This window comes from Eucalyptus grandis, chromosome 6, assembly GCF_016545825.1.
Source record: "Eucalyptus grandis isolate ANBG69807.140 chromosome 6, ASM1654582v1, whole genome shotgun sequence".
NCBI lineage: Eukaryota > Viridiplantae > Streptophyta > Magnoliopsida > Myrtales > Myrtaceae > Eucalyptus > Eucalyptus grandis.
Window position 1 is genome coordinate 8033504 of NC_052617.1, and position 72089 is coordinate 8105592.

Below are 72089 nucleotides of genomic sequence, written 5' to 3' on the forward strand. Positions count from 1 at the left end.
TACCTTTTCAAGATAAGATTAGAGAGAGAAAGACTTACAATCGACGGTCGTGCCAAGACTGTCTTTCGAATAAAGTCTTGTAAGTCTCGAGTCTGAAAGTCTTTAGACTTTGATATCCTCATACCTCAAAATGTTGAGTCTGGAACGTATAGATTCAAATTGATTTTTCTCCAAAGGCTTTGTGAATATATCTGCCAGTTGATTCTTTGAGTCAACAAATTGAATTGAAATATCTCCATTTTGAACATGGTCTCTAATAAAGTGATGTCGAATCTCTATATGCTTTGCTCTTGAATGGAGAATTGGATTTTTGGTGAGGTTGATAGCGCTGGTGTTGTCGCAATTAATCTCCATGCATGAGTCTTCAATTTCAAAGTCTCTTAGTTGTTGTTTTATCCATAGAATTTGCGAACAGCAGCTTCCAAGAGCTACATACTCCGCTTCTGTTGTTGAAAGAGACACAGTGCTTTGTTTCCTTGAAAACCAAGACAATGTCCTGCTTCCAAGCAACTGGCAAGTTCCCCGAAGTGCTCTTTCTATCAACTCGCAACCGGCCAGATCTGCGTCGAATATCCCCGGAAGATTAAAGTCTCCTTCTTAGGATACCAAAGACCTATGCTTGATGATGAAGCAACGTATTTAATGATGCGTTTCGCAGCAACGAGATGAGATTCTCTAGGATCGATTGAAACCTAGCACGAGATGCAAACACTCAACAAAATGTCGAGTCTAGAAAGTAAGATAAAGAAGTGATCCAATAATGCTCATGTACAGCTTTTGATCAACTTTCTTCCCTTCTTCATCTTTGTCTATCTTTAAAGAACTTGACATTGGTATGTCGGTCTTTTTGCACTTTTTCAGTCCAAACCTTTTGACAAGATCATTAACATATTTTTCTTGATAAATAAAAGTTCCTTCCTTCAATTGTTTTACTTGAAGACCAAGAAAGAATGTTAACTCTCCCATCATACTCATTTCAAACTCATCCTGCATAGACTTAGAAAATTTCTTGCACAAACTTTCATTAGAGGATCCAAAAATAATATCATCCACATATATTTGAACAAGTAAGAAACTTTTGTTTTCCTTTTTGATAAATAAAGTTGTATCTACTTTACCTTTGACAAAACCATTTTGTATTAAGAAGTTACTTAATCTGTCGTACCAAGCCCGAGGTGCTTGCTTTAAACCATACAAAGCCTTTTCGGTCCCGAAGACCGAGTCCGGCTTCTTTGGGTCTTCAAACCCTGGTGGTTGTTCCACATAAACTTCCTCATGGATAAATCCATTTAGGAAGGCGCTTTTGACATCCATTTGGAATAACCTGAAATTCTTATAACAAGCAAACGCAAGTAATAGTCGAATAGCTTCTAACCTTGCCACTTTGGAGCGTAAGTCTCATCATAGTCTATTCCTTCTTCTTGCGTATATCCCTTGGCCACGAGTCTTGCTTTGTTTCGTACGACTTTTCATTTCTCATTCATCTTGTTTCGAACACCCATTTAGCTCCAATAATAGTTTTACCTTTTGGTTTGGATGTCAATTCCCGGACATCATTAATGTTGAACTATGTCGAGCTCTTCTTGCGTAGCTTCAATTCAGCTTTCATCGAGATAAAGCTTCTTCTATGCTCTTTGGTTCAATTTCAGAAACGAGAGCCACAAAGACTAGACTCTTCTCGCCTTTTGGATCTGTGCGAATTCCTTCATTAATTTCGCCAATTATAAGATCTTTGGGATGCTGGACTTATACTTCCAGGTTACTTGTTGATTTGTCTAGTTGATGATATCTTTCTTTATTTGGATCTTCACTAACAACCTGATGCTGGTCTTCCAGAGTCTGAGATGCTTCTTGAGTTGTAAGCTTTGAAGAGTTCGGAGCGGTTCGACTCTTCTTGATGAGTCGACTTGATTCATCTTGCGTTTAGTCTTGAAATTTGACATTCATTGACTCCTCCACGGACGGCTCTTCTTGTTATAGACTCTGTAGGCTTTGCTTGATGTAGAATATCCAAGGAAGATACCTTCATCTCGATCTTTCTTCAAACTTACCAACTCGATCTTTTGCATTTTTCAATATAAAACATTTGCAACCGAATACATGAAAGTATGAAACAATAGGCTTCTTATCTTTGAATAACTCATAAGGGGTTTTACGTAGAATAGGTCTTAAGAAGACTCTATTGATGATATAGCATCTTTGTTGAAACGACTTCAGCCCAAAATCGTGAAGAAATCTTACTTTCAATTAAAAGAGTTCTAGCCATTTCTTGAAGAGATCTATTATTTCTTTCCACAACTCTATTTTGCTGAGGAGTATATGGAGAGGAGAACACATGCTTAAAGCCAGATTCATCACAAAATTTTGTAAAATCTTGATTTTCAAATTCACCTCCGTGATTTGTTCTTATACTAGAGATAACACATCCTTTTTCATTTTAAACCTTTTTAGCAAATTCTTCAAAATACGAAAAGGTTTCGGACTTACTTGCAAGGAAATATACCCAAGTAAAACGGGAGTAATCGTCAACAATTACTAGGCAATATTTCTTACCCCCAATACTCTGTGTTCTGGTTGGTCCGAAGAGATCCATATGCAGCAACTGTAGTACATGATTAGTAGAGACATGATTTATTGGCTTAAATGAATTTCTTACCTGCTTTCCTAGAATACATGGAGTGCATGGATCAGTCTTTTGGTATGGCAATTTGGGTAGACCTCGAACTAGCTGCTTTTATGAGATTTTGGCTAATTGCTGCATGTTGACATGACCAAGCTTTTTGTGCCATAAGCTTGCTTCGTCTTGAATTGAGATAAGACATTGCGATTCATTTGGTTTCACATCCGGAAGATAGATATTTCCATGTCTTCGACCCATGAAAGACGAGTAGAGTCTTTCCGATTCCAGAACATGTTCCTTCTTGAAAGAAGATCTTGAAACCAATATCACACAATTGACTAATGCTGAGAAGATTATAATTGAGTCCTTCCACTAAGGAAACATTACTTATTGTGAGACTTCCAATTTTCACAGTTCCAAATCCCACAATACTTCCTTTGCTGTTTCCTCCGAATGAAACTTTTCCACCATTTACTTGAGCAAGCTTTATAAAACAATTTGAGTCTCCTGTCATGTGTCTTGAGCATCCGCTGTCAAGATACCACTTTACCTGTTTCTTGACGGAGACCTGCATTTACAATAAAGTCTCAAGCATTCTTTGGTACCCAAACTTTCTTGGGTCCTTTAGTGTTAGTAAGATAAACAAGATATTAGCCCATACTTTCTTAACTTAACAGTTTCCAAACCATAGGACACTCTTTTTCAAAGTGATCCGGATTGTTGCACTTTGAACATCTAAGAGCATCTCTACCTACAGGTTTTACAAAAACTTTCTCGAAATGATTTTTGTAAGCCTCTCTCGAAGGTCTTTTCTTAATTCTTCCTTTTACTTTAGGAAAATCAATCAAGGGAATTGTTTCTGCTGTCATACCTAGACCAGACTTATTGAAGTAAGGTCTTTGAGCTGAAAGAATTTTTTCAAGTTTTTCAGATCCTATTGAATATTTCTTTGAAATATTTGATAAGTCTGTTTTTAAAAAAGCATTTTCTTTTAAAAGATTATCTTCATTTTCTTTAAGAGTGGAAACAGTCAAGTCTAGACTTTTAACTTTTTCTACTAAAACATTTTCCTTTTGTTTTAGAGCTGAGTTTTCCTTTTTAGTTCGGAAATTCTTTTGAGAGAAGTCTTAAGACTAAAACACGGTTCATCAATGTATTTAGAAACTTTGACAGGAATTTTAAAATTACTTGCCTCAAATTCACCGTCTCGAGTCGATCTGAGTCCGAGTCGATTGTGCCATCAGACATAGATTGGCATATTCATTGTCACTTTCTTCACACTCTGTATCACTCAAGGTCTCGGCTTTGAGAGCTTTTCGAAATTTTTCAGCTTTTCCTCTCTTCTTCTTCAGAAGAGGACAGTTGGGTCTGATGTGTCCCTTTTTCTTACATTCAAAGCAGACTACATGAGAGCAAGCTCCTCATCGTCCATATCATCTTCAGAATCTGTATCATCAGAATCATCATTTGATTTTAATGCAATGGACTTCTTACCTTTTGGATCTTCATCTTCATTGATCCGTTCCACTTCATAAGACCAAGAGTTCCAATCAGCTCGTCGACGAGATAGTGGCATAATTCTTTGTGTCTCTCTTATCGAAGTCTTTATGTGATTCCAATCCTTAGAGAGTCCACGCAGTAGCTTGTTTACCTTCATGGGATCAGAAATTCTTTGTCCTTGATTCTCAAGACCATTGACAATATCTCGTAAAACGGCTAAACATGTCGCTTATAGATTCTCCTGGTTTCATTTTGAAGGCTTCATATTGACCGAGAAGAATGTTAATTCTGGTTTCCTTCACTCGATCTGTTCCTTCATAGGTGATATGCAATCTGTCCCAGACTTCTTTTGCTGTAACACATGAAGATATTCTATTATATTCAGTTGGTGACAAAGCACAATATAAAGAATAAATTGCTTTTGCATCGAGTGCTTGTCTCTTGTTTATCTCTTCCTGAGTCATTCCGCTGGTCTCAACAGTTTCTTTCCCTCTTTCAGAGACTGATGCAGCTGTAGGAGTAATTCCTTTTTCTACAACATCCCATTCCAAAGGATCCTTTGATCGTAGAAAAGCTTTCATCTTGTTTTTCCAGATATTGTAATCCTTTCCAATCAAAGTAGGGTGGTCTGGTATTGCTTTGCCCTTCCATCAGCCCTGGTGCTAGCATACTAGCCATGGATCTTTAACTCTAAAACAATGTGAGTACACAGGCTCTGATACCAATTGAGATAGCTAGTATAAACACCTAGAGGGGGTGAATAGGTGCACAAACGATTTATCGAGATACAGAAGCGTTTCTTGGCAAACGATAGAAAAGAAATTCTCTCTTGATTGACAAAATGAAATACGATCGAGGTAGAGAGAGTGAGGGAGAGAAAATTGAACACATGATTTATAGTGGTTCGGCTTATTCCAAGCCTACGTCCACTCTTCCGCACTAACAGCCCACCGGCTGGATTTCACTATGATCAAAAGAGAAGTTACAGCACAGCTTTGCCTTGATTCCACAAAGTGTAGATGTTCTACCACACTTCCTCAAGGTTTCTCACAAATATAGACTCTCTTTTGTATACAAGTATTCGCTCAAAGGAATTGTCTAAACAAAAAGGAGCTTCAGACTTTAGAATTCTTCTATCGCGCACACCTCGAACAACTAAGAACGTCTTCCTTATATACTCCTTTATGCCATCATACCCGTTGGCACTTACCAAAGGAATTCCTCCAATCTACCCGTTGGACGGAATCAATTAGGAAGATTGTTCGAGCTATTAAAGGAACGTGTTGATAGCCCATCAATCCTGTTCGCCCATACAATCAGGATCTCGGTTTCCATAAGTAGAACCTTCCAATAATAGTTAGACAATCATCGAATCTTCAATCATTGAATCAATCTTGATCAATCAAAGGATTATGTTACGTCTTTTCCAGCCACGAGATCTTCTCCAGATGATAAGGTTAAATCCTTAACGAAACATCCAGTTACGGATAACCTTTCTTCAACGGATTAGAGACACAATGAGGATAGACTTTGAGTCTTGAGTCTCGGCTGTCCTAAGTCTTCGAGACTTAAATATCAGAGTCTGCAAGCCTTCAGACTAGACTGATAGAAACGTTTTGTCAACTTCAAAATACTTCAAGAAGATTTCTCCAACAATCCCACCCTCGTGCGCCGTCTCGCTCGTGCGCTGTCCACGCGTCCTCACCGCTCACGCCCATCGCTCATGCCCTACTTGCCAACCGCCGGAGCTAATTCAACTACCTACCGTTGCCATCGAGCCCCTCCGCCGCCCGTCCAAGCCACCTAGTCCGCCTTCTCGCCGTTCCAGCCCATTTCAACCGTGAAGCCATTTGGTTTAGCCTTGGACAAAAGCCGAACCTCGCAGACCCGGTTGGGAGCTTCGTGGGCCTTTTCCGGGCCCATCCAGGACCTCGTTTGGTGTCGCTACAGGCTTGCTTTCTGCCCACTTTCGCATTGCCGTCGCCGTGGACTCACTGGTTCGCTAATCCGATAGTTTACTTGCTAAACTCTACTTATGGAGTTAATGACGTTTAGTAGGTAATTAGATTATGCTAAGTATGGCTTAGGTGGTTAGTTAGTTTTGATTAGTTATTTAATTGCTTAATTATAATTGCTAGGTGGTTAGAGTAGATTGATTAATGGCTAAATAGATTGTACTATTTATGCGGATAGGTGCATTAATTTCCTAGGCCCGTTTAGGTGGTTAAATTAGCGTTTCCGGCCTAGGTTTGCATTTATTGGATTAAATTACATTTATTTAATTATTTTTGCTATTTATTTAATTATTTAATATTTTCCAAAAATTATCCCGGGATAGCCGATGACCAGAATTTCGTGCGATTGCAGTGGTGTGCTTAGTTTATGCAATTAGTTGTTAAATTGTGCAATTGAGTGGTGATTGTGACTTTTGAGCATTTATTTCAAAATTGTGAAATTTTGGTATTTAATTAAAAAATACCAGTGTCGAATTTTGACATCAAAAATGCTTTTAAATACTATATCAAATAGTGGGATTTTAAAATGAATGATATCAATTTTTCTGGTTCAATCTGACTGTGTATCCACACACAATTATTTTCATCGGGTGTTTTTAATACGAAGAAAATAAGCCAAGTGCATTATCTTAATTGAGACATTTGAGTGGAATGCACGGTGTCCTTGGCCGGAATTGAATGATCATGTGATGGTTAAGAGAACCCGTCCCCGATGTGCGTCAGGTAGACGTTGCCCCTATATGGGATGCCCTAACAATGGATGCCGGATTGCGATAGAGGCAGGACCGAAGCTCCTTCGAGAATGTCGTCCCCAATGTATGTCGGGTGGACGTTGCCACGCTCAAGGGATGAGGTGAAGCCTAGCTACGCCAGAGAATCGATGTGCATCGAGTAAAACTGCCCGTGCGGGTAGTAAGCAATTAGAACTCATGATTGATTGAGATAGACGCACCGGATTATAAAACAAAATTGTGTAGCACAGAATGGGACGTGTTATAACGATTTAGCCCTATAATCGGGACCCCTGTGTTTAATTGAAATTGATTGAGGCGTTCCAATTGATGGGTGTGCATCTGTTATATGCATTTGTGATATGAACTGTACTGACATGTAGGAAGGAACTGAGGCGAGGTGAGTCATTTGTGACGTGTGGTTAGACTACCTGTAGGTATATTTCCTTCCTAGTCGAGGTTTAGGGGGTAGACTTACTGAGATATTATCTCACCCCGTCGTGGGTTTAAATTTTTAGGTTCTTAGATGGCGATCGCTCTGGTTTGTTTTGGACAGTCTCGAGGGGTTTCTGAGTGGAGTATAGACGTCCCTGTCCCTGGGAGTCACTGGATCCATGAGCTTGTTGTAACCACTATCTGGGTCGATGAGGGCCTACCTCAGAGGGTACCTCATCAATTCAGGGTGTGGTTTCGCCATGGGCTCAATGGGTATAGGGAAGGTCCCCTTCAAGGTTTATCTTCGCCGTTGCGGTCAACGCCGCTCCAGGCGAGGGTGCAGCTGACCCTCCTGATGGAGTTGTGGAGGACCCGAAACCCCCGGAGCCTATGAAGATGGAGTCTGAAGGATCGGCAAATGTGTCCGACTAGTAGGTCGTAAGACAGCTTCTTTTTGAAAGCCGATCTTTTTGTAGACAGACTAGTTTGTTTATGAAATGGTGTTTTGTGAAATTTGATGTCCTGCTTTTCTATCCCATATTTGTGTTGTCTGGGGATTTGTTTATTCGCTTCCGCATGTGCAATAAAATAAATGGGTCGGTGACGCGTCCTAGGATGTCGCAATTTTATCGACCACCGAGAGATGTGCGCGTGCTCGAGATTCGGGGCATGACACAAGGTCTCCAAATAGGAAGAGGGCCTAGAAGCTCAACGCAAGTTATCTGGGTTAGGGATCCATTTATATGATATTGTTGAGAGAAGACATGATTCTTATCTATAAGAAAAGTATCGAAAAAGTCTAAATATGTTGCATTGGTACCGCTTCAATCATAAACCTTTCAATCAAGTCAATTTAATTATAGACATTTTCACTTTCGTATCAATTCAATATATTCAGCCAATTTAAATTGGAAATTACTCACATAAATACCGGCAATCTTACATGGTTTATCCGATGCTAACATGGATTTCCTTTTAATAAGTTTTTTTGAATTTTTTTTCTTTTTCCTTTGTTTTTATTTCTCTTTTCTTTTTGTTGGTAGCCGGCAAGGGCTGGCCTTGCCTAGGTGAGGATCACTCTTGCTAGGCATAGGCAATGGTCAATCTCACTAAGCTGCGCCTGAGTAAGAGTTGGCCTTGGCGAGGCCTAGCTTTTTATCATATTTATTTCTTTTTGTTTTCCACAAAATTCAAATCATTGAAAAAGAGGACTTAACTCCTTTTTTATTTGACTTCTCTTGTTTGTATTGGATTATAATCAATAGAAACGTAAGAGTGGTCAAATGATACATCATCAAATGATTGTATAAGGCAGGTAGCAGCTTACAAAAAAAAAAAATGAATGAAGAATGAAAGCAAGGAGAAATTCAAATAAAAAAGAAAAGTAAAGTGATTGGGTCAGGAATCCAATTTTGGATTCGGTATGGATAAAAGATCCCTGACTTAGGCGAGGGTTGGCCTCGCCGATGCTCAATCCTATTTTTCTCTTTTCCTCCAGAAATTCCTTTCCACAAAATCTATTCTTTTTACTTGTCGAACTTAGTTATATAGTCCGCAAAGGAGTATCTGGAGGCTTTAGCCTTCAGGGGTCATAGAAATGGCAAGGTTGATAACAAGTGGAACTTTGAGGTCAAGAGTTTTAAGTAGAAGAGGATTAGGGTTTAAGGTTGAATACGAAGAAGGAAGTGAGATAAAAATCAAATCTCGGCAGAATCTATACTTTCCAAAAACGGCCCTCTATACATAAAGATATGATTCATGATAATAGCAATTCATGAATCGTGTCGATTGAGGTAACGTGTCAGGAAGCTATGAGATAGCAGACTGCACATAGAGTACAAAGCTTCAGAGGTACAATACGCATTAGTTTTGTCTACGGATATTTTAAAAGAAACCCAAATTACTTTTAATTCTTTTAAAAGGAGGCATACATTTGCACCAAATATAACCAGATCATCAATATGGATAGGCAAACGACTCAAATACAAGTTATTATTTAATGCATGAGCCATCATCGACGACCATAAAAAATGTTACTAATATCAACATACATTTATGACCATTAATCAACCGTCGTTATAAGTATAATTGATGATGATGAACATCATAGTTGAATTGGTTGGCAAAGAGACCAATTAAAGAGAATCACTGATTGAGACTGCAAATAGGGAATGGAGATATGAGAAGTGCCAAAAAACAGTTATGACATTCCAAATTGAAATCATTCGTGGAAGAGACAGAGTTAAAGTTTAGTAGATCATGGAAAAAAGATTAAATTAAAGCAAGGGTGAAAGATCAAGGTGCAATTTTTAAGGAGAAACCACCTCAACACAATATTGTGGTGTCGTCAGAACATAGGATCGAGATCCTTGGAGATATGGAGGCATGACTAAAATTGCAAGGAAACTGCTTTTGAGCGGTTATGTCACAGGCACTATATTACACTAGTGCTCAACTACTAGAGACCACCCCCTTCCGGTGCTCGGTGCACAAACAAACAATATGTTATCTTCCAATTATCTTTGCATTTCTACACAAGAATTTTAGGTTTCAGACTCGCGTTGTCGATTAAATTTCAATGTTGCATCTTCACATTTTAAGGCTTTGTTGTCGATTAAATTCCAGCAAAGTTTTTGTAAATGTGGCTATTTTTAAAGTAAACTTGCTGATTCTTTTGTCTACCTGTGATATCTTTTGTTTAGAATCATCACAGAATCCATCTTGTCTAATAAAACCGAAGAACAACTTTTGATGACATATATTTTGTCATTGAATCCAATTCAAGTGAAACGGTTAGAAACTCAACTAGAAATTGATTGGGTATTAAAATTTCAGCTCAACCACAGCTCTATTGGAAAATCGAGGTAGTTGATTAGACTGGACAACAATTGTTTTGTAAAGGAACTTGAGCTTGAGTTTGAGTTCAAACCTAAAAAGCTTGAATAATATGGGTACATTTGTAATTTTCAAGATATTAATATCTTTTTTATTAAAATTTATATTCAAAGAATAGGAAAGGTCAATTCCACTCGCGAGCCTATAGAACTAGAAATTGGCGAGCTCATACTTGGCGCGACAAGGTAGTTTGAGTAACTCAAGCTCGAGCTTGACCAGAAATCGAATGATTTTTATCCTCGTGGAGCCCAAATAACTTGACTCAGTTTCAATCCTGCGCCCTACGATAATGTTGCTTCCAGTACACGCCCTCTTCCTTTTCAACTCGTTCAACACTTATGTCAGGTGCATGCAGATTTTGAGTCTAAATTTCGCCTCTCATCTCCTAATGCAAAGCGCAGACCACGACAAGCACAACAAAATTGAGCATCCCAACAGTCTGACACCCTCTTACCTTCCCAATCAATGGCTAGATCATCCGGATCGTGTCTCGAACTAACATATTTTTATATGTTTCAGCAAGTCCAAAGTACAGTTGTTGGAGACAATTTCATTTGTTTTAAACTTTTTACTTATATTGTATTCCTCACTTATAGGGATATGTTAACTAGAATCTGACATCTTTAGTCACGTATAACAATACTAAAATGAATAATAATAATAGACATCCAATTCACGCGTATGGGAAGTTCCGGATCGTGTCTCGAACTAACGTTTTTTTTTATATGTTTCAGCAAGTCCAAAGTACAGTTGTAGGAGACAATTTCAGTGGTTTTAAACTTTTTACTTATATTGTATTCCTCACTTATAGGGATATGTTAACTAGAATCTGACATCTTTAGTCACGTATAACCATACTAAAATGAATAATAATAATGGACATCCAATTCACGCGTATGGGAAGTTCCGACTTCCACTTGACTTTGCTACTTATATAGGTCAGGTTCACCGGTAACAAGCTTGTCGGAGAACTCCTTGTACTGATCGAAATCATGACTGAACCTAACAATTCAGTTTTAGTACTGATCTGCATCCTCTTTGTGTCCACTACTTTATTTGTTTCCTTTTGCCATAAAAGGTCCAGGTGGCTTCCTCCGGGACCCTCCAGATGGCCGATTTCGGCAACCTGTTCAATCTTGGGAAGATGCCTCATCGAACACTAGCTGGCCTCCGTGAAAAGTATGGCCCGGTGATTTGGCTTAGGCTAGGCTCGATAGACACCATGGTGATTCTCTCAAGCAGAGTTGCAGCCGAGTTCTTCAAGGACCATGACCTCAATTTTGTGGAGCGAACCATCACCGATCTCATGCAATCTCAGGAGTACTACAAAGGATCCATTGCCTAGCCCCATACGGCACATATTGGCGGGTGTCAAGGCGGCTGCTGACAGCGGACATGCTAGTTGCCAGGCGGCTCAATGAAACAGCTCCAATCCAGAGAAAGTGTGTCGACAACATGTTGACATGGATCGGGGAGGCGGCATCCACAGATAAGGTCCGACTCGGAGAAGGTGTTCACCTGGCACGCTTCGTGTTCCTCATGGCATTCAATTTGCTGGGGAATCTCATGCTGTCCCGAGCCTTGCTTGATCCGGACTCAAAGGTTGGATCTGAGTTCTTCGAGGCAATGAGCGGATTGATGGAGTGGTCAGGCCATGTGACCATTGCGGACCTATTCCCGTGGCTGCGGTGGTTGGGCCCGCAAGGGCTGAGGAAAAAGATGGATCGGGATATGGGGAAGGCCATGAGGATCGCTTCGGATTTCGTGAGGGAGAGGATTGAGGAGAAGAAAATTGGGGGAAACGATGATCGGAGGGATTTTCTTGATGTGTTGCTTGAGTTCGAAGGAAACGGTAAGGACGAGCCGGCCAAGCTTTCTGAGAAGCAAATCAAAACATTCATACTGGTACGACCACAAACTTTGAATTGCTAGTTCTATAAGGATTCCTGTGTCCAATCATATGAGTAGGGGATAGATCGCAGGTGAATATCACTTGATTATTCAATTATCTCCTTAATGTATTACACATAATCTTACTCGATTCTGAGTCATTTTTCTATTTATAACTTTACTTTGAAACAAGATTGGCATCCTTCCATTAATATAACCTTTTGGCTTTATGGTTAGGGTTCTTAGCATTGTGAAATATGTGTCAAGAATTCGATAGAACCATTGTGAGAAACATGCAAGTTTCTGAGTATATATCAACAAGGACAACATTAGACATGTGAAAATATGTTTATGATTGTTTGGTAAAGTATTGTGGTAAATTAGTAGCCTACTTGGTATAACCACCCACAGTTGCTACGTATTTAAAAAATGGTATGGCTATGGTTCCATTGCCTTGGCCTAGAAAAATTTACGGATATGGCTCCATTTCGTGAAATTTTGCCATGCTTGCTCTCACATACTCTCCTCTTGACATCACAGGAAATGTTCTTGGCTGGTGCAGAAACATCGAGCAGCACTGTCGAATGGGCACTGACAGAACTCCTACGGGACCCGAACTCAATGGTCAAGGTCCAAGCAGAGCTGCCCCAGGTTGTTGGGTCCAACCGAAAGGTCCAGGAAACCGATATAGACCAGCTCTCCTACCTGCAAGCAGTTGCGAAGGAGACCCTCAGGCTCCACTCGCCACTCCCATTCCTCGTGCCACGGAAGGCCATGGCCAACACCATTTTCATGGGCTATGACATACCCAAAAACACACAGGTCTTTGTGAACACTTGGGCGATCGGTAGAGACCCAGATGTCTGGGAAGACCCTATGGCTTTTAAGCCTGAGAGGTTCATTGGATCGAAGTTGGATTATAAGGGTCAACACTACGAGTTCATTCCGTTTGGAGCAGGTCGAAGGATGTGTGCCGGCATGCCCTTGGCACATCACGTGCTTCATCTGGCTTTGAGCTCGCTGCTTCATGAGTTCAATTGGGAGTTCGATAGCCGCATTGATGCAAAGACGATTGACATGAGAGACAGGGTGGGGATGACCATGAGAAAGTATGTCCCCTTGCTGGTGGTGCCCAAAGAAGAGCAATGTGAGACTGGGTTCAGCTCGGAATTTGTGCTTGTTTGACATATTGGTCTGAGCCTTTCTTTGCTTTTCAAATGCGTATCCTCCATGGTTCTTACTTTCTAGTTATTTCCTAGGCTAGAAAATGAGTAAATGACAAGATGTAAAATGGTGTATCTAAAACCAGCGAGATTGGTCATTTAAGGTTGCTCTTTTGTTTTGACATTTTCATCGGGTAAGATGTAAATCTTTCATGAATAGAATCAAATTTCAACATGATAATACGTAGTTGCAAAAATAAGCTCCGTTTCATGAGTTCAGGGAACTTTCACAACCTATTATAATCCCGAGTTCAGACAACTAGAAGCTAAAGACAGCAGAAATCAACACAGAAGAAATGGAGTCCTAGTCAATTATTTGCGTAAAAATTGTCATCTTAGCGGGCACCTCATTAAGTGCCAAATTTACCGGACTGCAAGATGAAGAAAATGGCGCATTCCAGTGCCATGCCTCATGTTGTCTACCGTCAACTCAGAACAGAAACAGGTTTTATATGTTAAAAAGTCAACAATTGACCTGAGCGTACGGACTAATGTCTTGCGAGTCTAAGTGCTACCCATGGTCTCCGGAAAAAACCTCTCGGCTCTCACTTTCAATCTGCCGATCCTACAGATATGGTTTAGACCCACCAGAAGTTCAACAATCGCTTCCTCGGTTTTTGGTTGATCTGCAAAGTACAGCGTCTGTATTAGAAGCACGTTCGCCCCAGAATCATGATTTTGCTTCTCGAAGCTCCGCTCTAATTGCCATTTTATTGTGTTGTGAGCAAGCGGAGCTAGCCATTCGAGCATTTGCTCCACCGTTGTCCTCCATTTCTCCACGATCGCACTATTGTGCACCATCAATGCCAAACTCTTGGCATGCAACCTTAGCACGGCCCTCAGAGCAGTTCTAATGGAAGCGGGCAACATATGATAGAGGTCCTCTCTCATGTCGAGGGTGATCGAGTGAGGCGAAGATGCTAGCTTCTCAATTAGAATAATCACATTAGCATAGTGCACAGCTAAGGCAGCATGGCCAAGAGTGTGAGGAGGGGCGATTAAGCACCCGCACTTTGCATAGAAAGATGCGAGCTTAAAGTAAATTCTGTTGCTCACGAGCAACCTCTTCATATCTTTGTAATCCATTATTCTGACATCATTTCTCGACACACTCGTCGTTCTCGTCGATTCAACTCTCTCTGTTCTGCAGTAACTGTCGATAAGGGGAGAATCGGTTTCCACATTAATGCACCCCTTGAAAGGCCCAATGTAATGTGACTGCTTCATCGGTCCATGCTTTTCCCTCAGCGAGGACCGCTGATGACGAATTTGGTGCTCCTTTTTGTTTGCTCTATCCTTGTCAGGTCGCAGCGACAAATAGAACGGATCAAGGCTGTAAGCAGATGGATGAACCGAAGATTGTATTAGAGCAGAGAGGGAGTGGCCCTTGGAAAAACAAGTGGGATGGATTTCCTCTAATTCAAACTTATCTTGGTCACCCCCAAAAGCATGTCTCATTTTCTCAAGAATCGTGAAAAGCGATCTGGCGAGGAGCCGAACAGTATAGTCATAAGTTCTGTTACAAGGAGACAACTCACGGAGATTACGCACCACCTGAATCTGCCAATCGCCTTCTGCTGAAACTCAAACAGTTTGACGTGGTGCGACATGGGATTGGCCTTCATCCTCCTAACTGTCTGTTGAAGCTCCGCCAGCACCTCCTGCTCTTGGGTCAACTGCAGCGTGACGGCAATAAACCTTTCCATTTTCTTCACTCTTCTGTCCATCTTCTTCCATTTGTACTCCCAACCAAACCATTTGATGTAGTTGTTCATTGGGTCATCGAAGAAGCTTCTAATTTGGTGGTACACAGGATCGGCACACCTCCTCGCAAGCCTGACCACCGCCCTGGCCACGTACACGAAATTGTCGATGATCTCGTCCAGCACGAGATTCATGACGTAGCTATCATCTTCACTCACAAGCTTTCTGATGCCCACGGATCTCGCCATCTCTTCTCTCAACCGAAGAATCTCGACATCGCTCAAGCAATGCCATAACTTAATGTTGGGGAGAACTTGGGTACAACAATTCACCACGGCCAAACACAATCCAGGATTAATTTCTCCCCCAAAGCTAAATCAACTTAAAATTTCTTAACCCCCAGCAACAATCAGCAATGTATAGCCTCACAAAATGCAAATATAACGCCGAAATGATAAGTAGACAAAGCAAATAACGACACCAAAGATTTAACGTGGAAAACCCGATGCGGGAAAACCACGGACCGCCCAAAAACATCCACTAATCACCAAGAATAGCAGGATACACAAAGTATTCTTCTCTAGTCACACACTAGAGTCTCAACATCAACATTACAATCATATTCTTCTCACCACATAGGTAGACAAACAAGTTTGGAGCAAGAAAACCTTAACCGCAACTGGAGAATTTGGAGACGGTTCTCGACAAACAAAAACCATCAAATCGTAGCCCTCGGTCTCACGAACAACATACTGAAATTTGAGCCGATTCCGACAATATTTGGCCTTCGAATCAAAGCCGCAAAGTTACAGCGCTCTTCCTCTCTTCTCTTTCTCCTTTGCTGCAGTTTTTCTTTTCTCGTTTTTCTCTCTCCTCTCTTTGGACGCGCACCCGCACGACCCCAACTTCCACTTCTTTTATTCTTTTCTTTTCTTTTTGTTTTTTTATTTATTTAATGCTGGCTGGGCCCCACATGAAGGTGGACCCAGCCAACACTTAACCACTTTGGACATTAGGCTCACAATCTCGAAAGACAAAATCCCAATCGTGGCTTTCTCGTGCTCTTGCGCCTTGTACCGCGAGCCTCGCCAGAAATTGCCCGACCATGATTCGGTCACCCTTTCACCTCCCATTGAAATGCTCCCAGTGGGATCAAGCATAGATAAGTACCTGGTATGCACCTAGTAATTTCGACAAGCTTCTTGGTTCCTGTACCCGTATGAAAACCCAACCAAATCAGGTGACAGAAGAAAATGCTAAAATGCAACTCCATCAAAGCCACAATCAATTTAGACATTGAACCAAATGTCTACGCAAAAGAGACATTAAGTTAAACCAACCACATTCACGATGCCAACTTTCCCAGGGAAACTTCTTTTTCTTTTTTCTTTTTTTTTTCCCTTTTTTTTTTTTGGTCGAAATAGAAGTGACTATTACTTAATTAAAGAGAAGTCTTACAAACCACAGAAGGGGAAAGATCTGCGCATAATATATTCCATAGGGGAAGAGGGGGGGAAGACACCCAATTACGTGGTAGGGTGTTTTGTCGATGGTGTCGAGCAATCCAATCCGCCGCATTGGTTTCTCGTGGGCTATAAATCACCGTGAAGTCGTTGTTCTGCTGAAGCCCATGCGTACACCTGGGAACGATTTCTTTAAGGTCCCATGTACATGCGGCCCGGCCCATGACCATTTCTACTGCAACATAACAGTCACTTTCTATGAAGTAGCTTCCAGTTCGGCTTCCAAGATCCCGCACGTGGTTCGTCTTGAGTTCGTGCAGAAACGATATCCCGTGAGAAAGTGCTTGAGTTTCCGCTTCAGCTGCCGAGGAAACCCTAGCTGTGGCCGCGAAGCCGTCGAGAACCCTTCCAGCTGCGTCTCGTGCGATACCGGCGACAGAGCAGAGGAAATCTCCGGGTCTCCACGACGCATCTACGTTCAACTTCAGGTTTTGCCCTTCCGGAGGCCTCCAGTGAGCGGGTGAGTTTTGATTGAGAGCTCGCTCGCCTTTTTTCGATCTACCCGTGCTGAGCTTGTACTGTTGTTCCTTTGCTATTAACAGCAGATCTGCTGGTTGGGGTTCCTTTGCGCGGAAGATCCGGTTGTTTCTCGCCTTCCAGATGTTCCATAGGATGAGACTAATGAGTTCACGATCGGGTGAGTTCGATCTCTTCGGAAAGCTTTTAAAATCCACCGATCCGTGCGATTGATGCTGTTATTTGGCCTGATCTGCTCAAAAATCGGGTCTTGCCATACTCGCTTTGTCCATTTGCAAAGAAACAGCAAGTGCTCTGTAGTTTCCATACACGAACAGCATACCGGGCATCGTGGGTCACTTACAATTTTTCTTCTATATAGGTTTTCCTTCATCGGGAGGGCATTTTGGCATAGACTCCAGATGAAGAAGCGAACCTTTGGAGGCACATCAAGACTCCAAATTTGTGTCCACAAGGTACGTGGCGGTTGAAAGGAACATGATGGCCGGTTCTGATCTGTGTTGCTAGTGGATTTTCTTGCTTCATTATATCCGCTCTTGACAGAATATTGTCCAGAACCATTGCCTGTCCATATAAGCGTGTCTTGCGTTGGTTGCTGATGTAGGGGAATTGCTACAATTTCGTTTGCAATTTTTTCTTCATAATGATTGTAAATCAGTTGCTTTTTCCATTCTCTGGATTCTGGATTGATCAGTTCAAACATAAATTTAGGCTCTGTGTGGTTTGCTGTCCCACCTATTGTGCCTTGTAATAGCCACCTGTCTTCTCTTATGCGAATTGATTTCCCATCCCCTACTGACCATTTAACATTACTTTTGATGGTATCTCTGCCAAGCATTAAGCTGCGCCAGCCCCATGATGGTCGATTTCCCTTGGATGCATTCCATAGATCTCCATGAGGGAAATAAATCCCTTTAATCATTCTACTCCATAGAGCTGAAGGAGAGGAAAGTAGACGCCAGGCTTGTTTACCTAGCATGGCTCGATTGAAGGTAATCAAATCCTTAAAGCCCATGCCGCCTGCATCTTTTCGAGTTTTTAACATTTCCCAGTTTTTCCAATGCAGGCCTCTTTTCGCATCACCATTCTGCCACCAAAAAGACGCAATCCGTTGTTCTATAGCTCGGCAAATCGAAACAGGCAGCTGAAATATGGACATGGCATAGGTAGGTAGGGATTGCACCACACTCTTTATTAGCACTTCCTTACCAGCCTTTGTAAGCATTTTTTCTTTCCATCCCGCTAACTTGGAGTTTACTCTGTCCAGGATCCACGAAAACATCGTTTTTTTGGATTGTCCCCACTCAGTAGGTATGCCCAAGTATTTTCCTGTTTTCTTTAGTATAGGGACTCGCAATTGTGTGGCCAGATTGTGTTTCAAAATTTCTGGGCAATGTCCACTAAAATAAACCCCTGATTTATTCAAATTTACTGATTGTCCCGTTGCATAGCGGTGGGGTTAATATGAGGGCAAGGTTCTGGCATTCTGTAATAGTCCCATCTAGAAAACATATAACATCATCGGCAAACATCAAGTGTGATAGCTGAGGGCAATGTTTATTTACCTGTATTCCTTTGAGTGTGCCTTCTGCTAATGCTTTCTTCAACATCCAAGTTAAGACATTGGATATCAGGATGAAGATATAGGGTGAGAGGGGATCGCCTTGTCCGAGGCCCTCAATGGATGGAAGAAAGAGGTAGGTTCACCATTGATCTTTAAGCTGAAAGTAACTGTTGTTATGCATTGCATAATTAGGAGACCCATTTCGCATCGAATCCCATATGCAACATTAGATCCCTCACGAAATCCCATTCTATGCGATCATATGCTTTCTGCATATCAAGCTTTACAATAGCCTGATGTTTTGTCTTCCTTTTGGTTATTCGCAGCTGATGCAGAATTTCCTGAACAATAAAGATGTTGTCCTGTATTTGCCGCCCCGAGACGAAGGCTCCCTGCTCTGGTTCAATGATAAGTGGCAACCACTTTTTGAGTTTGTTTGCTAATATTTTTGAAATGACTTTGTAGCTGAAGTTACACGCATGATGGGCCTGTATTGACTAATTGTCTCGGGGCCTTTTACTTTCGGGATCAACACAATATGTGTCCGGTTTAGCCTTGTGGTCAAGCACCCCGTTTGAAAAACTCCGTACAAGTTGCAGCAGGTCAGTTTTTATAGTTACCCATGATTTTTGATAGAAAGCTCCATTGAAGCCATCTGGTCCTGGAGCCTTGAGAGCTCCCAATTGGAACACTGCTTCCTTGATTTCTTCCAATAGAGGTATTGCCACCAGATCTGCATTCATCCTCTCTGTAATTGGTGATGGACATTGGTCTAAGATCGGTTGGTAATGTCGTTGCCCCTCAAAGCTATACAGGTTTTCATAGAAAGCTTTAATATGTTGTTTTATCGTTGCTGGCTCTCTGCACCACCGATTTTCCTCTAATTGCAGCATTGTAATACGATTTTGGTGTCTCCTTTGGATTGTCGTGGCATGGAAAAAACTGGTATTTTGGTCTCCCCAATGTAGCCATTTGATACGTGACCTCATTCCCCCCAATTGTTCTTCCCCGTCTTCTCAATGCTGCTATTTGGCTAATAATATGCTGCACTTTCTGTCTACTTGTGTGCTGAGCTTTTTGATTAGTGATTTCTTGTAAAACTTGGTTAAGCTCTTTGATCTGAGAATAAGCATTTGCAAACTTCTCTTTGCTCCACTTCGTTAATGCTTTCGATGTTCTCCCTAATTTTTCTGCAAATATATGCTGTGGAGTTGTAATATCTTCCCAGACTCGCTTAATGACTTTCTGATATTCTGCATGATCCATCCAGAAGGTTTCCAATTTGAACTGTTTTTTCCTTTTGTATACTATAGGGTACAAGCGAAGGATGAGGGGACTGTGGTCTGATCCTATAGCAGGGAGCGCCTGGACTTCTGCTTCATGAAAGGTAACCCTCCATTCCATATTACATAGTACTCGATCGAGTCTCTTTTTTACCAGCTCATCTCCCTCCCTGTTATTAGCCCATGTAAAAGCGCATCCGTGGCTTTCTACATCCATCGGGGATAAATTATTAATCATATTTCTGAAAGCTGCAATTCTTCTATTGTCTGCCTCCTTTTTCCCAATTTTCTCCCATATATAGAATCTCATTGAAGTCTCCCATGCAGATCCAAGGAATGGAGCCTGAAGGTTTGAGGGTTCCCAACTGTTGCCATAACTCCATCCTCTCTCCAAAGTCAGTAGATGCGTGGAGAAAGGTAATCTGCATTATCTTTTTACTTTCAGGATCTGTGCACTGTACATCAATGAAGTGCTGTGAGCTGTTTTGCACCTTTAAACTTAGTTCCTCATGCCACATAATTGCCAATCCCCCCGCTGTTCCTGTCGGATCCACTAGATAAAGTTGTTGGAACTGAAGCTTTTTACAAATCTTTTCCACCTTGGTTGTTTTAGTTTTCGTTTCCATAAGAAAAACTATGTTGGGCCTTTCACGAGCATTAATAGCTCTTAACTCCTGGATTGTCAGGGGGGTACCCAGCCCCTGACAATTCCAACTCACAATTTTCATGGCTTGAAATAGCAACAGCAGAAGAGTCGCACAATCAAGAATCACAAACGAAACTCTACTGAACCGATCCTTTCGTCTAAACCGGATGTGGCAATACGCTTGTTTTTCCAAGACATTTCTATGCTTACATATATTCACATCCAAGACAACGACGTTAATCCAGGAACCAAGCCAGCACCATAGTTAAACAACATGCAGGAGAGAGCGTGAAGAAGACAACTCACTGCCGACTTGTAAGGCTACGAGATCGTCGTCCAAATGGAGCAACATGAAGCAACAGAAGGTGAGCGCGAGAGCGAGAGGGGGTTGCGCACTGTGAGGTGATGCCGGCCGTGAAATAACAGGATGGCATTGCCAAATAAAAAAGAAGAAGAGGGAATGGGGATAAAAGAGGAGTGTGGACGAAAGTCATTCAAACCGAGGAAGGATCCGAGGGATCATTTGGGGTTTATGCTATGCGATTTCTCATTTGGATCTCCCGGTGTTAACAACACACGAGAGAACAAATCCAAGTACAATCATAATGAAATGTTCCTGTCGTGCTTCTGTCGTTTCCGCGGCGCTTACGATGCCGTCGCCCTCCTTCCCACAGTTCGCACGACCACGCCATTAACCGTGGGCCGGAACCATCGCGCATGGCTCCTCTTGAGCTAGACTTTAATTTTATTTTTAGTTTTATTTTTTGGCTCTGTTATGGAAAATTGGAACTATTAACAAACTATAGTATATCTCAGCGTTGCCCGCCCGCGTGATAGATCTTCCGCAAAAGAAATTTACACTGTGGTTTGTAGTGACATGCTCTAATCTTCTGGGCTACAAAATCAACCTCAACTGTTTGTTACTCACATTGCAATTTGCTTCACTTGGTGTTACAATCTGTTATTTGCACCTTGGATTTTGTTAGGTGATCCACGATAGTACAGTATCGGTGTCGAAAACTTCCATCAATAGGCTCTGGAATGCAGATATGCTATGTAGCATCGACACAGACACGCGACACGCAACACGACACGACACAACATGCCAACACGTCATTTTTTAAAAATAGAGAATTCTAACACGTTCTGACACGTTTTTATATATAAATACATAAATAAATAATAATAAAAAGAGCCTGGAATTAATTTACACTAAAAATATCAATTCAACATTTGTTAATATCATTTATTATTTTAATTTGTTACAATAATACATAAAACTTAGAGGGAAAAAAACATTGTTAAAAAAAATGCTGAAATTGTATTTTTAAATTTATTTATTTATCATATATAGCATTTTTTTTTATTACTTCTTTCATAGTAAAAGACTTAAAAAAAAACTAAAATAATTCTTAAAAAAAAAACAGTGAAAAGAGGCGGGTCGTGGCTGGGCACATCGCTGCCACTACCCCTATTAGCGGGGTGCCCAGCCACCGTAGGAGGGGGCCGGCGACCTCGCTGGCCCTAAGCGGCAAAGGGAGGGCGACCCTCGCCAGCCCAAGCGAGGCCTGAGCGAGGCTCACCCGAGATCTAGGCAATGCGCCGGTTGGGTACGGTAAGGATCACCTAGATCCGGGCGATGCCGGCCTCGCCCGTGACCGATGAGCCTCCCCAGCCCCAGGCGAGGCCTCGCCGATCCCAAGCAAGGGCCGATGACCCTCACTAGGCCCGAGTGAAGGCACAACATCACCCGGATCTAGGTGAACCTCGCCGACCCTTGCCTAGCCGACGATGGCCTCACATGGCCCAAATGAGCCCCCCTCTGCGGCCTATGGCCGTCGAGGTCGCCGGCCTTCTCCAACGGTGGCAGGCGGCAGCGGCAACGGCGCCTAGCCACTAGCCCTCCCTCTTTGTTTTTTTGTATATTTATATTTTGACTCCTCAAGTACTAATATTTTTTAAAATTAACCCTATGCGTGTCGGAATCGAGTGTCGGAATTCCGGACTCGCGTGTCGGAACATGTCGGAGAGAGTTGACCGCGTGTCAAAGCGTGTCGGGATATATCGGAGTGTCAAACACAACATGAAGGTTCCTAGAGAATGTCGGTGGTACATAGCAAATATGTCCCTCTAATAGGTTTTGTAAAAGTTGTGTTTTTCCCTGTCCGAGTTTCCTTAAACAAGTTTTTTATTGATGAGCTACAAGTGTGGACGCAATTTACGTGAAATATTAAGTCCAAATAAAGTATGTTAATTGATTGGCCTTTTGAGAATCTCTCTCGACCAAATGTTGAATTCATCGACATCGAGTCGCTTGTTAACACAAGTCTTAGGTCCGCCACTGTATACATATTGTCCGCTTTAGACATTGTTAGAGAAATCCATTATGATGTTTTGAATATGAAAAAATAAATCAAATGCTACTAACGTGTTTAATGGTTGAGCAATAAACTATGCAGATGATAGAACATGTAAAGGATTATCAAAGTCTATACTTGGAAAAACTAGAAGACAGACTCTATGCTGAAGCTGAACTTATTCAGACTGTGTTCAGACCTTAAGGCTAAATATGTTCAAAAGCAGAATATGTTCAAACTTACGTTTAGATTATAAAGTTTACTTCAGACGGAAGACACTCTGACTTTACTTCCGACAGAACACTATCAGATTTTACATATAAAACGAGATACAAGTCCAGAACATGACAAGGTTCAGAACGAGACAACTTGATAGAACGTAACACAAGCCCCAAACATATAACGGCTAGTGATCTGGTTTGGATTCTACATCAAGATAGATTTGATTGACTCAATCTAATTGATTGACAATTGGATCTTGAAGACAAGAACTTTCTATACAGAGAAACTCTACTTATGGAAACCAAGATTCTGTTTGTATAGACGATCAAAATCAATTTGGGATTCTACTTTTTGTCACTCAACGGCTACTAAATCTTCTAGATACAGATCTATCCAATGGATAGATTGGAAGACGATCCTCTAGATGATGTCCAACAGCTAGTTTGGAAGTGGATGAGTATTTATAGAGATCAAGAACCGATGAGCAAGTAAGAGATGGAGCGTAGAATTTATAATTTCAAAGTCTGAGTGAACTTTGATCATACACTTGTCTCCATGAGCTTCAATGTTTGTGATCGTGAGAGAAATATCAAAAGAGTGACTTAGTGAGATAGTGTCATCTACCACTAAATGTTTGCACTTAAAGTCGTAATCTCTTGTTGATCGCATAGTAGAATCCAGCTAGAAGGCTATTAGTGTATGAGAGTGGACATAGGCTTGATCTAAGCTGAACCACTATAAATTTCGTGTGCAACATTCTCTTTCCTTAACTCTTCTTATTTAAGTCCGTTGCATACTTACAAGTTATTTCAGAAGTCTGTTCCATCGCGTAACAGATTCTGAACATCTACCAGAAGTCTAGTAACTCGTTTATCAGACTCTGATTATTATTCAGACTTTGCTCGAAATTTATTTTATTCCGCATATATTTGCCAAGGTTTATTTTAAACACTTATTCACCTCTCATCTAGGTGTTCGTACTAGCACTTCTAGACATTATGTTCTCACGGTTTTCTTCTTCTCATAACAACCCATACTACCCCCAAGAAAACGCGTATATATTGTTAAAGAACTCAGAACCTTATAAGCTGGCACAGGACTCTCTCCCTAAGCGATGCGAGATAGGAAACATGTGCATAGTTGTGCTGCGTCTGTCGAGGCACAGCCTCACCTACCATCCCTTTGTACTACCCCGGATGCGGGTCGTCACATTTAGAAGTCTCCAACTACATTTTACAGTTGGACTATGCCTAGCTGGCTCTCCTCCAACGAAGCTCTTCTCATTTCATGCTCATAAACATGTAATTATAATAGGAGTAAGATTTATTTTTGTATTTTTTTTTATTTCTCGATGTTTTGATGTTTCCAACTATGTAATTGCTAATATGAACCACATATCTTTTCATGTATTATTGTAGATGTTATGTGGTATTGCCATGACTATGGAATCTATAGAACGCAATTCTAGATTGATGGTGGTTCCAAAAGCCTAATAAAAGGTAAGTTCCCAGTTCTAGCTCTTTGGAACCGTTGCCCATGAAAAAGATTTCAGGTTTGGACAAATGTAGCATTGAGTGATTGTCAATTGTGGGAACGTCTATGGATTGTTCTTATCTAAGGAAATGGATGATATTCATTATAAAATTCAACTATTAAACAACGTTTTGATCTGGCTGATCATACTTCCGGTAGTTATTAGTGGATTTTAGATTATATCGGGAGAAGTACACTATCAGTGCCATAAGTTGTGTACGGCGCTCACTTTGGTGCCAAAAGTTTCCGTCGGATCACTTAAGTGCCAAATCGGAGGAAAAACGATCACTTTGGTGCCACCGGCAAAAGATCCCGGCCACGGGCGAAAGATTCCGGCCAAAATGATTACGTGGCTTTTTTTTATTATTAAAAAAAAATCGACAAGGCCTTAAACAACTTCGTTTTCGGTCCTCCTTAAGAAAACGACGTCGTTTTGCCGTCCTACATGGATGGCCTCACAAAAACAATGCCGTTTAACTCATTTGGTGATTTTTTTTTTTTTTTTTTTTTTTTTTGGGATTGAAATTAGGGTTTCGTCGCTTGGCCTTCGCTATTGCTGGGCCGCCGTCGCTCGCTCAGCCGCCATTGCTCAGCGCTGTTCGGACGCCCTCGATGGCACACGAGGGAGCACCACTCGGTCACCGGAGCCTAGGTACTTGGAAGATGCAGGCCGGGCACTCGTCGAGGAGATCGGAGATGGAGAGGGAGACATCAATGGCGGCACACTCGTCGCGGCCTCCCCGAGTATCGGTTAGATCACGGCCTTCGACTTGGCCGTCGAGTGGCCATTGTCGGGGTTGGGGTCGGGGTCGGGGTCGAGTCGCGGCCGCCGAGTGGCCATTGTCGGGGTCGGGGTCGGGGTCAAGGTCGAGGTCGGGTCGAGCCATGACCGCCAAGTGGCCATCGTCGGGGTCGAGGTCGGGGTCGGAGCCGCAGCTGCCGAGTAGCCATCGTCGGGGTCGGGGTCGGAGCTGTGGCCGCCGAGTGGCCATTGTCGGGGTCGAGGTCGAGCCGCGGCCACCGAGCACGGGGCCGTCAAGGACGGCAAACGACGTCGGGTTTTGAATTGGGGGAGACACCAAACAGCGTCGTTTTGGTGTTAGGATGCTGACTGTACTCTCCAGACGAGCCACATCAACTTCAAAAATTAATAAAAAAGTGCCCGTTAGATTTCCGGCCAACTGGATCGGAGTTGGCACCAAAGTAAGCATTTTTCAAACTTTTGGCACTTAAGTGATCCGACAGAAACTTTTGGCACCAAAGTGAGCGCCGTACATAACTTATGACACGATAGTGTACTTATCCCGATTATATCAAATGGAGTTCTTAATTAAAAAATTACCGCAATTCTCTTATTAAAAAATTGTCCAATCAATCATAAACCTATTATATGGATACAAATTCAATCATAAACTTTTTAATCTTGCAATTTAGTCTAAAACTCTATGTGAAATGCCAATTATAGCTTCCGGTCAGTTTTTGCCCTAAAGAGTATACCATGTAGGACAATTGGCAACAGTGAGACCACCGCGTTAGCAACTTCTAGCAAAAATTGATCAGAATGATTATATTGAAATTCTCTGTACAAAGATTTAAAACTAAATTGGTAAAATTGAAAAGTTTAAAACTGAATTGACATATATGTAGTAAATTTAGGACCGATTGTGTGATTTTCTTGCCTCTTATTTATCTCCACTATTCTCAGTATTCACGCTTTATAAGGCCAAATCGCAGCCACCGCGGGGGGTTGTTGCTACATTTAAAGTCAGGCCAATTTACTAAAAGACCATAGTTATTTTTGAAAAGTATTTCAATCCCTACAGAAACTCAAAAGAAGAATATACATATGTATTGAAACAAATATGCACCCACTCAGACATTGAGGTAATTGGTACTAAAACGATTCTTACAGACAGACTTCGAGAAGCCATCTTACTAAAATACAGACAAACCTAAACAATTATAAGAGACTTAAAATCACATAGTTAAAACTTAAAGGCCACAATTAAGATCCTAAACCGCACCGAATTGACTCTGAATTATCGAATTACAAGAGACATTCACAAACATGCCGGCAGGGAAGGATGAAGGGACGCGAATTTTCTCCACGTAAATCATATAATCCACTGAAATAACGCCAAACTAAGTGTATGTCGAAGCACCTTAGCTTTGTATGTGCAGCAGGACAAGACAATTAGAAACGTGATGCTTGAGATGACTCGTTGCAACTTCTAAATCGACTTGGATTATGTATTGGGCCCTTGGCTTTGAGTAGCTCGCATAGTTCTTTTCGATGAGCACGCGTTGATATCAAACTTATATGGCGTCACATCAGGGACTCTTGATGTTTGCTATGAGATTTTGTTCTTCTCTTGTTGCTCAATGATGAGAGGAATATGCGGTAACTTCGCACTTGTTAAATTTGGAAACCATAGGGAGCAACGGTGCTTGGGCGGATCTTGAGCTCCTTATTTTTGTTGGGCGACCTTTTTTTTTTTTTTTTTTTTTTTTTTTTTTTTGGCATAGGGCGACCTTTGTTTTGCCCTCCGGCTTTTCTCGAATCCGAAAGGTCAAAGTTCGATACGAAATAGAGCGTTGTTCCATTTTCGACCCGATCGTGTCATCACGAGGAGGAGAAGTACGATGGAGTTGCGACGTCGGGGCCAGTGGGATTGGGATTTCTTGTTCGCGACAGCCCAATAGGAATTCTTGTGGCCAAACTGGAAACAACGAAACGGAAGACCGTTCATGGTGAGGAGCAAAACAAAAACGAGTCTTCCCAATTTGAATCATGTGAAGAGTTATTCTAAACGCTCAAATTTTATAAAGATTTTAAACATTTTTGCGTCTCATATTTTATATATTTCAATAACAATAAAAGCAAAAAATAAAAAGCCAAAAGTCAAAAACTGGCCGTCCCAACGTTACCCTAATTTTTCTTATCATTAATAGGCACAACCATGCGAGGTACACACCGCACACACTTGACAAATGCATAAGACACGCAAACATTTGGTTACTATTCTGTCAGTAACTAACAAATTAATTAGTTTTATTTGACTAATTGATTTGTTTTGTATTAGACTAATTTATTAGAACTCAGTTTTAATTAATTTTTTTTTATTATACGACAGGTTTGAGCCCAACCTTACTGAGCTAAACCGGACGGAAATAGACTTTTCTTCCGGTAAAGCCTATAATGATGGTGGACCTCTTAGGTTGATTGACTGCGAGGCCGATGGGTAATGAGTAGGTCACCAAAGTTAGATGGATCTCGACTTATCACGAGCTTAACAAGCAAGTATACTGTTTGAAATATTTTCATTAGATCAAATTGCACATAATTATTTTACGGGAGTTTTTTCTTTATTTTCTCGTGTTTATGAAATATTGTCCAAATTAGTAACAAATATCCAGTATAAAGTGTTTGTGAAGCACGCCAATCTAATTAATATTGAGCAGTTAAAAAAAAAAAACATAATATCTTTGCAAGGTTGCTTGACTAAATTTATGTGCAACTTAATTTCATTGTAATTAGAAAATCACACTCGATTTTCCTGCACATCTTGCAGTATGGTGTTTGGGAATGCTACATAAACAATACAACTGAGATCGATTAACATTTCAGATTCCAATATTACCAACTTGACTAATTAAACTGACCAAATTGGATCTACGTAAGCAGCACAATGACTAAACTGAACAAAAGAAGAATGAACCAAAAAAAAAAAAAAAAAAGAAGCAAAATTTAAGAATCAAATTTAACATGGCATGCGTATAGCAACAGACCATGTTACCCCTAAAAGTAAAATGAGTTTGTCAAGGAATATTTATCCAATAAATGGGTTTCGATGACAAGGTTTACTGGTTATAATCAAAACAAAAGAAAAATGCATATTCGATGTCTTTAATCAGGAGCCTAGCATAAAATTTCTTTATTTTTATTTTTATTTTTATTTTTATTTTTATTTTTAGGTTCCAACTGAAGTCCTAGACATTTCCAGCACCATCTTCGTCACTCTCCGGCACCTTCTAGTATCCCAAGTTCTCGATTTTTCCTACATATATAAATATGCTTAGACCATCAAAGAGTCTTCACCGACACATCGACTATTTCTATCCGAAAAACACCACCCTTCTCGAGTTTCGTTCCTTCTTCCGATCTGCGACAAGATGATGAAGCGTGTCGACCGCAGGAAAGATACCACGACGCTCCCCGTTGTGACCCGCGATGAGGAAGGCAAGAAGAGGGTGGCGAAGATAGAGGTGGAGGCTCACAAAGTGGACACCGTCAAATACTTAGAGAGGAAGCTGATGGACAAGGGCGTGCAGCGGATGGAGCGCCACCCTGCCGATGGCCTTGGCGGCATTGGCCGCCCACCGCCCAAGTCTGGTCGCGGCGGTAAGTACACGTGGGAGGGACCGGAGGATCCAGCAGAGAGCGAGCTGGCCCCGACGCCACCGGCAATAGACGAGAAGGATCCGAACTACGTGGATGAGGAAGCGGAGGAGAAGGTGATCAGAGGGGAGGACGGGGAGGTGGCCGGGCTGGTGGTGGGGGAGGTGGAGGTGCCCAAGGCTCACGAGGTCGGGGTCGCGAGGATCGAAGTTGATCCTAACTTGAAGGTGTTTCAACAGGAGGATTGAGTAGTTTGATGAGATTGTACATTTTTTAGGATTTACGTCGACGTCCTCGACTAATCCCATCTTATCTTCTTCAGTTATGTCTTTGGATTCCGCGTATATGTAACGTCTTTCGTTTTATAGTGTCTTCAACTCAGGATTTTGGATTTGCTTTTGCAGCATGCCAGAACAGACCCAAATTGATTTTCTTGGACAAACCGAAAGAAGTATCTTTTGAGACCAAAATTTGTTTTGCATAGGTCAGTGATTGCAGCTTTTGTTCTGTCACTTTTGATTATGAACAACTTCAATACATATTCCTGTAAAGCAGCGCCATCTCTTGACCTAAACCATCGCTTCTATAAAATCACTAATATAGTGTACCAAGAGATAATCCGAGCGCTAACAGCAATAGGCCACTTGTCATCAGTGATTGAACCGTCTGATATTTTAAAATTAAAAATTACATATATGGTCTGCAAGAAGAACGGAAAAGGGAGGAAATGGCCCAAGTGAAGGTGGACCACTTGCAAGTGGCCTCTCAACAAAATCGCCTTCACTCCACTTTGGATTTTGGGCATTAACTTTAGACTCTCCCAAACTCATCTCTATTCCTCCTGCAACGGAGCTTTGATGAAATCACTCGACGAAAAGCTTTAGAACAAACTCATTTTCTGGACTCTATCGATGTCCCGAGTTGTCCTCAGATGTCACTTTTCTAACCCGCACCGAAGCCTTCGAGAGCAGCTGGTAAGGGCTCTTCGATCTTTCGTTCGTGCGCCACCGCGCTCGCGTGCCGCCCGAGTCTCTCTATCAACGTCCGTAGGTTAAGTTTTTCCTTCATGACTCCGATCGCATTTCCCCTGGGATGAAGATGTTGCGCTTCGCCGCCTTCGCCCTATTAAATCACATCGTGATGGTTTTGATTTGCACTCCATCATTCTCATTATACAGAATGGAAATCAAATTTACACGGCTGCTCTATCGAAATCACACCTTGCAACCTCATAATCCTTAGCCATCTCCGCCATGCGAGCCTCTTCCTCTTCATATTCACTTGCCTTCACTTTGATCAGTTCCACTTTCTTCTGCTCATGTTACTCTGCTTCGCTCCCCTTCCTTGCGTCTCTATGTCAAATTTTATAATTTTATGATGATATTAAGGTTCCATTCGTTTCACGAAAGATAAATTTGAGAAAATATTTTTCGAATTTTTCGACGTTCGTTTTGTGAAAAAAGAGTTAGTTTCAGAAAATATTCTCTATTAAGAGAAAATAATCTTTTAAGATAAAGAGAAAATATCCTCCACTTTTTGAAGAAAAGGAAAATATTTTTCATATTTTCTTTCACCTCATTTTCCTTCATCAAATACCTTTTCCTTTTATTTTTTATTTTAATTATTTTTATTCTTTTTCTTTCCGTTTCCGTTTCTTTCTTTTTCTTTTTCTTCTTCATTGATTAGTCCAGCCACAGTGACGGTTGGCGACCAACCACAAGCGAGTTCAAATACCTTTTCCTTTTATTTTTTATTTTAATTATTTTTATTCTTTTTCTTTTTGTTTCCGTTTCTTTCTTTTTCTTTTTCTTCTTCATTGATTAGTCCGGCCACAGTGACGGTTGGCGACCAACCACAAGCGAGTTGGAACGTCGCCACATGGTGGCGAAGTCGAATTTGCCCGACGCCAACGAGCTCGAGCCCCACTAGATCTAGCCACCTAGGCGAGGCTTGAGCCTCGCCGACGTTTGGGAACCTTGAGCGAGGCGCGAGTCCCATGCAGCTCGCTAGATTTGGTGAGACCCTAGCTCTCCCAACTGGCCTCAAGCAAGCTCGGGTCTCACCAAATCTGGCCACAGTCGAAGTCGACATCAAGTTGACCTCGATCTGGACCCTCAATTTGCTACAAACAAGCTCTATGTAAAGCTCGAGCTTGGCACCACTCCAAGCTCACATGGCCGAGCTCAAAATAGGGTTCACGGCCATGTGAGCTCCATTGTAGCTTGAGCTTGAGGTCGTATAGCCAAGTTCTATAAAGAGCTGGCATTGGAACTTAATGTGGGTGGGAAGTGGCGAGTGTGTTTGAGTGATAATGATGTGATGTATGAGATTACGATCACTCCCAAGATCTGAAGGAGACACCACCTGTCAAGAACAAAAACTGAGATTAACGAAATTCACCACAAGGCTTAAAAGGACAAGCCAAATGTCTCTTCTAGATAGGAAAAACTTATTATCAGCGCTTCAGGTCAATTCTAGACTAACTTTGGATCGACCTAACCCTATCAGTCCTATTCATAACTTGAAGAAGAATCCACCAACCAAGGTTAAGATCACCAGTTAAGGATAGAGCTTCTTAGGAAGAATCCACCGACCAAGGTTAAAAGATTGAAATTGCCCTTTTTTTCTTTTTGGACGGAATGTGAATTGGCCGTTGGTCAGTACCGTTCTTCACGAAATCAATTCTGTGACAGTTCCCTTATCTTTTAGATGAAAATGCTGCAAGTTCTGCACGAAATAGCCTTATTCATAACATCAAAAGCCTTTTCAGCTCTTGAAATTGTGCAGAACTGGAAGAGGATTTGCCAGTGGCCAATGCAATCTGTTCCGACTCCCGCATTTACAATTCAATTCAATAATTTCTCTCCACCCACAAATCACTGATTGTCGCTCAATCCAACATTCAGTCGCCTAAGCCACACGGAATGAAGTATCATGTGAAACACATCATATCTCTTGGGCGGAGAGTGAACCTCGAAATGCCGTCGGACCTGCGCGACCCTCCTCTGCATCCTTATGTACTGCCTTGACGAGATGCTAGCGAGTATCGTCTTCAGATTCGGGATCTCCTTCACAGTAACCTCGACCGAGAACGACCTCCAGTTCAAGACGTCGCTGAACGGGGGCACGTAGTGGTCTGAGATCAGCACTGGCACACATCCCGTGTAGATAGCCTCCACCACTCTCGGGCTCGCAACCTCGTAGCCACTCGGGCAAATGCAGAACTTGCTCCTTCTCATCGTGTCGTAGTAAGACACGCCTCGAGGGAGGTACCGATGGACCTTCACGTCCTCGTCCTTGTTTTCCCAGTGCTGAAGGAGAATAGGCCTGATGGGCCCGTGAAGCCCGCCGGCAAAGAATGCCAATATTGAGCGGTGCGACGGCGATGGCCCCCCAATTAGGCCACTTATCGCGCCGGTGTGGAGATTTACTTCTGGAAACGAGACATCCTTGGACGGGTCGAAGCCTTCGGAGGTATTTGCATTACACAAGACTCTGATCGAGTTCCTGTGAAGATGTGGAACAGCGAAGGAAGCCTCTGGCCCCTGCAAAAGAATCTCAGCTTTCAAGGTACTCAAGTGTTACTCATGTTGTCCTCAAAGTCTCATGCATTTTTTCGTTCTCGCATGCGTCGAGTGGAGCAATCTAGACGATAAATGAAAGACCTACCCAGTCATGACAGGCCAGCATAAAATGATCAGCGCCCAAGCTGCGATTCCAATATGGGTACTTGCCCGCCACGACATCGATGTAGTCAATCACGGTTCGCTTTATGGGGCCGCAGTCATGCGAATCCCGTACATACACGAACTGGACCATCATCGCCACACTGAAAGGGAGGAAGAAGACGTGTGCTTCGCGGGGATCTTCAGTGCGGAATCGCTTGTTTATTTCGACCATGTGGATGAAACTACCTTCCATAGCATATATGCTCTTGCAAGGACCGTTGTGGAATACAGGGGGATCACCCTCCTTGTAAACAAATATCTTAAACTGCTTTTCCATTTCTAGGTAACTCCTGCAGTTGGAATTCGAGTCTTTTATCAGATGTGAAATGTCAAAGGGTCCATCAATGTGTTCCATACAGAATCAAACTAAATTTTTATCTTCCTGTTTTTCTTGTTTTTTTGTAAATTCTATGAAATATTAGAAGCAAGATATATGTCCTTCCACTGACGTGATATTAACTAAAATTAAGAGGCAAATATTCCACCCGAGGGTATTGTAGTCAAAAAAGCCTATTCCAGATCAGTTGTTAATGCTCTTAATTTCTCCATCAGACCCACTGATCTTCCATAGCTTCTTATCTAAAGATGCAATAAATTGCGTCCCAGTGGTTGGTGATCACTGATGTTTAATGACTTGTGCAAATCTACGGAGACATCCCATTAATTGGGTCAATGTTGGATGATCTGATAGTGTCGCTCTTCAGTTAACGTACAAACACTTTTTTGTCTGCATCAACATGACGGTGTTACAGCCTCGTTCTCTAATTTATCTAAATTTCTATCCCTCACTTTGTAATTTAATCCAAGTACATGTCAATAGGTAAAGGTTGGGAACAACGCCAAAGAAAAAAAAGCGAAAGCCTTGTACGTACTTAGATCCCAACTGAATGAGTTCTAATTGTAAGTTTGACTGATTATACGACATCGCTAAGTTCATTCATCAGAGACTTGGGAATACAGTACCTGTGAAAGGCATTGGCATTCCTGTACATTGGACCTACGGGGACATAGTCTGGGTCCTCCATCGGGTTCCCAGTCTTAGCTTCTCTAATCCCGGATCTAGCTCTTCTTAGCCCCGCTTCTAGCCTCTCTAAATCAGTGTCTACCCTTTTTTGCCACGCTTTCTCAACAAAACCATAAGACTCATTAAAAGCGGGCACATTATTGCGGGCGACATTTACGGAAAAGTCTGAGGTACCTTCCTTTGTGGCGCTCTGCATAAATGTAGGCATGAATCAGCTTCATATTACCAAATTGAGGGATGCAAATAAATTGAGGGAGGGCACTTTAGAAATGCTAACAAGGAACCATACTAGCAGTGGCGGTCACTATCAGTTACCAATAATGAAAATCTCACTAAATGAGGAAATACTTTACGTAAGGTGATCACAAAGCGGAGTGGAAACTAAGGTGCCATCAGTTACTAACATAAATGCAGGCAGATTTCATTATCTTGTTCCAACACTGGGTTGCCTCCTGTGCTCAGCAGACACTCTTGAAGGTCATTTCTGAGTATAAATCAAGACAAATTTTGCAGAGAGAGAGAGAGAGGGAGAGGGGGGAGTCTACGCTGTCACATAGCAGAGAGGCTTATGAAGTTTGGCACTGACACCAATTAGAGACTCTACTTAGGTTTCTCAACAGAGCAATGAAACAAAACAGGATGCAACCAGGAACGATTTTACCAGTCCCAACAGGCTAATTAAGCTTGTAAGAACTAAAACCCAGAGAGCTCTATGAAGAGTTGCTGGGCATTTAAGAACTAAAATCCAGAAAGCTTTATGAAGAGTTGATGGGCATTTAAGAACTAAAACACAGAAAGCTTTATGAGTCTTGTTCGTGCACACAACCAATTGAAGAGCTACTGATGAGAATTTTCTGGATTATTAATGTAGGTAATATCTTGGCCCCAACAAAGGAAAAAGAAGAAATGCGTAAACAGCGAATTGCCTGTTACACAAGCCATCCCATCAGTAATTAACTAACTTATCTATAAAATAAGCGTTCTGTGTACCGTATATCAAATTAAATGTTAAGAAAAGGGAAATTACATTCGTGTTATTTGGTGGCCTTTTAGCTGCAAGTGGCGGAGAAGCAAAGGGCTCAGGGGCCAAAGAATCATCTGAGACTGCCCTCTCCATTTTCTGAACTCCGACCACCACCAGCGGAGGGCCCGGCGCTGGAGGTCCCTCCGTCGACCCACCGCTGCCTCTCCTGCCGCCACCGGCCTCTACATGCAAAACGGGAATCTGCAAAGCGGCATCCAGGATTGGAGTCCGAGTGGGAGAGGAGTAAGAGCGAGAGGAGCTCCATAACCACGAGTCCGCGGATACCAGATCCCCGGCCGGTGACTTCCGCGGAGCGGCGACCGCAACGAGTCCCGCCACTGCAACCAGCGGCACCATGAGAAGAAGGAGCTTTGTCGACGGTGACACGAACCAACATGCACCAAGCTTCTTCTCACAATCCATCTCTCTCTCTCTCTCTCTCTCTCTCTCTGGCTGTGCAATTTTGCAGGGGCCAAGAAGTGGAAAAGATGAAGATGGTCGTGCTAACGTTGGTAATGTGGACTTGCCAAGTGTTTTGCTCTGGCTCTGAATCTAACTGGGACTAGGAAGGAAAGAACCCACTTGGACATTAATGGTTTGCTCAACCGTGCCAAGCGTCGTCGTGCCCGGACCTCAATCTATGAGTTTCGCATGCAAACTTTTCCTATTCCCCGCTCTGCCCTTCCTTAAATTTCTTTTCCTGGATTCATTCCGAAAAGAAAAGTGTAATCTTTTGCTCTCTTTTTCACGGAAAGAAAAAGGTTTGGACAGCATTGGCAGCTACCTCACATGAAGATTAGATTGCTCATGAAGGGTCGAGTGCGTAGTGGGGAAAGAAAAAAATTTAGAAACGTCGGAAATAGAGAAATATTTTTCGCACAAACTTTTATTCGAACGGAGTAAGCGGAGTCATCGATATCAAACACTTTATACACCTTCGTGCTTTACTTCTGCTTGTCCAACGTCCCTTTTTTGTTAAAAAAAAAAAAAAAACTATTCATTATCAAATTAATACATAAAAGGGAATCTCAAAAATCTTATGGTCAGAATATCAAAGAAAAGTCTAAGAAAAGTGAGAAGAAGAAAAGAAAGATAGGATTTTTGGAAAAATATAAATATGAAAAATCCCTTGATTATTGGAGTACTATATATTATTTTGATACCAATTCAATCCTAACATTTTATAATTATATCAATTGAGTTCATCCAGTTAATTTTAACCAAAAATTATTGACTAAGGCGATCATTGTACATGGCATGATTGATGCTAATGTAAACAAATTTTATAAATTTTTAATATTTTTCTAAGTTTTTATTATTTCCCTTCAAAACCATTCTGTCTATTTTTTCGTGAAGAATACAAGAGGCTTCTAGTATACTGTTTTCACTATATTATCCTGAATCCCTACTCAATTTCTAGGGAGACGTCATTCTTTTGGGTGTTATTTTTGTAACTTGAAAATGCCACTGCACAATTACAATATTCAACTCATTGCATGAAATCTATTCAATTAGACCAAGGATTTACTCAGTTAATCCCTGTCAAATCGATGCTTGTATATTCATAGGACAATTGCTTTTATAAAGAAATTGCGCTTCTTCAAGAAGAAAGATTTCTCTTGCAAGTAAAAACAACAATTGCATAAATAGGCGTATTAGTTCTTCACATTAAAATTATATGATGCTGAAATTTAGTTCGTACTTTGTAATTTCAGTGGGAAATTTTATACTATTCTTTTTACAATCCAAGAGCATGGGTGCACGAGTCCAACAATTTGGAAGTAGATGATACGTCTTTCACATCCCATAAAACATCAAATCCAAATCTTAGCAAAGTCACTGAAAATAAGATGAAGTCTAGAAAGATTAACTTCTGTCGAAAGAAGTGCCACAACACTATTAATCGGTGATATGGTACTGTTTGTTCGCAATGTAAGACGTTACTTTGTGAAACTAAAGCAATCTATCTAGGCTTATACAATTATATGCAATTTATACAGACCTTTGGTACTATTTTTCAGATTGCCTAAGAAATATATATGCGTGTATTATCTTGCAGGCATTCGTTAAGCATACATGAGAAATTATTGAAAATAATCAGTACATTCGAAATTGCAATATTTCTCTAACAGTTCATCAAATGCTATCAAATGCTCTCGTGACGCTTTTTAACGAGATCCTATATATACGTAGCAAAGAGAACTCCAAAGGGCAATTTCGCCATGGGAGCGGCAGGTCTCGGATGATCTAGCCGGTTGGCTGGCCTGCCTCTCTCGTGCGCACCGCCCCTCTCCTTTACAGCAGCGACGGTCAAAAACCGGCGGAGCGAGGATAAATTTAAGAGCGACCGTCCCCGCCCGCTTCGCTGATCATGATGTCCCCCCGTTTACGAGACGGAATCGTCTCCAGATAATTACGTATTAACCTCGTTGCACCTCCCAGCAATTTCTTCTTCTCCTTCTTTTTTCATTTTTATTGACCCTTTCATCGGAGACCCAGTTCGAATGATTTTTCACGGCACGTTCTCTTCGTCTTTGTCCCCTTACGATGTGATGACCCATTTCTTTAGAAATACTTCAAAAGACTTCTTCATTTTTCTCGCCCCAACCCCACGTTCCAAGCTCTGTTTCTCTAAAGTAATAAATTTGCATCTCGAGGTTTTTTTACTGAACATCAAATTACATCTCATGTTGATTTTGCTAACCAACGTCTCAAGATACTTTTTCAGCACGTGCGGTCTATGTAGACCGACACAAACACGCGACACGCGACACGACACAACAAGACACGACACGACACTTTGACACGTTATTTAAAAAAAAAATAGAGAATTCCAACACGTTACGACACGTTATATATTAAATATATATTTTTATATAAATGCAAAAATAAATAATAAAAAAACATATAATTAATTTATACTAAAAATATTAATTCAACATTGTTAATATCATCATTGTTTTAATTTGACAAAGATTGAATAAGAAATTCAAAAATTGCAAACACAAAAGAGTAAATTTGAAGGGACATTGTCATGTTTTCTTACACTTGTCGGAAATTAGTGAGATTTCTATAATTTCAAACAGAGTTCAGAGTTCATGATATAGACCAGCTTAGAGCTCCTTTGCAAAACAAGGTTCGAGAAAAATGAAAATCTAGGACAAGAACTCTCGAAGTACGACCAAAAGAAAATGAAATAACTAAATTCATCATGGAAAATGTAAGAGATAACTCACAAGCTAATGACATAGACCAAAAGAGATAACTCACAAGCAATGCCTATGAGAGGCGGAAAGTAGCAAAAAAAAAAAAATCACAACTTTAAGTATACGGGAGCGGCGGAGCGACGCCAGCAAGAAGAGGGGCATTCCATTGTCACTCACCAGAATGTCAAAACTTATAAGCGAGAAACTTGAGAGTGATAATTTTCTTCTTTTCTCTTTATTTTTGTTACTTTCATTATTTTTCATATATTTATATTTTTTTGGTAAGGCATATATTTATATTTTGATCCCTCAAGTATTTAAAATTTTTAAAATTGACCCCATGGGTGTCGGAATCGCGTGTCGGAATTTCAGACTTGCGTGTCGGAGCGTGTCGGGAAGAGTTGACCACGTGTCGAATTTCCCGACACTCATTGACCGCGTGTCGGAATGTGTTAGAGAGTGTCGGAGTGTGTCGACACGTGTCGGAGTGTCGGGCACGATACGAAGGCTTCCGGAGAGTGTCGATGCTTCTTAGCGCACAGTTAATGAAGATATTCTATTTTTCAAAGTGTTGATTGTGCATATTACAAGAACAATTAGTACATTGAAAATGACAATATTTCTTTAAGTGCTCCAATTCTCTTTTTAAATATAGGATAAATGACACGAATAGTTATTAAACTTTAGCCGAACATATAATGTGATCTCTAAACTTTAAATTTCTTCAATGTGACTAGTTCAATGTGTAATGCCGTTCTTATTAAACTTTAACCCAACATGTAATGTGATTACTGAATTTTAAATTTCTTCAATATGATTAGTTCAATATATAATGTCGTTCTTGAATCTTTAATTAATTCTTGGACTGCATGAAAAAATTTAGGTAATAGTAATCCCCAAATCACGTTGTTAGAGCCTCGAGGGGCACTTTACTAGGATGCAACTTCTGCCAAAATAGTGGAAAAGATGTTTCTGCACGTGACATCACTGAACAAAAGGACAGAAGCCCATTGGCCACATTCAACCTTCGGAACCAGGAGCTGAGGGTTTCAACCGTCACCCCTCTTGCAGTCCGTCCACATAGCGATGCGAAAGTGACGGTGCTGGTTAATCACGCATGCGAATGCTGAGTCCAATTCATCTTAGGGTGCTCACCTCAGATTCATCCAAGTGCAACGAAAGGGCTCTATTGCAACTCATGGAGAGTTTGCCCACGGTAATCGACATATATATTGCCCTACCAATCATGGCTGAAAGCAAATGCTTTGTTAGAAATGTAGCAGCATGTGTAATGTACTGTAGCGGAACAAAGCAAACAAGACAATCCTTGGCCAATCACCTCATAAAATGGCTCTCGCTCTCTCACTTCAAGTTACAACATCATTTGGTACCCTTTACAATTGCAGAAGAGAAACTTTTCCCCTCTACACTTGTATCCCATGTTTCACTAAGAGAAACCTTCCCTACCTGTATCCCTGGTTCAGCATACATTTCTCATTGTATTAGTTGCTACCACTTATATAGTTGGTTTTATTTCATGCAGAACATCATATGTTTAATCACTCTTACCATTTTATATATTATTTATATATCATTTGGGGTAAAAGGGTTTTCCAAAATATTACACCGTTTGGTAAATTATAATTTCAAATAGCATTGGAAAATAACTTTGGCATAAATATCATTCGGTAAAACCCATATTTATAATGGGCTTTTGCTATATTTCTTTCTCTCTCTTTTTTTTTTAAGTTCGAAAATTAAATCTAGTTAAGGTCGATTAGCCGTCGCTAACTGTCGAACAACCACCAAATGCCTGAGTGCCAAATCAAGCTGCCGGACGGCCAGATCTCATGGCCTGAGGTCACGCAAACCTCAGGCAAGGTTGCTTTAGGTTGTGCAACCTCAAGCGTCGATACTACATAGGGTTGTGTGGACCCAGGTGGCATCACTTGAGTCACGGGTTGCACCACCCTTGGCAATGGTCATTAGGGACATGCAACCCCTAGGCGACAGTGACGGTTGCCGAAGAAGCTCGACTTAGGCGGCAAATCGAGGAAGACGAACAGCCGTGATGAATGGGGAAGAAGATGGACAATGATGGATGAACAATAGACTTAACATTTTCGAAATGCTAAAAGCTCAAAGTAGATCTCTATTTGCATTGGACTTTTAGTATTTGGAATGCTAGCATTTGGTTAAGGGATTCTAAAAAATACTTGCCAAACGCTTTGTATTTTCCCCCAAAACCCCTTGCAAATGCTCAACCAAATAGGCCATAATTCCTTCAATTTAAAAAAGATTATGTAAATCCTCCATGCAATAGGATCTTCAATGTGAGAGCAGCTTGACGCCCTATGGAAACCGAAGGCGCAAAAACCACCTAACTATCCCTGAGAATAGCTAGTCATCTTAATGCGAATCACGCCATCAAACATATACCAACTCGACATAAAATTAGATCGTATGGTATACTCATGAAACTGCAAAAGACAAAGATCAAATTTTGCCTCCAGTTTCATAAAATCATTAAGTTTGACCTAGGATTAATCGATACTTAAGCAAAGGTCGACCAGCCAAATCATTAAATTTTGTAAACAATGTTTTGATCTAGCATATCATACTTCTCGTAGTTATTAGTGGATTTTAGATGATAACAAATGGAGTTCTTAATTAAAAAATCACCGCCAGTCTCTTATTAAAAAAATTATCCAATCAATTATAAACTTATTATATGGATACCAATTCAACTATAAACTTTTTAATTTTACAATTTAGTCTAAAACTTTATGCGAAATGCCAAGTATACCTTCTAGTTAGTTTTTGCCCTAAAGAGTATGCCACGTAGGACAAGTGGCGATGACGAGACCACCGCATTAGCGACTTCTAGCGAAAATTGATCGGAATGATTATATTGAAATTCTCTGTGCAAAGATTTAAAATTGAATTGGCAAAATTGAAAAAATTAGAATTGAATTGACATATGTACAATAAGTTTAGGACCAATTGTGTAATTTTCTTGTCCCTTACTTGTCTCCACTATTCTCAGTATCCACGGTTTATAGGGCCAAATCGCAGCCACCATGGGGGTTGTTGCTACATTTAAAGTCAGGACAATTTACTAAAAGACCATAGTTATTTTTGAAAAGTATTTTAATCCCCACAGAAACTCAAAGAAGAATATACATATGTATTGAAACAAATATACACCACTCAGACATTGAGGTAATTGGTACCAAACGATTCTTACAGACAGACTTCGAGAAGCCATCTTACTAAAATACAGACAAACCTAAACAATTATAAGAGACTTAAAATCACGTAGTTAAAACTTAAAGGCCACAATTAAGATCCTATACCGCACCTAATTGACTCCAAATTATTGAATTACAAGAGACATTCACAAACATGCCGACAGGGAAGGACGAAGCAACACGAGTTTTCTCCGCGTAAATCATGTAATCCCCCGAAATAACGCCAAACTAAGCGTATATCGAAGCGCCTTAGCTTTGGATGTGCGGCAGGACAAGACAATTAGAAACGTGATTCTTGAGATGACTCTTTGCAACTTCTAAATCGACTTGGATTATGTATTGGGCCCTTGGTTTTGAATAGCTCGCATAGCTCTTTTCGATGAGCACGCGTCACATCAAGGACTCTTGATGTTTGCTATGAGATTGTCACATCTACACGTGCGGATACACACAAAAGCAAGACGGGGCAAGACCAGAATCATGTCTCATTCGGCCATTGGAGAGAGAGAGGTTGCTGCTGAGAGAAACCAGAGACAAACGAGAGGATGATGATATCTGGCCGAGGAGAGCTTTGTGGGTGAGAAGCTGGTGAGAGTAGAACATTCTTCTTGCTTGCACCACCTGGAACTTTCACAGAAGAGGGAAAGCTTGAAGGAAATACAGGGAGTGTTCACTGAAAGAAAGCAAAAGTGGGCTCACTGGTTTTTTGGGGAATCGCAGAAGGCTGGCTCAAAAAGTTCCGGGGTTCTTTGGAAGCTCTTCTCACACAGAGACGGGAGGGGCATCTTTTCTTTCTTGGCTGAAACCATATCTCAAGAGGGGAGAGAGAGAGGAACGCTTTGAGGAAGAGAGATTTCAGAGGGAGAAGGGGAGAGGCGAAAGGAAAGAAAGAGAGCGGGGGCTTTTCTTTTTCTGGAAGCGCCGCTCCTTCTCCTCAGACAGACTCGGCCAAGCCACCTCGACCATCTCCATCCTTCTTCCCATCTCTCACCACTCTCAGTGCGGCCACCATGAAGAACGTTCTCTCGGGTTCAGAACTCGACCTTGAAGGCTCCAAGCGGATTTTCTTTCGAAGCCCGTGCTCGTTCCCACGAGCGACGTTTCCCCGACTCTCCTCGCACCAGCCGGCCATTTTCTCGAGCTTTGCCGATGAACAAGCAGCAGCTGCGACGCCACTTACCGATCAGGTAAGCATCTCGCTCCCCCAGACGTCCTGTTTTTTCTTCATGCCATTTTTAGACCGAGTGAAACCGAGATATACTTGTGAGAGACAATGTTATTTGGAGTGTGATATGTCATTTTTAGACCGAAAATCATATCAAAATCGGATTGGAGGCTTGTTCTTGGTACTGCACGTCACATATTTGATAAAATGCGTGAATGATATACTGAGATCCATGCTATCCGATCGACGTTAGAAGTTTAGTTTAATGCTTTATTGTTCTTATATTGTTCAAGGAAGTCTGATTTCTGTATCTCTCGTTGTGTTTTTATGCGACTTCGTGGAAACTAATCGTTCGTCGTCGAGTCGGCCGTATATCCTCCTCTCCGACGGAAATCTTCCCCTCGCCGGCGTGCCCTGCGGTTCAAGGCCACCCCAGTCAGTTCGTCTCTCTGATTTGTAGTGCACTGGTGATTATATGCTTGCTAGAAAGGCTAGGATGGAAGAAATTAATCTCGTGTGGATATTTTTCGTTGATTTTTGCGATCGTCAGAGTAAGCGTCCGGAGTTGGTGACCGTCGGTCGGAGCAGGTGACTGCCGATTGGTGTTGGTTCGGTGGTGATGTGTATGCTGGATACGACGTGTATAGAGGTTGATTCGTCGCCCATAATTCTGGTTCGGTTAAGTTGCAGAAGGAATAGAGAGATTTGGGGAAGAAGAAGGCGCAAGGCCGAAGAAGAAGGTGCAGGGAAAAAGACAAAACAAGAAAGAAGACAAAAGGAAAGAATAAAAGAAATTAAGAAAATCATATAAAAATGTTTAAAAATTTCGGGTTTTTTAATCTGACCGGGCCGGATCCGGATTTTTGGGTCGGGTCAACGGCTCGGATTGGGTAAACCCGGTCCGGACCGTTCCCCGAATATAATAATAAATTTTAAAAATTAAAAAATTTGAAAAATAAAAAAATAAAAATTCAGAAAATGATAAAAAATTTTAAAAATTTTATGAAATAATAAAAATCTAAAAAAATTCGAAAATCAATAAAAGATTAGAAATTTGAGAAAATCATTAAAAATTTTAGAAAGTTCTAAAAAATTGAAACCCAAAAATTAGACAAGCTTTAGGGCTTTACAATAGGGATTCTTGTTTTGTGTTGTGTTGTTTTATTTATAGGGACAATATTAAGATGCTTGTGTGCTTTCTTTCATGGTTATAATGAATTGCGCATTTCAAAATTTTGGGTGTTACTTTCCCGTTCTAGAATTGGTTAGGACAAACCTTAGACTTTTTTCTAGATAGGCTGCTATGGCATCAGATAGCATGGAATCAGGTTAGGTATTGAAAGGGCATTAAACTTAGGGTTAACATAATCAAGTCGAATCTCTGGTTGCATAAAACATAAGATATTCTTCTATATCTTATCGGGTTTCTAATTGACCCTAAAAGGGCCGGCGACTCCTTAGTTATAATCTACATAGGTTTAATTGATTAAAAACATCAAAGCTCGACGTCATGCGAGGTATGGGCTTAGAAAAGCCCAAGTCAATGAAAAGCCCTTGGCTCAAAGTTGGCAATACCTCTAAATCTAATAGCTCTGCTCTCACGAGAGTTAAGATGCAACAGTTATCAATTGTGCCAGTTAACTAGCATATGAATACCCTTTTAGTACTATTGGTTATCTTTCATAAAAAAGACCATAATGCATTTTTTTAATAAGCGAAAATTCTACTTATAACTTTCCAATGCACAAGATCTTGGGATTACTTGTAAATCTTGACAATTTACAAATAATAAAGGATATATTCGGTCTAGTGCAATTCATAGTGCACATCAAACTTTTAATTGCACTAGCATATTCTGACTATGCCAATGGTTGCCTAGTATTTTTCATCAATTTAATTGATACATCGTATAGTACATGTGACGCCCAAAATTTCATTAGTAGATTAAGCGTATTTAAGACTTTAAATATATATGTATATATATAAATAATAAAATAAAATAGTAATAACCCAGAAAAATAAATCAAAACTCAAGAAGAAATATTTAGTCAAAATATATATATATATATATATATATATTAAGAGAAACATTTGTTCTACTCTTCCCCACGTTGCGTCTAGATGTTGTCAAAGAAGGGGGGGGAGGCTACACGTATTTCGTTTTCTTCTCTCTCTCTCTCTCTCTCTCTCTTCTACGAAGAACCCACTCTCTTCTGCGTTTTCTCTACCGAGACACACCGCTTTCCTCTCCTCTTACTTCTGTTCGTCTCCACCGAGCCCAACCCATCTCAACCCCTCACGACCGACGCCTTCATCTAGTAGCAGAATCGTTGCTGCTCAGTTCTGATCAAAGCTTCGACACCGGCTGTGAAGCCTAGCCGCCCGACGCCTCCTTTCCTTTCCATTGACGAAGGATCTAGGCAAGTGGGCTGTTCTTGTAGTCTCGCGTCCCTGAATTTGCTCGTGTGGTGCTGCATGTTGGTTTAGGGTTGGGTAGCTGCGATTGGGGGTGCAGGGGATGGCTAGTAAAGCCCTGTCCATGGATGGGATTGATAGATGGGGAAGCTGGTTGCTGTCCGGATTGTGACGAGGTATCGCTCTTGGAGTCCTATCTATATGGGTAAACTAGAGGGAGCTGTTTGTGCGTGTGTTCTCTATTCTTGTTTTTGTTACACGATTTCTTCAACTCCGTTTTCTGGGTTCGACCTTCCTCGAGCGACGGGTCGCTGTATCTAGAGAGTTACGATGTTTCTGGGGCTGTTATTTTGTTATGAGGAGTTTTGGGTCGTTGGACTCAAAATTAAGTAATGTAACGCTGTTCTTGATTAGAGTTGGTTAAAATAGATTCTGGTTTTTGTGTTCAGCCATTGCCGGTGGGTTATGGTGTTGGGTTATAACCAGGTCGGCAACCCACGAACCCCAAGCGCCGTGAGTGGCTCCTTTGGGCTAAGTTTTGGTCACGAGTATTGAGGATGAGGGTGATTAAGGGGTAGTAGTATCAAAAGGGAAATTGCCAAGTGTTAGATTATTTCATTTTTCTTTTGGGCGCGGAGGAGGGCTGGTTTAGTCCCATCAAAAACTTGTGATTTTAATATGTTCTTGAGTTAAGATTCGCACGTGGTTGGAGTATTGCAATTTAGTTTGCAATTCAGTATAGATTCCTAGAACTAGATTTACTGGACCCTCTTTGTTTGTAAATTTTATGGTTTTTGCTGTGGAAGAATTCTAAGTGAGTGGAAATGTATTATGACTACTCCTAGATGCTGTGTAAGTGTGCTGAGAGGCTACATGATGAATTTGTAGTAAAACAAATGGTTAGGTTGTGCTGAAAATTAAGAGAAAAGCATTGGATGTTTTTTGTCTTAGAGGAACATGGATAGAAATTAGTTTATATTGTGTCACTTTAATTTCTAGAGATGAAGATGAGGAAAAGAACCATTTGACTTAAGATAACATCCATTAGATTCAGTTTAACTCATAGTTATAGTTATATGAATACAAGAACATGTAGATAGAAGCAATTCATTTTAAAACAGAGAAACTGTTCTGTAGAAAATGGCCTGACTTTTGATGGTTCTTCGAATTTTTTGTAATTATTTATCCGAAATTTGACTTCGTGTCCTTGATGAAAGTTGTAAATGACATCTTTAGGAGTAACATATTAAAATTTGAGAAGAAACGGACAAGTGTTGGCTGGTGAAACGAATTTCTTCTGTAGATACTAAATCTGAGAGTTGCTGCAGAATTTTGAGGAGAAGACAGCAAATTACTGCTTTTAATACACTGAGATTTAGGCTTAAGTTTCTTCACGAAAAATGTTAATCTAGGTCCCTTTTATAACGTACTGAAATTTCGTAATATTCTGATAAGGGTTGATGTACTTTCTATGTCTGTGAACAAAACTGCTCCTTTTTGTCTATAAAATGCTTGATCCGAGAATATGTAGTAGTTGTTGTCTCTTGTATTGGATTCTTAATTGGCTGAGATTGTTGGTGCTGCAACAAGGCGGAACTATAAATATATGAATGGCTAATGAGCCAATGTGAGACCCCGGGTGTCGGGATGCTTGGAGAGGGATGAAAAGAAGTAATGATGTTCTCTCCAGAGGTCTGAGAAGGGTTGAACAGCTTCTCAGGGGACCTCGTGATGCCAGGTTGGGTGCGAGGGGGGTTCAGGGTGGAGTGTCGTCTCCCCCTGGGTGATTGTTGCAGCTAGGTTTTTGTGGATTCAATAACTTGATGATTTTGTTTACTTATTTGCCCTGTTTTTGGCTAATCCAAGTTAGAACTAACCACCCATTTGCTGAGTTTTTATTTTGAGTATAAAAACTCACACTTGTTATTATGTTGTTTCTTCAGAGTAGAAGATGTCGACTGCACCGCCTACCCCGCCCGCTGCCACAACGACCATCTTCTATGGTTCCCCCGCTGACTTTGTGTGGCGGCAAGAGGACTTCCTGGACCGACATTTCCCGGGAGTAGTCTGTCAAATACCTCTTGTTTGACACTAGATACAGGGGCGCCTACGGGGCCGGCTTATATGGTCTTCGTTGCCCTTTACGCTCGGGTAGATGGACGGCTGGTGGGATCCTTGACGTTGTATGATGATGGACTGGGCAGGGTGGTAGTCCCGTGGAGTAGGAGGTGGCAGAGAGGTGCTGGACGTGTGGGAGGACTTTTGTTTTTGGTTGTTTAACAACATGTACATAACCAATGAGAGGCGGGATAGTTAGTGTTCGTGGTTTATAGTGTTTTTTGTAGAAATTCCCCTTTCAATCTCATCTTCCCCATGTGTAAAGAAACCAACTTTATGATAATAGAGCCGAGTAGCTCAGTTTCTTATGACTCCGCTTGATTGGAATTTTTTTTTTTTCAATTCTTGAAGTAAAATTAAGTTGAGTGAAATCAAGATATATGCGATCCAGGGATGTCACAGTACATTTGACTCTCTAATTCTCTGTTGTGACCCGATCTCGCTGCCCTCGATGTCGGGATATTTGATTGCGAGAGTTCACTCACGACTTGCATTCCAAAAGACATAATCACCTCACCTTTTTATTCAAGCCTCTCGTGAGTTCCCTCTATGAGATCGCAAGCTCTCCCAAATTCGTACCCCGCATGACAGCGGAATGTCGCGATCCATACCCGTGGAATGTCGCGATCCATACCCACACGGGTGACACACCTTAAAAAAAGAAGATCGGGTGTGGGTATTGGATTTATGGGTATTTTTACCATGGTAGCCCTCTTGTCACTGCTCACCCATAAGAATGGTATCACTTCATCCTTTTGGGCTACTTCCCATGTTGAGTATGCTAAACCATCGTGAGTTTCGTCGAAACTCATACCCCGCACGACGGGTTTATTCATACGATCTAGTTGTTTATGACAACCTAAAAATATACAGGAGTCACCACTAGCCTTGTTTTGGGGGTTGGCTAGAAAACCCAATCGAGGGTTGGGAGTGTTCCCTCGATTCCTACGCAACCAAATATCTAGGTTCGGGAAATTGAGTTATGCTAATATTTCTATTAACGCATTTTCGGTTGTTATGTTTTCCTAATATGTCTATGCGTTTCTTTTTACACTTTCGGGATCATCAGTTCTAGACTAAGTGATCATACGTGGTTGGTCATTTTCATACTATTCTATTTCTAGAAAAACAAGAAAAGAAAACAATCAATGGAGTAGAAATTGCAAGGCAGTAAGTAAACAATCAGAAAAAAAAAAACAGTAAATCTATCATTGTAATTCTAAAAAAATAATAAAAGAGAAATACAACTAAAAGAAGATGAGAGAAAGAGAGAAAATCCGCAACTCATCGGGTTTTATACAATAAATGGAACCCGAGACATGTCGGGGAAAAAAATAGCACATAATAATAGTCGGAATGAACATCGACCTCCACCGTTTTCACGCGAAGATCCATCTTTGGGATCCTAATCTAAACTTAATTTGAGAAACTTATAACTAGGTACAAGTAAGGCCAAAGTTATGGCCAAAAAGCAACAATTGCCAAAGCTTGCAAATCAATCATGAGCAAATCAGAAAATGATGCATGATAACTGACTTAGTCTTGAAATACTGAAAATAAATCTATAGCCAGACCTGGAGCTATTAAAAGAGAACTATACGATCATATCCTAAAAAGTTCTTCAAAGCAGCAGTACATTAAACACTATCTGAACCCCTAAAAAAGGAATATCATCTTCTAGGGGAAAAGAACCACATAGGTACAGAATGTACATATGGTACCTAGATATTAGAAAATAGGTCCACAATACATATTAGGCATACTTCGTGATTCTCTCCATATAAGTCTGACCTTATTCATGAAACGAATCACGTAAATAGTAACCATACCAAACTAACTAGAGGCAAGGATGCAAGCAAAAATCAGGCAAAACCACACCAAGTGAGAGCATCAGAATTTGAATTCTTAATTCACACACTAGAACCATTTTAGGAGACTGTTTGTCTCAAAAGTTTTAGCCAATAGGGCTAGACCCATAATGTACATAAAGCATACTCTTTATGAATCGGATGGTCATAGGGCGAAACAAAGCACAAAGGCCTCATGCTCAACCTAACCATAGCAATGTAGTAGTTTGCTAAAAGCGAGAGCAACATTAGTGGATTACCTTCCTGAGGTCATGATTTCTGTATAGAACTATACTAGTTCCTTTTGGGACCAAACCATACTTTTGTACATCTACTGATATCAATGTTACCCCTTTCAACAGAAAAATCAAGGGAGGAACTAGATACCTTCTGATTGTGACAACCAAAGGGAAGAGGAAGGGGTCCTCTACATCTATTGATATCGATGTTACCCCTTTTAATAGAAAAATCAAGGAGGAACTAGATACAAAGATCAAGGGAGGAACTAGATACCTTGTTGTGATTGTGACAACCAAAAGGAAGAGGAAGGGGTCGTCTTTAGTCTCATATTGCTTAGGAGGGAGTCCTGGAGAGTTCTTGGGCTAGTTTATAAGACTTTGATCCTCTCTAATATGCATGACGCATTGTAAAGCAGGATTCAGTGTCCAAAGTGGACAATATTACACAGTAGAGCCCGTTTGTAACGACCCGAGCCCCACTGTGTAATATTGTTCGCTTTGTATAAGGGGCGGACGGTCCATCCGTTTTGTACAAGGGGCAGAGGGCCCATCCCGCGGGCCTCTTGCACTAGCGCGGATGCATCGCCATCTCAGTCGGCGACCTCAAGGCTTTGTTTTGAGCAAAGCGGAAGCATGTGTGAACGCAGGGGCATAGAGCCATCCCTCGGAGCCATAATATTGTCCTCTCTGGTGGCATAAAGCCATCCCTCGGCCTTCCCTCTCCCAAGCCATAATATTGTCCTCTCTGGCCCCCGCGCTTTGTCCTCTCTGGCCCCCGCGCTTTGGACACTTAGAGGAGCCTAGACTCCCCCTAAGTGATGTAGGAGCCATTCCCCTTCCCTTTGGCTTGTCACACTCTCCACCCGACATCCTCGCTGTGGCCCCATGTGGTTGGGAGTCGGCTTTGATACCATCACTATGTAATATTGTCCGCTTTATAATGACGAGCTGATGGACGTGCCTCCAAAGCGGACAATATTATACAGTGAGCCCGGATCGTTACAGTGATTGTTCTTCAGGTCGAATTAGTTGGGCTGGTCACCTATGAACTTCGAGGAGTGACCGATCAAAGCTCTTCGAGGAGTGACTGATCAAAGCTCCTTGTGAGATCTCGATTGAATCAGTAACTTCAATGCATGGCCGGCGATTCAGTGGTTTTTGGTCTCTCGGTGGTTTTTGGTCTCGCTTCAGGAAGATGCCGGGTTCGGTTGGTTCAATGGCTGAATCGACAAGAGAAGAATCCTCCATCGTCCGTTGACGTGAAGAAGCACATGTTCGAAAAGAGCAAAGTCAGCAAGAGAAAACGAGATCTGAGAGGAAAAACCTCAGAAATGATTCGATCGAGAAAGAAATCGCTACTGAGCCGACGATCTCAGAAAAAGTGTCAGATCTGGAGAAGTTCAACTCCGGTGCCGCGGATTTCGAACGACGGATGGATCCGCCGATCGCTACGCTTCGTCTTCTGTGTCCGAGAACGGCGAGAGATGAGGCGGATCTCCTAAGAGCGCGATCAGATCTGGACAAAGCAGGATTCGGTGGAGTCGGCACAACCGGCTTGCCGTCGAATCTTTCGAGGAAGAAAGGATCTCGAATCGAGGCGGGCCGGAGTGTTGTCGCCGAGGGAACGGGGGGTGACGTCGTCGCCGGCTGGTCGGGATCCAGAGATTGAGAGCCAACCAAGCGAGAGAACGTCAGATCTCCGAGAAAGAGCTAGATCCCGAGAGCCAGAGGGAGCGATCCGCAGAGAGAGAGTCGAATCCGGCGGAGAGCCGGATCGAGCCACAGATCGGGAGCTGTTGTTACCGCTGCCGTCGTCGCCGCCACCGCCCGTCGGCTTCGGATTTGAGCCCCGCACCTCGAGCTCCTTGGCCGGCAGTTGCTCTGTCTTCTAGGGCTCGAGAAGGTCCGGAGGAGGAGGACCGAAACGGAAACCGGGCGCCCTCTAATTCCGGACAGCGAGTTCGACGACGGGAATGGGAGAGGTGTGACGACGGGAACGGAGGAGAAGGATTAGGGTTTCTCAGTAGCGATTTTTGGGAGGAAGAAGAGAAGGGGGCGCCGAGAATCGAGAGAGAGAGAGAGAGAGAGAGCGAAAATGAATCAAGCGAGAGAAAACGAGAGAGCCGGTGATCGAGAGAGAGAAAAAAATGAAGAAAGTCCTCCCCCGAGAGAGAAAGTGATCGAGAAAAGTCAAAAAAACCCCGAGCCGATCGATCGAGAGAGAGAGAGACCCCTGAAAAAAAAAAAAAAAAAAAAACCATGGAGCGAGAGATCCCAAGAGAGGGAGAGAGCTCGAAAAAGAGAGATCGAACCCCCTCTTCGTCCAATGCCTTTTTCCTTTTCTTTTATCTTTCTTTTCTTTATTTCTTCCTTTCTTTTTTTAAAAAATGTTTTATATCATTTTTTTTATCTTTTGCTCTTTATCTTTTATATTTTTGCAAAATAAATGTATGTCTAAAATGTCGACAAAATTTCGGGTGTCAACATTTCCAAATATAAGTATTTTTAAATGATCTTCTCCACATAGTGGCATTGACTTAAAGCGTGACCTCACTATGTTTGAACACTTCGATACATATAGTTGTATCCATTTCTCTTAAATCTTTCATTTTAAACTAAGATGGATACTTTTTAATTTCATTTATGCCAAGCATATTTGTACCACCAATCAAAATATCATCTACATAAAAGCATATTATAACTCCATAATCTTTGGTAATATTTGAGTAAATGTACTTATTAGCATTGTCATGTTTAAATCAATATGGTAAAACTGCCGAATCAAAATCTTCATGCCATTGTTTCGATGCTTTCTTTGTCTCTGCTGATGTTGTTATTCTCAACAAAATGCCCCTTATTTACAACTTCTTTCAAATAATTAGCCTCACGATCCCAAGAACCTTCCTCAATTCGAGTGCATTTTATCATATTATCCACAATCAGGTTCTCAATCATACGAAGAAGTTAATTTTGATAATCATTCCAAGTTTAAGGCAATTTAGAAATAAATGTAGCAACTTGAAAAGGCTCATAAACTTCAATCATAAAGTCTTTGAGTTTGGCAATATATATTTAAAGTTCATCCACTTTCTTAGTGACAAATTTTCCATTGATCATGGCAAAGTCAAAATATTTCAAAGTAGTAATTCTATCTACACCTTGTTTGTCAGCATTGTAATTTGGTCTCCAAGGCATTACAGATGTCACTGGAATTTGTGTAAGTTCGAAAAGTTTCATACAGACGATTCGATAGAGGATTGAGAATCCTTCCTCGGCACCTCCTTTCATCATCCTCGCGCATAATTCAAATAGAGGAAGAATCATAATATCCTTTCAATGGATGAAAATAGTTCCATCATAAGGATTGATTTGCAATCTGTCAAGATTGCGAGCACTTGATGCAACCGATGTCTCTATCTCGATGATAATAATACCTTAAAATTGTTGGGGAAATTTGTTTGGTGAAGAAAATAGAGAAGTAATAGTAGATCCTTGATGCTTTGATGCATGATAACGATCACTGTTCTTAAGGTATTATTTGCATCCACTATTGTTCCTGCCGAGTTTAGAACAAATATACTTCTAGGATATACACCAAAGCCGCAAAAAAACGAGTTTAGCAGTTACTCAAATCTCTCTTGGAATTCCTCCTTGAATGTGTTAAGGTTGCGTGTATCAAAAGAGAAAAAGAGAGTTCTAAAGAAGAAGCAATTATGAATAGTCATGGTTATTATAAATAATATGTGAATTGGTCTCTATTCACAGACAGTCAATCAACACATCTCTTGAAAATAAATACGTTATCCGCAATCATCACCACACTTCATGTTAAGAATCACTTCCTTTCATAACTCATGTCTTTTTTTTCAGGAGTCACGTCTTCTCTTAATGAAGAGATTTTTTTTTAATGATAACAAACTATTTTAATATTTATGCCATCAAAAAGGCATAAATTTAGACTTCTTAATTACTACAACTTGCATAGGTAAATAGATGGCATTTGGATTTTCGAATGTAGTACAATGTTTTTTAAAGGTTAGGATGGCTCGTCATATCCAATGAGTAAGACCTCGTAAAAGTGAATCTATAGTGTAAGTTCTAGTATTTACAAATCCACATGACGATCCATCATTGCTAGGAACGTATAGTACATTTTCATTTTTAATTGGCGATTCACACCAATATCTTTGAAGATATATCATCTCGAATAGCAACATGTTGTGAAGTTGTATATTTCATGATTACAACAAGTTGCATAGGTTTACGACGGTTCCATGTAACAAATAGCAAACTGTTAAGTTTGATTTACGACAATTTACAACTTGATTTTGAGGCATTACCATGCCTGCCACTTATAGCTCCGGTAATGCCGGGTGCGCCCAATTCCTCTCCACTTGAGAGTCCTCATTTGTTGCTGAATAGAAGTTCTATAATATGCTTTGGAGTCTTTTTTATTTTGGGAAAATTGATCTTGGTTCATTGACTTCATTAAGTAGTTCCTATAATATCAAATTGATTTTAGAAACACTAGTCCTTAGCCTCGTCAGAATTTGAAGATGAGGTCTACGGTTGTATATAAGACATGATTCTGGTCTTGCACCGTCTTGCTTTTGTGCGTATCCGCACTTGTAGATGTGGATGCTTCTTGCGGAATGGTTTGCAGGGCATGTGAATACTTCATGCATTACATTTGCTTTTAGTCAATGTTGGCACTGGAAAGTTCAATGGTGGGTCACAGTCTTCACTTCAGCACGAAATTGATTATGCATTCTACCGAACTTGCTTCATTGCTGTATATTGAGTTTCGAGAGACATGTTTGGCATGCAACCACTTGAGTTTGAGATGGAGTAAATATATGCTGTTTTACATCGATTATACATTTTAAGAGATTACTGTTCATTACATCTCTAGTTTTACCCCTAATGCTAATGTTTCTATTCAGAGCCATGGAGCTTCAAAGTTGACTCACAAGAACTGGGATGTTATGCCAAAATCGCTGCCAAACGTGTTTTACGTAATTTCTTTTCCTCTTGCAATTTTCATCTTCACATAAGGTGAGGATGCCCTTTTTTTTTTGGAATAAGTAATAAGCTGAGGATACTTGAATGCAAATAATTGGGTATTTGTTGTGCATATGACATGTGAAATAAAATGGTACTCTAGTATTATTGCTCTTTGTCTTATCGAGTGCAATGGCGTAAAAAATTATTCATTTGTCCAATCCTACTTAGCCGGCTCAGTTGTTGTCGTTGCAATGGATAAACGACTTGTCAGCTAAAAAGGAAAAAACCATTCAAATTTCCTCTCAGAAAGATCATACTTATTTGCAAAAGGGTCTGGTTAGCATAATTGATACTCTATATTGAATTGCCGCTTGTAAATGGGGGAACATCTTTTTATTGGTTTAGAAATTGAAATACAAGTAAGCTTCATGAGAATAAGAAAATAACTGATACTCTATATTGATTTTAGGTGGAATTTGACAATACATATTCTTTTAAGTAAAAGGTGTCTGTATCATCTTTTAAGGGAGACATACCCTTCTTAGTGTCTGCCCTTTGTTTTTAGAGGAAGGGGGTGGGGGTGTTCGGATTTTTGCATCTACGTTAATTTATATGAAAACTTTAAATATTTTTCTCATCCATAATTTCTTTCAAAAGATTAAAGTTATAAAACCGTTGAGAAAACTACACATTACTTTTAAATGGATAAACGACTTGTCAGCTAAAAAGGAAAAAACCATTCAAATTTCCTCTCAGAAAGATCATACTTATTTGCAAAAGGGTCTGGTTAGCATAATTGATACTCTATATTGAATTGCCGCTTGTAAATGGGGGAACATCTTTTTATTGGTTTAGAAATTGAAATACAAGTAAGCTTCATGAGAATAAGAAAATAACTGATACTCTATATTGATTTTAGGTGGAATTTGACAATACATATTCTTTTAAGTAAAAAGGTGTCTGTATCATCTTTTAAGGGAGACATACCCTTCTTAGTGTCTGCCCTTTGTTTTTTAGAGGAAGGGGGGTGGGGGGTGTTCGGATTTTTGCATCTACGTTAATTTATATGAAAACTTTAAATATTTTTCTCATCCATAATTTCTTTCAAAAGATTAAAGTTATAAAACCGTTGAGAAAACTACACATTACTTTTAAATGGATAAACGACTTGTCAGCTAAAAAGGAAAAAACCATTCAAATTTCCTCTCAGAAAGATCATACTTATTTGCAAAAGGGTCTGGTTAGCATAATTGATACTCTATATTGAATTGCCGCTTGTAAATGGGGGAACATCTTTTTATTGGTTTAGAAATTGAAATACAAGTAAGCTTCATGAGAATAAGAAAATAACTGATACTCTATATTGATTTTAGGTGGAATTTGACAATACATATTCTTTTAAGTACCCCCCCCACCTCTTTACGTTCCCTCTCGAAAGGATGGAATTCATACCGAAGGCTATTTGATTGATGAAATGATGCTAGCGGTCAAGGGGAGATGAATAATTCAACTGAATAGCTGGTAATATCCTATTGGCGATAGGAGTCTGTCCTCTAATAATACATTATTGTCGCCAATATCTTTTCTTTATTTGAAAATCTAATGCACAACAATCTATTCATCAGTCTCACAAACAACCTTAACAAGTGTCTTTTCATCTTTGAAAATTTATTGACCTTTACACAAATAATATATATTTATAAAAGATTATTGAAAAATAAAATAGATGTAGATTCGATTCAATCTTCACTGAATTCAATTAAATTAACACCTAAAAGCTTAAATAATTTAAAATATCCAAATCTAATAATTTTTTTTTGATGACTATTATCACAGGTAACACATGATGTAGTACGTGTCAATTAAATAGAGTTTCCAATATGCTTGTTTAGAATATGCCTCTTTTTTTATTTTTTTATTTTTAATCTGAGAATATGTCTGTCAATTGGAAACAACCTGGTGACGGGATGAACTAGTCAGCCGGTTTATTAGAAACGATATTGTCGTTCATAAAGGGCCGTTACTCTCCTTGGAAAACAACGACAGTAATGCAAGCATTTTCCTATACAGAACATGTGGCTTGCTTAGCACGCATTGGTTTTTGTTTTGAAACAATAAGAGTTCTGTCTTTTAACGGTCAACGATTAAACCATGCGCGGCGAGGACTGCCATGTGGTGGGAATTCGCTTGGAAAAAATTGAGGGTTATAGTGTCATTCAGCTGAATTTTCTTGGGAAATTACATGAGTTAAGTCTTATTAAAGCTCCATTTGTCAATCAAAACTTGTGGACCATAAAAGGGTTACACCACATATGACTTTCAAGTTCTATTCTTTGAATTATTGTAAGAGTAAGAATCGGATAAGAAATATTACAAAGCGATGGACGGTGCGCATTTGTCCAAGTGCTCGGAGATTAGGTATGGCTAGACCCATCCAAATGGATCATGACTTTCAAGTTCTTTTCTCTGAATTATTGTAAGAGTAAGAATTGGGCAAGAAATATCACAAAGCAATGGATGGTGGGCACTTGTCCATGTGCTCGGAGATTAGGTGTGGCTAGACCCATCAAAATGGGTCATTGATGAAATTTTTAATCCTATGTGGCCATCTTCTCACCATGCTTGATGAGAAGAAAACCATTCACCATCTTTTCCGTCTTTTGGAGTTTCCTTTATGAGCAACTTTTTACTTTTCCTTTGCCGTATGGATTGATGAAGAGAAAGTTAACGACCTCGGTTCAACCTTAATCATCTGGATCAATTCATACGAAAGATATTAATTTAAAAATTCATTGCTCAATACATTAACATATCTAAATTTCTTCATTTATTGAAAACCCTTATGTGGTGGTAGATGTTGATTTTGTTTAGGTGATCCTAATATTTCTCGTTTTTCATTTTTTGGCAAGTGATGAGATTTGTCCATGCAAAATATACATGAGTTTTGGGGAAAAGTACCGAGTCCTAAATTTATTATATTAGTGCCAATTTGATCTCAAACTTTTGATTTGACCAATTTAGTCCTATACATTTTCACATTTTCATCTGATCAATTTTGGTCAAAAATCATCGACATGAACATTTTTAATAATTTTTTTTGTTTTTCTTTTCTTTGTTATTATTATTATTTTCTTTTTTCTTTCTTTTTATTTTTGTAGTGAGATTCACAGCCCTCGCCAAAATTAGTCAAGGGCTGCCTCACTCGGGCCATTGCAAGATTTGGGTAAGGGCAACCTCAACTGGAGCTGGCGAGGCTACAAAGGCCCCCTCGCCCGTGGCCCCACTAGTCACTAGCCAAGGACCCACGCCTAGATTTGGTGAGGGCCATGCCCTCACCCCGTCCCCAGTGACTCTCATTAGCCAAAATGAAAAGAAAAGAAAAATAAAAAATAATTCAATATTCAAAATAAATTTGCAAAAATCATTTACGTCAGTATTGGTTGTGCCACGTAAAACGGTCATAGTCTACGTTAATGATTTCTAGCCAAAATTGGCTTGTAGAACTCAATTGACAAATTCTAAAAAGGTTTAGTATTAAATTAGTATAATTACAAAGTTTATAATTGAATTAATATCAATATAATAGATTGATGATTTTTTGGTATTTTCCCCTTTAGAAAAAGACGCTTGCTCATTGCTCCAATGATAACTTCAATTAGGAGTCATGCTCCTCGTTTAAGGAATACATGAAATGGGTAACGTGCATAGTGTGAACTAATTGAAGCTATAGTTCAAACACTTGAAATTCACTAAGGTATCAATAGAGAAATACAATGGCTTGAGTATGAACACTCAATGGAGGATTTTTTTTTCTCTCACTAAGTCATTCTTCTTGTGTTTTTCTTTCTTGAATACAATTTGTAAGCGTTGTCGACGAAGAGCAAGTGATTGGAAAGGCCTCAAACTTTGAGATTTCAATTTTCACGCACTATCCCAAATGGACTAAATGACTTCCTTAAATACTTCTCTATGCCTTTCTAATTGTTGGTATTCTTCAGAGGAATTTCTTCCAATCAATCCATTGGAAAAAATCGATTAAGGAAATCTTGTAGCCGTTTGAAAATTGAGATGAAAATCCGATGATTCTGGTCGCCCATACAATCATAATCTAAGGTAGTGTTTGTTTGTGTTCTTATTTTTTGTTCATGAACAGAATTCTTGTTTTTTTTTCTATTCCGGGGAACAAAAAAAGAACAGAAATGCGTTTGTTTGCGTTTTTGTTCCAAATCTATTCTTTTGTTCCTAGAAACAAATTTGGAACAGAAACAAGAAACAAAAAAAAAACTTGTTTCTTGTTTCTGGAACAATTTGGAGAAACAAATTTTCTCTCTCTTCTTTGTTTTCTTCTTCTTTTTTCTTTGGTCGGTCGCCGGCCTCGGCCATGACCGGCGACTGGCCATCGAGGGCCGGCGACCTCGCCGGAGCTTCGCCAGCCCCCGGCGAGGCCGAGTGTCGCCGGCCCCTGGCGAGGCTCGGCCTCGCCTTGGCTAGGTGAGCTTGAGCTCGCCCAGATCCGGTGAGGCCGAGCTCGCCCAGCCAAGGAAAGGCCAAGCCTCGCCCAACCACGGTGAGGCTCGGCCTCGCCGGGGCCGGCGAGCCTCACCGTGGTTGGGCAAGGCCGCCGGCCCTCGTCGGCCGGTCGCCACCATGGCCGAGGTCGGCGACCAGCCAAAAGAAGAAAAAAAGAAAAAAGAAAAAAGAAAGAAAAAAAGGAAAAATAAAATAAAAATATTAAAAAATTAAAAGAAACAAAAAAAGAACACAAATTTACCAAATGTGTTTCGGTTTTTTTTTTTTTTTTTACCGAAACAAGTTTACCAAACGCATTTTTTGGTTAAAAATTGTTCCAGGGAACAATTTTTGAACAGAAATGTTACCAAACGCACCATAAGTTTCCATAAGTAGATACTTCCCAAAAGGAACTTGTCTTCAAAATTGATTTCATCAATATATTTATAAAAAGTAAGTGAGATTCTTCGCTAGAAAGCCAGATATTAAGGATGAATCTTGTACGTACCGAGTCCTTATCGAAAGATCAATAATCCTGAGTCTTCATTCTGGACTTGGTTTCAGTCTAGATCTCATCAGAGTGGGAAAGACTTCTAAAGTAAAATAGACTTTGATAACATTCCACGATATAGCACGGAAGTCTAGTATTCTTCGGAATAAGAAAGTTTTGTTAACTTTAAAACCTGATAGGAGTTTCCTCAACAGAGTAATGCTATTTTTACCCAATCTTTCTTAACAGGTCCAGACTTTGGGACATTCTTTCTCAAAGTATTTTGAATCTCCACAATTTGAACACTTGAGGGCATTTCGATCAACATCTTTTGTAAAAATCCTTTGAAAATGTTTATTGTACGCAAGTTAAGGAGAGTCGCAAGTCTAGGAGGTCTTTGTTAAAGTCTCTCATTGACTTTAGGAAAGTCTATTAGAGAATCATTTTCCTTATTGAAACCAAGTCCCGACTTGTTATAGTAAGGTACTTGTATGAAAATGATATACTTTAATGTTTTTGAACTCTTTGAAAGTTTTGTTGAAATATTTGAAAATTCTTTCTTTAAAGAATCATTTTCTTTGATAAGTAAATCTCAACTTTCTTTTGTTTGTAGAAAATCTTTTTGCAAAATTTCAAACCTTTCTTTTCGAGAAAGATCCTGTTGCCTTAGCCATGAATTCTCCTTTTTAGTTCGGAGATCTTTTTAAGAGAAGATTTGAGGTTTAAACAAAGCTCATTTATATACTTAGAAACTTTAATAGGAATTTTTGAATGATTTACCTCGATTTCCTTGTCAAATTCTCAATTTGTGTCTGAGTCAGACTTTGATTCTAAGTCTGATTCTGATTCTGAATTTGAGTTTGAGTCTGAATGTACCATCAAGCATATATTTCCTTACTCGTCATCTTCTTTCATTGTTTTTTTCTGCCCATTCTTCTTGTATTGTCTTCTTCCACTGAATTTCCTTCATTTTCTACTCATCTTTTTGAATTTCTTGATCATAAAAGCAAGTTCTTCGTTGTCCATGTCATTTTCTGAGTCTGTATCATCAGAATCGGTGTTAGATTTAAGTGCAATGGACTTCTTACCTTCGGGATCTTCATCATTGATTTGTTCCACTTCATAAGATTGAAGAGTTCCAATCAGTTCATCAACGGAAAGTGGCATAATCCTTCGAGTCTCCCAGATTGAGGTCTTAACATAGTTCCAATCTTTTGAGAGACCTTGCAAAAGTTTGTTAACCTTCATTGGGGCAGAAATTGGATGACCTTGAGACACCAAACCATTTACAAATTTCTGTAAAACGGCTGAACATATCTCCAATTGACTCTCCTGACTTCATCTTGAAGGATCCATATTGGCCGAGCAGGAAGTTTACTTTTGTCTCTTTTACATGATCAATCCCTTCATAAGTAACATGAAGTCTATCCCAAACCTCTTTAGTTATTTCACATGAAGAAATTTTATTATACTTAGTAGGAGACAAGGCACAACATAAAGAATTGCATCTAGAGCTTCTCTTTTGGATACTCCTTCCGAGGCATAAGAGTAGGGGGTTTGGTTTCTTTGTCTTTGACATTCTTATTTGATGTAGACGCAGTAGTGGGATTGATTTATTTTTCCACAACATCCCATTGCAAGGGATCTCTAGATCTTAGGAATGCCTTTATTTTGTTTTTCCAAATGTTGTATTCCTTTCCATCGCTTTACCCTTCAACCAGCCTTGGTGTAAATATACTAGCCATAGAAGATCTTTAGCTAAAAAGTAAAAACATTTCAATAAAACAAGCATTTGGCTCTGATACCAATTGAAAATGTTAGTACTATCACCTGGGGGGTGAATAGGTGTTTAAAATAAACTTTGACAAATAAATGTGAAATAAAATAAGTTGTGAGCAAAGTCTTAAAAATGATTAGAGTATGATTAAACAAGCTACCAAACTTCTAGTAGATGTTCGGAATCTATTATGCAATGGAATAGATTTCTGAAATAACCTATAAGTATGCAACGTGTGACATCCTGGATTTTTAGTCCTATTTTCAATTGAATAAATCGGGCATTTCATCGGTGTGCCTATAGCGTTATTATTTGAGCTGATCAATCATGAGCTAACTAGACTATATGGGGAAGTCATTAAGGGATTTTAATGCAATAGACTTGAGAATTTGACTAGGAATCAACTACTCGACTGTTCTCATCTGTAGAGATTATTACGGCATTGTCAAAATCTACTAGAGGTCAGGGATAGGTCGATTTGACTGAGATATGTGATTAAAAGTGTGGGTGATTCCACCTGATTGCAAAATTCTCGTTGATCAACACTAAACCGATTTTTCTATCGCTTTGGGTACCATGTGTCAATATTTGAAACCTCGAGATTTTCACTACCACCAAGAGTCGCCAATGTATCGAAGGGGTTCATTGTGGTTCGAAGAAAATCGACCACGGGTCATTTGCACTAAAATTTTTTGAAAGCTATCAGGTCGCCTAGGTCACACCAAAATCGCGCTAGATTGAAATTAATTGCGAATTTGAATCCGATTTCAGAAATTGAAAGTTTTGTCAAGTCATTTTAGGAACGTCGACTTACCTTCTGAAGATTTTTCTGCAAACTGAGATTTTTGGTGAAAAAGTTGGGATAGGGTCGTTTTTGTCCAGAAAATTCAGAGGACTGTTTCTAATTGTGAAGTTGGGATGCAAGTAGGATCTATTGGTGAGGAAAAATACTAATTTGATCGAGGACTCAACGGTTGGATTTTTAGAGGCCGAATTAATTTAATTCAAGGAAGAATTGAAGTGGGATTGTGAGAAAATATTGTGAAATTCGTATGCCCCCTTGCCCACAACCTTTGGACCCTTTCATTTGCTTCTAGAGGAAGTCTTGTGGCTGGAATTTGGCTGAGGCAACCAGCTGGGTGGTAGGGCCAAGTCAAAGGGAGACAAGAAGATAGAAGAAGACCAAAGGTGGTCCCCTCAAGCAAAAGTTGGTCCCCTCCCCCTTCTTCTCCTTCACCTGTCGACCTCCTCCTTCCCCTTGTGTTGTTCGAAGCTTCAAAGACCAAGAAAACCACAGCTTAGCCTCCCCTTGCCGTCGTAGCCACCCGCCAAGCCACCAGACTGCTCCTTGAGCGCCGTTGCTCATCATTGCTCCCCACACGTGAGCCGTGCATCCTTGGCCACCGTCTCACCTTGCTCCCGCATCCAGCCAATCCCTCAAGCCATCCCCTCACATCGTCGCAAGCCGCTCCTATCGCTTGAGCCGTCGTGAGCCTCCATTTAACCGCCGCCTGCTGCCGCCAAGCCATCCACCTCCTCCTTGGTCGATTCCAGCCTGAGCCAATCACCAGAGCAGCCTTGTTCGGCCTCGACCAGAACCGAAGCTAGTGGATTTCCGTGCCGCCGTTTGGCCCGTTTTGGTGGCCTTCCCGACCTCGCTTGGCGGTCCCGGTTTGGAGTTTGTCGATCCCCGCCGCATTTCCATCGTTTTGATCCGAGTGGATCCTTAATCAAGTGAGTTTAATTCACTAATCCTTGCTTCGTAAGTTAATGATGCTTAAGGGTTGATTATGTTAAATTAAGCTAGGATTAGGTGGTTAGTTAGAATGGATTAGCGATTTAGTTAGCCGATTATGCATGTTAGGTGGTTAGATTAGTGTAATTAGCAAGTAAATAGGCCGTAGTATTTATTTAGACAGGTTCAGAAATTTTCTGAATCCGAATCGGCATTTAATTAGGCTTTACGGGCCTAAGTGAGCATTTTGGTATTTAATAATTAATTTCCGTAATTATTTAATTATTTATTTATTTTCCAAAAATTAGTCCGGGATAACCGGTGACCGGAATTTCGTGCTAATTTCAATGGTGTGATATGTTTATTTAATTAACTGTTATTTTGTGCAAATTGAGTGTGATTTGTGATTTTGTGTATTTATCCCAAAATTTATTATTTTTGGTAATTAATTGGAAAATTATTGGGCGTCGGTTTACAGCACCAAAAATGTATTTTGGGACTGCTGAAATGAGTGGGATTTTCAAAAGTGAAAATATTGTATTTTGGTTAAGGCCGACAGTGTACAGACAAACGATTATTTTTATCGGGTATTTTGAACTCGAGAAAAATAGGTCATGACGTTATGTTAATTGAGGAAATTAAGTGTGAAGCTCAATGTCATTGACCGTGGGTGAATAATCGTGTGATAATATGGGTTAGGTTAAGAAGATCGCCGAACTTTTAGTAGGCTGTGCCCTTTAGGCCGAGATTAATCGCCGAAGTATGGTTGTGCCCTTCGGGCCGTGATTACCGCCTAACATAGGCTGTGCCCACAGGGCCGTGATTTACCGCCAAGCTTGGAACCGGCTATGCCCATCAGGCCGTGATTACCACCTAATCTAGGTTGTGTCCATTGGGCCGTGATTACCACCTAACCAAGGTTGTGCCTGTTGAGCAGTGATTAATCTAGTTCCACTAGGAAACCGCCTAACCTAGAATAGGCTGTGCCCGTAAATGGCCGTGAATAATAATTGGAATGAGTACTTGATGTGATTGTACTTCATAGATAGTACTGAATGGGTTAACCGATAGAAGGTTTGGATAATATGGAATCGACTCTGTCGATTGATTGATAACTCGATCTGGTTTGATGCTTTGATGTGTTGAATTGATTGCCTAAATATGCAAATTGTACTGACTTGTAGGAAGGAACTGAGGCAAAGGTAAGACCTCTGACTCGTGTTTCTACTTAGGCAGCCATTAGGGTGTATTTTCTTCCTAGTCGGGGCTTAGAGGGTTGAACTTATTGAGACGTCGTCTCACCCCGTTGTGGGATAACATTTTGAGGTCCCTAGATGACGGTCGTTGAGAACCTGAAGTCCCAGAGTTTGGAAAGGTGGAGAAACTAGAATCGGCGAACGTGTCTGACTAGTGGGTCATAGGACATTTCCCTTTTTGTTGAGCTTATATTTTTGTAAACAACCTAGTATTGTATATAAACATGTTTGTTTATAAAAGACTTGTTTTGGTTCGAAAATTTGTGGCCCTACTTTTCTATCATATCTGATTGTGTCTGGGGATTTATTAGTCGCTTCTGCATGCGCATTAAAATGAATGGGTTGGCAACGTGTCCTGGGATGTCGCTATTTAATCGACCGAAGTGGGATGGGCACGTGCTCGGAGGATCGGGGCATGACACAACAGACTTAAATAAGAAGAGTTAAGAGAAGAGAATGTTGCACACGAAATTTATAGTGGTTTGGCTTAAATCAAGCCTACGTCCACTTTTCTATGCTAACAGCCTTTTGGCTGGATTCCACTATATGATTAACAAGAGATCACACTATCTCACTAAGTCACTCTTTTGGTATTTCTCTCACGATCACAAATGTTTAAGCTCACGAAAGACAAGTGTATGGTCGAAATTTGCTCAAACTTTGGACTTATAGATTTTTCGCTTCGTCTTTTGCTTGCTCTTTGGTCCTTGGTCTCCTTAAATATTCCTCCATTTCTAAACTAGCCATTGGATGGTATCTAGAAGATCGTCTTCCAATCTACCCATTGGACAGATCTATATCAAGAAGATTTATTGGCCGTTGAGTGACAGAAGCATAATCCCAAGTTGATTATGATGGCCCATACAAATAGAATCTTGGTTTCGATAAGTAGAGTTTCTTCGTTTAGAAAGTTCTTGTCTTCAATGTCATGCTCCGATCCTTGGACATGCGCCTATCCCTCATCTAATCGATATAAAAGTGACGTCCCAGGATGCATCGCTGACCCTTTCATTTTAATATGCATGCAAAAGTATATAAATAATCCCCAGACAATAAAACAATGGGATAGAAAAGTAGGGTTACATTTTTTACAACTGAAAAACTACAACCACACTTTTATACAAGCAAACCTCATGAAATATCTTACAATACTATTAACAAAGCAGATCTATCACACATCAGATCACAACTCAGAGTTTGCAAAACAGGATGGGGATTTCAATTCTCATTCGGGTCATACTCTGGATCCTCCTCCGACTCTTCCTTCGGTTCCTCTTCAGGGTCCTCCTCTTCAGGCTCTTCCTCAAGTTCCTCCTCCTGCTCAACAATCTCTCATTCTTCTTCGCTCCGTCCTTGGGTCTTTGGCATTGATCACCGCTCCGTCCTTGGGATCTGCAGTCCCCTTTCCGAAAGTTGCCTCCAAGACGTACAAAGGCACATCCTCTTCTAGTACGGGACCCTCTCTTCGCCCATCATGGTAGTGACGATACCACGACCTATACTCGTGGGGCACCAAGCCGTCTCTACCCACATCAACACAAATGATGGATTTCACCAAAGCATACTCTAGTCCTTCTGGGTGGGGATGTATCGGGAAATGATATCCTATCTCGGTGACTTCTTCGGGTATACCAAAATGCATGGGAGGATGAGAAGGTGGAGGTACTGCCATCTAGGGACCTGAAATGTTGTCCCACAACGGGGTGAGACTACGTCTCAGCAAGTTCTAACCCCTTAAGACTTGATTAGAAAGCCAATACACCTTAGGACTGCCTAAGCACAACATGAGTTAGAGGACTTACCTTGGCCTCGGTTCCATCCTATAAATCAACGTTATTTACAGATATCTTATATCACACCAATCAATCAATTCATAACATCAGATCAAATCATTGATCAATCGACCTAGTCGATTACATGTCAATCAGATCATTTCCTAGTTATTTTAATCCATACTATGCATTTTCTAAGATGATATATCTAGTCACTGAGCCACGTGCATTCTCCAAGGTGATGTGCTCGTCACTGAGCCACGTGCATTTTCCAAGATGACATACCTAATCACCGAGCCACATGCATTCTCCAAGATGACATACCTAATCACCGAGCCACGTGCATTCTCCAAGCTGATATACTCGGTCACCGGGCCACGTGCATTCTCTAAGGTGATATACTTATTCACTGAGCCATGTAATACAACATTCTTTTTCACCACTTTATATAGCCCATCAAAATATTGTTGGTGCTGTAGACCGACGTTCGGTTATTTTTCAATCAATTATTGAAATTAAATAATTTAGGAATAAAATCCTAAAATCATAATTAAATTAATTCGGCACAAATTAGAGCTCACATAAATAAACGGACTGCACCATAATAACCAGCATAAAATTCCGGTCGTCGGCTATCCTAGCCTAATTTTCAGAAAATAATTAATTAATTAAATAATTACGGAAAATATTAAATAAATGCAATAAATCCAATTTAGGCCCGTAATGCCTAATTGGAAGCCGAAACAGACCCATAAAATTTTCAAGACTCGTTCAATAAATAATAACACGAGTCTACTTACTAATATCACTAACCATTTGCCTAACATGCATTGATAAGACACTAATTTAATTGCTTTACTCTAATCTATCCACCTAATCATGCTTAATTAAATCTAATCAACCCCTAAGCATCATTAGCCTATTAAGTGAGCATTAGTGAGTAAAACTCACTTGTTTATCGAACCGTTCAGTTCAATTCGACGGGAACGTCGCGGGGGTCACTTCTCTCCAAAGCGGGCCTAAGTTTTAGGGTCGGGATCGACCTCAAAACGGGCCTTGAAGTTGTTGTAAAACCCACAAATTCGCTTATGTTTTGAGCTGAAAAACAAGGAAACAAAGGCTGGTTTAGTGAGGCGGAGCGGGTGGTGGACCGGTGGACGGCTTGGCGAGGCAACCGGTGGCCGAATGGGCTCCGGTTTGGCTCGGCTAGTGGCTGGGACGCATGGAACAAAAGGCTGGGACAGCGTGAGGGCGAGAGGGAGGTGGTGGCGTGGCAAGGCAGCGGCGCGGGCTCGGTGGCATGCGGACGGCGTTTCGGCGACGATGGTGGCGTGCGAGTGGCTCGACAATGCTTCTGGCTTCCGCTGGCTTCTTGCTGGCTGCTGATGGTCGAACAGGCTGGGAGGAGGGAGGATGGCTAGCCGGTCGGCCTTGGAGAGGAAGAGAGGCAAGAGGGGGCTACGAATTTCAATAATCTTGGCTTCAATTGGACACTTGTTCCTTCTCAAATCAATCTCATTTGGCCCTCAATGATCAAGTTGGTATTTTTTCTCACCAATTGATCCGCCTCGCATCCCAATTGCGCGATCGAAACGATCCCCGGCTTTTCTACGCAAAAACGGCCCTAGGACGACTTTTTTTCCAAAAGGTCTCGGTTTACAGAAAAATCTTCTGAGACTGAGTCGATGTTCCTAGAATTTATTGTGACATGACAGAATCTTCAATTTCTGAAATCGGATTCAAATTCGCGGTTAATTTCACTCAAGCGCGTTTTTAGCGTGACCTAGGCTACTGGGTAAGTTTCAGAAATTTTTAGGTGCAAATGACCCATGGTCGATTTTCTTCGAGCCACAATGAACTCACTCGACACATTGGTGACTCTCAATTGTTGTGAAAATCTCGAGAATCCAAATACGGACATAGGGCACCAAAACGATAGAAAAACCAGTCTAGTGCCAATCGACGTGAATTTTCTAATTTAGTGGTGTCACCCACGATTAGCCACACATCTCTGTCGAACCGACCTATATCTGATCTCAAATCAATTTTTAATTGTGCTGTAATAACCTTTAAAGATGAGAACGGTCGAGAAGCCGCTTCCTGGTCGAGTTCTCAAGTCTATTGCCTTCAAATTTCTTAATGGCTTCCCAAGATAGTCTAGTTATCTCAAGAGTGATCAGCTCGAGAACAACCCTATAGGCGCGTCGATGAAATGCCTGATTTATTCAATAGAAAACAGGATTGAAAATTTTGGGATGTTACAACTCTTCTCCTCTTATAAAAATTTCGTCCTCAAAATTTAAATCATTACAAAACTTCAGCAAAAAGGTGGGGGTACAATTGTCTCATCGACTCTTCCGTCTCCCATGTCGCTCCTTCAGTAACATGGTGTTGCCAGACCACTTTGATCAACGGGATGGTCTTTGTACGCAGAACTTGTTCTTTTCGATCCACTATCTGAACCGGGCTTTCAACGTATGACACACGGTTATCCACGTCCAATTCCTCGAAATTGAGCACGTGGGTCAGGTCAGGCTCATACTTCCTTAACATCAAGACGTGAAATACGTCGTGCACTCGCGCCAATCTCGGTGCAACGCAAGACGATACGCTAAGGTCCTAATTCTCTTAAGAATTTCAAACAGACCTACATACCTCGGACTCAGTTTTCATTTGTTTTGAAAGCACGAAGTTCCCCTCATTGGTGACACCTTTAGAAAAACATGTCACCAACTTGGAATCCCAAAGACCTCCAGCGCTTATCTGTGTAACTCTTTTGTCTGCTCTAAGCGGTCTTTAATCTACCTCTGATTACTACAACTGCATCCACTGATTGCTGGACCAACTCAGGGCCAGTAATCTTTCTTTCCCCAACTTCATCTCAACACACTAGTGTCCTGCACACTTGGCCATACAACGCTTCAAATGGAGCCATCTTAATGCTCTGCCGATAACTATTGTTGTAGGCAAATTCCACTAAGTGTAGCTGATCTTCCCAACTTCCTTTGAAGTCTAGTACACAAGCTTTCAGCATGTTCTCGAGGGTCTGAATTGTCCTCTCAGACTGGCCATCTGTTTGAGGATGATATGCTGTACTGTATGAAGCTTGGTACCTAAGGCACTTTGCAAGCTTTTCCAAAAGGCGGTAGTAAACCTCGGGTCTCTATCTGAAGTTATCATAATTGGCACTCCATGCATACGAACCACTTGGTGCACGTACAGATCTGCGTGTCTATCCAAGCTAAGGTCCTTTCGTACTGCAATGAAGTGAGTCGACTTTGTCAGTCTGTTGACTACTACCCAAATCGAATCATTTCCTCTTTGACTTCTTGGTAGTCCAGTCATGAAGTCCATTGTGATATGCTCCCATTTCCACTCAGGGATCTCAAGAGGTTATAGAAGTCCTCTCGGTTTACAATGCTGAGCTTTGACCTGCTGACACATCAGACACTTCGCGACATGTTTGGCGATATCCGCCTTCATACTTGACCACCAATAGTGTTGATGCAGATTCTGATACATCTTGGTACTTCTAGGATGAATGTTGTAACTACTACGATGCGCTTTTGACAAGATATCCTCTCTAAGCTCCACATCATCAGGCACAACCAAACGTCCTCGGAACCTTAGCGTTCCATCATCAAAAACCTGAAAGTCAGCCTTTCTTTTCTTAGTGTCCTCTTGCAGGATCTTTTGCACATCTGGGTCTGTTGGTTAGAGTAGCTTGATTCTGATCTAGATATCCAGTTCAATTTTGAGGGTAGCCATAAGACTTGAAAGTTGGCCTACCTCAAACTTGAACACCGAATCTCGAGCTCTCTTGATTAGATTCCACTCCTTCATTAATATATGAGCAACTGAAGACTTCCGACTCAAAGCATCGGCGACCTCGTTCGCCTTTCCTGGGTGATATAGAATATCACAGTTGTAGTCCTTCAGCAATTCCATCTATCGTCATCGTCTCATGTTCAATTCCTTCTGAGAGAACATGTACTTGAGACTTTGATGATCTGTGAAGATTTGAAATTTTTCCCCGCACAGATAATGTCTCCAAATCTTCAGGGCAAAGATAATCGCCGCGAGCTCTAAGTCATGCGTCGGATAGTTCTGTTCATGAGTCCTCAACTGATGGGAGGCGTATGCAACTACTCTAACATGTTGCATCGACACGTAATCCAATCCTCTGAATGACGCATCACTGTAGATCTCGAATCCTCCAGGATCAGATGGAATGGTCAACACAGGTGTGGTAGTTAGCTTTTCCTTAAGCTCTTGAAAACTACTCTCGCACTTGTCTGTCCACACAAATTTCTCTTCTTTCTTTAGGAGTTTTGTTAGTGGCGACGCTAAATATGAGAACCCTTCCACAAACCGTCTGTAATAATCTGCTAAACCCAGAAAACTTCTGATTTCTATCACTGTAGTCGGTCTTGGCCAATTAATCACGGTTTCAATCTTACTCGGGTCCACAGAGATTCCTTCTCCTAAGATCACATGCCCTAAGAAAGCAACACGAGTCAACCAAAACTCGCACTTGTTGAACTTGGCGTACAACTGATGGACTTTCAATGTCTATAGCACTAGTCTCGGATGACTCTCATGCTCTTCATCACTCCTTGAATACACCAAAATATCATCGATGAACATGATCACAAACTGATCTAGATATTCCTTGAATATTTGGCTCATCAAATCCATGAAGGCAGTAGGAGTATTCGTCAACCCGAATGGCATCACAATAAACTCATAATGACCATACCGAGTACGAAATACTGACTTAGGATTGTCCTCCTTCCTAATTCTCAACTAATGATATCCCGTTCTCAAGTCGATTTTTTAAAATATCGACACTCCTTGCAACTGATCGAACAAATCATCGATCCTCGGGAGTGGATACTTATTCTTGATCGTTACCTGATTGAGTTGCTGATAGTCGATGCATAAGTGCAACGAACCATCATTCTTCTTTACAAATAGAACTGGTGCTCCCCAAGGTGATGCATTAGCACGAATAAATCCCTTATCCAGTAGCTCTTGCATCTGCACCTTTAGTTCCTTCAGTTTGGATAACGCCATTCAGTAAAGAGCCTTAGAGATTGGCTCTGTCCAGGGTGCTAGGTCGATTATGAACTCAATTTCTCTCTTTAGCAGCAATCCTGACAATTCCTTTGAAAACACATCGAGAAATTCTTGCACAACTGAAATATGCTCAATTTTTAGTTCCTCAACTGTCGTATCCATGACAGTTGCCAGGTAACCTTGACAACCCCTGTCGAACAAACGGGTTGCCTCTTGCGACGAGATTAAAGAAATCGAGGGTCCTCCTCGGTTCCCGACAAACTCGAAGCTCTCACCCTTTTAATGGGTAAAACTGAATCAACTTGCGATAATAGTCCATTATAGCTCGTTGCTTGGTGAGCCAGTCCATGCCAATTATCAAATTAAAGTCATACATGGTTAGGACTAACAAGTCTATTTTCCCCACTCGCTCACCAATCTCTAACTTGCAACCAGAACAACCCAAACTAGCAGTAACTTTATCCTTCAACAGTGTAGATATGTGTTGACACCTAAATTTTGACGACCCATTTAGTCATTTATCGCATTAAAAAATTAGGGGTTAATTTTATCCCTGAAAAAATAGTTAATTGCATAGCATGTAGTTTTAGGTACATTTATTTTTAATTTGCATTTACATTGGGCCAGTGACGGATGGGTTCAAATTGATGGTTCATAAACTTTAATTTGATGAGTTGGGCTAAGCTCACAAAGAGAGCAAATTGACCCAAACCCGTATCCTCGGGGAGATTTTACGAATTTATCTTTGTGAGATTTCAATTCAAAAACAAATATTGTGTTTGGAAAAGAAATCATAGTGGATATGATTTTGGAAAATTAAAAAAACTTAATCCCTGGCCTATAAATAGGTTAATTCGCATAGGGTCGTGGGGGGCCACACATTGAATATACGGCCGAACAAGAGGAGTTTTATTTTTTCGGGGTTTTTTTTTTCTCGGGTTTTCTAGGTCAAAAATTGAAGACAAAAGAGACTTCGTTTCTAGGGTTTTTTGGGGAGTTTTCGAGGTCAACAATTCCGTAAAAAAGAAGAAGAAGTGTTCGTTCTTTGGGGAAAAAGGAAAAAGTCAGCAAGGAATTTTCCCTTCTATTTAAAAGTGCTGCAGAAAGTACAACATCAAGAGGGAGAAGACGTGAGAAGACAGAGAAAAAAGGAAAAACGAAGGAAAAGCTATTGTGAAAAGCTATTGTGCTTCTTCTTCGGTTGTTCCTCGCTACCCGACTTGCTTTGCCTCCGCAATCGCCAAGCCCCCTGCACCGGCCTAGTCTAGCGCACTTGTCCACTCGTCCCCCCCGTGCCGGTCGCCACCCAGCGGTTGAAGTCCAATCCCTTCTCCACTGCGCCGACGTCGCACCCTCCGTAGTAGATCTCGAACCTGCCTTTGCCTGTTGCAGCGTCCTCAGCCCGTCGGTTTGCAACCCCCGACGACAGCTCC

General features: G+C 40.8%; 3 protein-coding genes and 1 pseudogene across 3 annotated transcripts; 2 read left to right on the forward strand and 2 right to left on the reverse strand.

The window, feature by feature from the left end:
• Positions 1-11188: 11188 nt before the first annotated feature.
• Positions 11189-13376, forward strand: LOC104427687 (annotated as a pseudogene).
• A 437-nt stretch (positions 13377-13813) lies between these two features.
• Positions 13814-15261, reverse strand: LOC120294282. The gene is made up of 2 exons (XM_039314287.1): positions 14864-15261; positions 13814-14792 (listed from the first exon to the last, which is right to left on the reverse strand). Exons 1-2 carry the CDS (start codon positions 15259-15261, stop codon positions 13814-13816), a joined length of 1377 nt encoding a protein of 458 aa, XP_039170221.1.
• A 13515-nt stretch (positions 15262-28776) lies between these two features.
• Positions 28777-29398, forward strand: LOC120294793. Its single transcript, XM_039315313.1, has one exon. It carries the CDS (start codon positions 28792-28794, stop codon positions 29263-29265), a length of 474 nt encoding a protein of 157 aa, XP_039171247.1. The 5' UTR covers positions 28777-28791; the 3' UTR covers positions 29266-29398.
• A 2495-nt stretch (positions 29399-31893) lies between these two features.
• Positions 31894-35216, reverse strand: LOC104427698 (probable glycosyltransferase At5g03795). Its single transcript, XM_010040753.2, has 4 exons — positions 34797-35216; positions 33709-33959; positions 32687-33035; positions 31894-32562 (listed from the first exon to the last, which is right to left on the reverse strand). The coding sequence occupies exons 1-4, from the start codon at positions 35214-35216 to the stop codon at positions 31894-31896; spliced, it is 1689 nt and encodes a 562-aa protein (XP_010039055.2).
• Between the last annotated feature and the right edge of the window lie 36873 nt (positions 35217-72089).

Bases quoted from the DNA above. Each gene is read 5' to 3' on its own strand.
- LOC120294282 (XM_039314287.1), bottom strand. From the start codon at position 15,261: ATGGCGAGATCCGTGGGCATCAGAAAGCTTGTGAGTGAAGATGATAGC. The intron at 14,793-14,863 runs GTGGTGCGTAAT...GCTCCTCGCCAG, and splicing joins AAGGCGATTGGCAGATTCAG to ATCGCTTTTCACGATTCTTG.
- LOC120294793 (XM_039315313.1), top strand. From the start codon at position 28,792: ATGATGAAGCGTGTCGACCGCAGGAAAGATACCACGACGCTCCCCGTT.
- LOC104427698 (XM_010040753.2), bottom strand. From the start codon at position 35,216: ATGGATTGTGAGAAGAAGCTTGGTGCATGTTGGTTCGTGTCACCGTCG. The intron at 33,960-34,796 runs GTAATTTCCCTT...ACATTTATGCAG, and splicing joins GGCCACCAAATAACACGAAT to AGCGCCACAAAGGAAGGTAC. The intron at 33,036-33,708 runs GTACTGTATTCC...TTCCAACTGCAG, and splicing joins AATGCCAATGCCTTTCACAG to GAGTTACCTAGAAATGGAAA.